A 72,089-nucleotide genomic window follows, 5' to 3' on the forward strand; every position below is an offset into this window, starting at 1 on the left:
AATGAAGTAGATAAAGACATTATGGGGCTATGGAATGCGGATGGCATATGACACAAGAGAGAGTAGCAATCTGGACAAAATGTGACACCTAGAAACTATGTCCAAGACTAGTTTGTCATTTATAATTAGTTCAGGAACTTAGAAGGCAATTATGAGAGAAAAGATTATTAAAAGGCTTAATGCTGAATTTTTATTCATGATTCATTATTCTGTATTATTCAGAGAGAGGAGAATAGTGGCTTAGGGTGGAGAGAGAGAGAAATATTTCTTCTCTCTTACTTTCACTATTCGCACATCAAGATCGTCTTTTAGTTTTTGGTATGATGAATATATTTATAATGATTTTCATTTTATTCATGAGTAGCTAAGTTTATTAGTTAGGGTTATGGAAGCCTTGTAGCATACAATCTATTACTTTGGGTTTTGAATTCATTATGCATTGACTTGTTTATATCATACCCTCATCGCTTATCTTGAATTCTCATGGTTGCAAATATAGAGGATGTGCCTCAAAACGCAACTTGTTATAAAGAAAGGTTGTTGTTTGGAAAAGAGAGTAGTGAGAAGAAAATAGGATTACCAACACCTATTTCATAAGTTAATGCCTTAGCAGGATTAACTACTTGGAGATTTCGTATTGTTTTTGGTAAACGCTTTTGATTCGAGAGAACTAAAGTGAATTAGTCCTTGATGGTTGAGAAACACTAGGATTATGTTGTTAAATACAATACGTTTCTCTGTAAACACAATGCATGTATGAATTCGTAAAGCCCATAGTTAGAATGTACTGAAAACTACAAGGTGGACATAACCCTAGCTTATTATTTCTCTGAATTTGAATACTACTACACATATTTCATCTTCTTAAACTGAAACCATTAATTTGTGAACTGAATCAAATTCCCCCTATTTATTTTACGGAAACAAACAATTAAAAGTCAACTAATATGCATACAACTTAATTAGCACCATATTCCCTGTGGGATTCGACCCCAACCTAGTTGGGTTATATATTTGACAAAGACCGCTTACTCTCTCGTAAGAGAGGTGTAATTTGAGCCTTATCACCATATGAGTTCCATAATAATTATATATAATTCCAAAATAAAAGGGGATGGAATAGTGAGAAATTTAGTCCAACGATATCAGCCCTAATACCAATGCCAATACCAAGGTTGACACAAATACCTATCCCACCCATACCATCCCGTAGCAATTCCACAAAATCCTCTAACCAAAAGAAAACCCATATCCGGTTGGGACATGCCCCCAACCATATCCAAAACTAATATCCATAAAATAACCAAAGTATATGAAAATGTCCATAACATGAAATGGAGCTTTCTGGAAAGATGGATGCTCACCACTTCAATCCAAAAGCTGATCTCGAAATTCAGTCACTATGCAGGAGGAGTAGAATGAATGGTTCATGCATCATCTGGGGATATAGCCGCCCGAAGATGGGTTAGCCAATGAATGCTAGCATGAACTCAGGATAAGGATAAAATAATGTCATCCAGTAAACCAACCATAAACATACAAACCATACATATATATAACCATGTCGGAAAAGGGAACCGGGTTTAGCTTGTAATTAAAACCATTAACCTGGGTATGTGTAGCTTAATCGTCTTTAACCACCCACAGGCTATATGGGTTTAGTGTAACCCTCTGAACGGGCCCTGATCCATGTAGCCACACAAATCGAAGATACCACAAGAGTATGGATTCCTAAGTACCTTAGCTCTCCATGATACATATGTACAGTGTACTTAGAGGATTCCTGCATACCTCATAATATATGGTCGCCAGGACTAACTCCTCATATAGGAAAACATGAGTTTCCGATTTCATTCGTTGAACTCCTACCTTCACGATTAGATATCACACCCCAGCCATTATTGCCCAATTAAAACCATTTCCAACCAACCAATCCATTATTCCATTTATTATTAACCAAGGCTATTAATAGTGGTATCCTCATACCGACTATAACTTGCAAGTATTGTCCTTAGCCAAACCTTTTAAGGTAAAGGGATTCCTATGTACCCATTTACCAAGTTACATGGGGAAGTCCCATGTACCCTACAAGTATTCCATTCTGTTAGCGTGGGGGATTCCATTCTACCCTACAAGGATGCTTACTAATATGTTTACTTAGGGGATTCCATTGTACTCCCACAGTGAGGTTCAACTAACTAGAACCATGACCACCAAACCCTTCCATTTAACCATTCCTTACCATTTAAACCATTTAGAGTTCTATTATCAAACCATCCGACGCAATTTTATTAAAATTCTAATAATATAGTAAAAGAATTATCATAGGTATTTTATCAAACATGTTGGGGGCATAGTATTTCTAAAACCAAAACCAATTACCATATGACCATTCCCATGCAACCAATTATCCAAAATAACCATTTAAAATATGTAAAAACATAATTAAAATATGGGAAAACCATAACCAAGCATTTATAACCAAAACCCCAACACATTTGAAAACCCCAAAAATATATAACAAACCATGCCATGAAAACATTGTATAAAACCATGCCTTTAGTTGGAACGAACAATGAGGGAAGAGTACATGCCTTAATTGAGAAGATAATGGAGAGAAATTACCAAAAAAAGCTCCAGATTAATCCTAAAGATTAAACCCTAGCTTTCTTTGCCCAAGAACTTTAGAAAGGATTAGAGAGTGTTTTCGAAGTGTTAATGAATAGAATAATCGGGAAAATAACCTCCCAAATTAGTTAAAAGTCATGGGTCCTTATTATATTAAGTAGGGAAATATCCAGATTGCCCTCACTTAAACTGCATAAAATCCCATCAAGGGGGTACGACTAACCATACCAGTCGTACCCTCTAATACAAGTGGTACCTACCACTCGTACCCTAGGCCTACCCCTTTGGACCCAACACTGTCCAAGGTATGACTCACCCAAACCAAATCGTACCCAAAGAATATGACCTGTACCCTTGGTAGAATAGAATCACAAGAGGATTGAACACTGACCACCATACGAGTCCATGGTACGACTCGTATCCTAGCTAACGGCTCATGGTGAGCCACTCTTAATCAGATCCAACTTAAGTTTCCAAGTCTAAGATTAAGTGAAGGAAAGAACCTAACCCAACAACCCATATCCACCAATACAACTCGTACCACTAAATTTGTATCCATTTCAAGAACCAAATTCATACATCACTAGTCAGCGAACTACAAACACATACCACTCGAACCCCTATGTACGACTCATTCCCCCTAGTCGTAACTTGTCTAGAAACCAAAAATCCATAAAATTTTCTAAGGGTCAAAAATCCAAGGTGTTAGAGTTTCCCCTACTAGGAACATTCATCCCTAAATGAAGGACAAGGCAGGGTAACCAGAAGCAAGATTCATTTGCATTGTAAAATATCAATCCGACCTTTAACCAAGTTAGAAAATAAAGATGCAAAGATATTAATATTTCTTTTAAAAATATTTGAAAACAAAAGTATGTTGAAGAACACATACCTTACACATGAATCCCAGGAGAAGAAAATAGATGTGGATACTTGGACTTTATATCCTCTTTCACTTCCCATAAGGCCTCTTCCACCTTGTGGTTCGGCCATAGAACCTTAACCAAGGCCACATCCTTGGTCCATAACCGATGAACCCACCAATACAATATCTCAATCAGGAGAATCCGAGATACCCAATCATTCTAGGGAACAACCGAGGAAGGATCGCTAATGCACTTCTTCAACATGGGAACATGAAATACCGAATAAATAGAGCTCAAAATAGAAGGAAACTCTAATTCATAATCCATATTACAAACCCTCTGCAAAACCGCATAAGTACCAATAAATTAGTGACTGAGCTTTCCTTTTTTACCAAACTGCATTACTCTCTTTATAGGAGATACCTTTAGGAACACTTTATCCTTAGCCTCAAACTCTAAGCCTCTACGCCTTACATTCGTATAGGACTTTTGGTCACTTTGGGCAACCTTAAGTCTATCCCAAATCACCTTTACCTTTTCCATATCCTGATAAACCAAATTTAGACCAAACATATCCACCTCACAAAGCTCAAACCAACCAATAGGAAATCTATACCTCATACTATACAATGCATTAAAAGGGGACATACCAATGCTAGAATGATAGCTATTATTGTAAGAAAACTCTACCAAAGGTAGATACTTAAACCAATTACCACCATAATTAATGACGCACACAAGAAGCTTATTCTCTAATGTCTGAGTAGTTCTCTCTACTTGCCCATCCATTTGAGGATGAAAAGAAGTACTCAGACTAACCTTAGTCCCCAATTCTTTCTGAAAAGACCACCAGAATGAGATGAAAATTTCATACCACGATCAGAGATAATTGAAACAGGTACCCCATGTAGCTTCATAATCTCCTAAAAATACAACAACGCATAATCCTAAGCTGAAAAAGTAGTCCTCACTGGCAAAAAGTGAGCAGACTTCTTCATGCTATCCATGATGACCCAAATCCATATTGATTATCTCCCATTTATGTTTGGGTAAATCAATTTCTTGATACAAACCACCGGGACTCATGTGCTCAACTTTGACTTATTGGCACACCATGCACTTGGCTACAAAATCAGCCACATCTTTTTTCATACCATTACACCAATACATCTCCTTGAGATCATGATATATTTTTTGTCGAATTGGGATGTAAAACATAGCGTAATTCAAGCACCTCAGTAAAAATCCTTTGTCTCAAACCGCTAATCAAGAATACAAAACCTCCCTTGGTACCCTAAAGTACCATCACCACCAATCTCAAATACCATTATTTTTTGCCCACCAATATCACTCTTGATTTTCATCAAGACGGGATCTATCATTTACTTCTCTTTGATCTCTACAACAAGAGATGACCTACCCACTTCCTGTACCATCACCCTCACCATCCTTGGAGTCCAAGAGATAAAATCCAAGATTGGCCAAGTGGTGAATATCCTTCATCAATTCTTATTTTCCTTTCTCTACATGAACCAAACTCCCCATGAATAACCTACTAAGAGCATCAGCAACCACGTTAGCTTTACTTGGGTGGTAGTGAAGACCCATAACATAGTCCTTGATAAGCTCCAACCATCTTCTTTTCCTGAGATTTAGCCATTTTTAAGTGCACACATACCGTACACTCTTATGATCAGAAAAGATGTCCACATGCATTCAATATAAATAATGCCACAAGATTTTCAAAAAAAAAAACCACTGCCAACAGCTCTAAATCATCAGTAGTATAGTTTCTCTCATGCCCTTTTAACTACCTAGAAGAATAGGCAATCACCTTCCCATGCTGCATCAAAGCACAACCAAGTCCAACTTGAGATGCATCACAATAAACCATAAACCCTTTATTGCCTTCAAGCAATGTCAAAATTAGAGCCGGAGTTAGCTTATCCTTAAGCTTCTTAAAACTCCCTTCACACGTATCCAACTAAGAAAACTTTACCTTTTTCTGAGTCAACTTAACCAATGGGGCAGCTATCATAAAATAACTCTCTACAAACTGCCTATAATACCCAGCTAAACCTAAGAAGCTTTGAATATCGATTGGAGTCATGGGTTTAGGCCACTTCTTAACTACAACCACCTTTTGCAGATTCACCATGATCCCCTCACTAGAAATAATATGACCTAAGAAAGTTACAGTGTTCAACCAAAACTCACACTTAGAGAATTTGTCATATAATTATTTTTCCTTCAAGGTTTGCAATACCACACGGATGTGATTAGCATGATCTACCTCACTTTTAGAATACACCAAGATGTGATCAATAAACACAATGATAAAAAAATCCAAGAACTACCTCAAAACCCTGTTCGTCAAACCCATAAACACTATTGGGGTATTAGTCAAGCCAAATGACATCACCAAGAATTCAAAGTGCACATATCGAGTTTGAAAATCCACCTTAAGGATATCCACCTCCTTATTCTTAAGATAAAGATACCCAGACCGAAGATCTATCTTTGAAAAGAACTTGGCACCTTGCAACTGATCAAACAATTCATCTATACTTGGAAGAGGATACTTATTCTTGACCATTGCCTTATTCAACTGTCGATAGTCAATGCACGTCAAAAGGAAACCATCCTTCTTGCGCATGAACAACACCAGTGCACCCCATAGGGATAAACTAGGATGAATAAACCCCTTATCCAGAAGATCCTTAAGTTTCTCCTTGAGTTCCCTCAACTCAGCCGAATACATTCTAGAAGGAGAAATAGATATTGGATGAGTGTCCAAAACCAAATCAATACCAAGCTCGATTTCCCTATCCGGAGGAACACCAGGAAGATCATCTAGAAAAAACTCAGGAAACTCACTTACCACCAGAACCAAATAAAAAGAAAGACCTTCCGAGCTAGAATCTTAATCCAGACTAAGTGATAAAGACACCCTTTGGAGATTAATCTTTGAGTCCTAAGATAAGAAATAAACCTTCTCTTAGGAGCTAGGGGAACCACCCAGCACTCTATAACTAGTTCACCAAGGAAACTAAAAAGAACCTTAGTCTGACAATATAAGGATGTGTAGTAAGAGTGTAGCCAATCCATACCCATAATAACATCAAAATCAACCATATCAAGTTCAAATAAATCTACCAAAGTCTCCTTATTACCAACAGATACCACACACCCCTATAGATACTCTAAGCAATAACTGAGTCACCTACTAGGGAAAAAATAAAAAATAGATCCAAAATAACCATAGGATCAAAACCAAAACACACAACCACAAACGGGGTCACATAAGAAAGCGTGGATCTCAGATTAAGAATATAATACACGTCATGAGAAAAAGGTTATAACTACCAATAATGACATTAGGTGATGCCTCAGATTCCTACTGAGTAGTAAGAGATTATAACATATTCCAACCAGTGCCTATACTAGAAATAAGAGCAAACATAGAAGCAGCATCACTAGGTGCAGAAGCAAAAAATAAAGCAACCAGAGCTTTGACCTCTCCTAATGCACCTTTGCCAATAGGACAATTCCTAAGCATATGGCTAGGATGACCACATTTAAAAAATTTATGCTTCCCTTCATCACAAAATCCCCGATGAAGATGACCACAAAACTAGCAAAGAGGACATGAAGAAGCTAACTGAGCTCCACTTGCATGAGATTAGGAATCCTGTGCCCAAAAATTATCACCACCCATCTGACTCCTATCACTTGACTGCTTCGGGTAAGAGCACTAGCAATAAAGAAGGATACAAAACTTCCCCACTCTTTCTTTGTCACTTACCACCATCTCGACTACCTTGTTATTGCCTACCACCTTATTTAGAAGACCTAAACTTCTTACCCTGCCTTTTTCCAAACTCTGTATGTTTTCTCTTTTCATTCTACACCTGCTGCATATGAAACACCAACTTCAATATATCCATATCCTTAATCAGCAAAGCATTCTTTCTTTCAAGGATCAAATTTCGAGATAGCCCCGAGTGAACTTTCTCATCCTCACCCTTATATCTGACACTAAGCCCAGAGTATGCCTTGACAGATGATAAAACTTCAAGGCATATTTCTTGACAGTCATTTTTATCTGCTTAAGATTCACAAACTCTTCTATTTTAGCTTTCCTCAGCTTCTGAGGAAAGAAGTGATCCAGAAAAGTATTTAAGAAAGTCTCCTAAAATGACAACTCCTAAATATCACTTCTATACCAATCTCACTCCTCATACCATTAGTACGCTATATCCTTGAGCTAATAAAATACAAAATTCACCCCTTCCATATTTATTGCCTGTATCACCCTAAAGATTTTCTCTATTTCATCCAAGAAACCCTGACTATCCTCTTCCACCTTTACTTCGAAAAAAGTAAAAGGATTTATCTTCATAAATTGGCCAACCCTTGTGTTCTTAGCAGATAAAACATCGCATGTATCCTGCTCAGCCTGAGCAGTAACCAACTGAGTAACAGTATGAATTAATTGATGAAATTTTGCATTTGTCACCTCACCCTAAAAAGGAGCAGTAGTAAAACTGGTAGAACTCCAAAAATATTAGGTACTGGACCCCTAAACCGAGTATAGATCCCTTGTGTTCCTTCCACATTATTCCCAGATGGGATAAAAGAGTTTTCTTGTGTTCCAAATCATTGAGGCATGATCTGAAAAGCGAACAGACAAGGATTAGAAAAAATTCCAGGACTTAGACTCTAAGCTTGAAAATAGAATCCCAAGAAAATAAAACACTCCTAACTGTTTTGTAGCCTATCTCTCTTATGAGTGTGGCTTACTACACATACCTAAAAAAGACTCTACTAGACATGGATTTGTGGACTCCAAATTGACCATGAACCTAAAGCTCTGATACTAACTTGACATAACCCAAACCAGGGCTTTGTCATAATAGTTATCTTAAATCAAACGATACCACCCCTATTACCCAATCTAATCGATCAATGCATATCTTAAGTCAGATAAATTCCAAATATACAATAGGATAGAGTTATTGCATAATCTAAGACTCTGGATAGGTCTCTATCTGTGACCACCCAAATGAGTTCAACCATCCGATACCCAACCGATAACTAATACCAACCAAAACTTTATCTAGAACCATAACCATATAAGTTCCATAATAATTATATATAATCTAAAAATAAAAGAGGATAGAACAGTGAGAAATTTAGTCTAATGATATCATCCCTAATAATAATGTCAATACCAAGGCTGACACCAATACTGATCTCGCCCATACCAACCTATACCAATTCCATAAAAGCCTCTAACCAAAAAAAACCCATATCAAATTAGGACATGCCCTAAATATAGCCAAAACCAATATTCATAAAATAACCAAAGTATATGAAAATGCCTATAACATGAAATAGAGTCTTTTGGAAAGATGGAAGCTCACCACTTCAATCCAAAAGCTGATCCCAAAATTCGGTCTCTATGTAGGAGAAGTAGAATGGTTAGTTCTTGCATCGCGTGGGGATATAGCCGCACGTAGATGAGTTAGTAGGTGAACATAAGCATGAATTCAAGATAAGGATAAAATAATTCCATCTAATAAAACAAATTAAACCAACGATATGCATACAAACCATACATACATATATAAATATAACCATATCGGGAAAGGGAACCGAGTTAAAACACCCTGGTTTCTAGACCTGAGAAAAATTTCTTGGATTTCTTGTTTTTGGGCAGGATACAACTGGGAAATGATTCATAAACTTGCGTATGATTAGTATGGTGCAGTTGTATGCTGACCAGTGTTGGTTGGTGGGTTGGATTTGGCTACTGAAATAGGTATGATTTGTTTGGTATGAGTTGTATCGATGGGAATGGGTTGGTTGGTCACTTTACTTAATCTTAGAATTAGTGGTTTAGGTTGGATCTGAGTTTGAGTGGCTTACCATGAGCCATAATCTAAGGTATAAGTCCTACCATATGCTCGTATGGTGGATAGTGTTCAATTCTCTTTTGTTTCTATTCTAACAAGGCTATGATTTATAGCTACTAGTTGTATAATTATGTACGACTTGGGTTTTGGGTGAGTCATACCTTGGATAGTGTTGGGTCTAAGGGGGGGCCTAGGGTATGAGTGGTGGGTACTACTCGGACAAGGAGGGTACGATCCGTATGGCTTGATCGTACCTTATGATGGAAATTAAATACAGTTTAAGTGAAGGTAATCTGGATATTTCTCCACTTAACCTAACAAGGCCCCATGACTTTTAACCCACTTGGATGGTTATTTTCCTTATTATTTTATTCTTTAAAATTTGAAAAACACTCTTAACTCCTCTCTAAAGCTCTTAGGCAAGGGAATCTAAGGTTTCATCTTAAGGATTAATTTGGGGCTTGTGTTGGTGATTTCTCTCCATCATCTTCTTGGTTTAAGGCATATTCTCTTCCATCATTGTTAGTTCCAACTAAAGGGATGGATTTTATACAATGTTTTAAATATTGTATGCTTTTGGGTTTCCAAATATAATTTGGGGTTTTTTGTTATAAATGTTTGGTTATGGTTTTTCCATGTTTTAATTATGCTTTTATATGCATTAATGGTTGTTTGGGATAATTGGTTTCATGGGAATGGTTGTTTGGCAATTGGCTTTGGTTTTGGAAATACTATGCCCCTAATATGATTGATAAAATGCCTATGATGATGATTTCACTATGTTATTGGATCTTTAATGGAACTATTGCATGGTTTAAACTTAGTAATAGAAGCCTAAATGTTTTAAATGGTTTGGAATAGTTAAATAGAATGGTTGGTTTAATAAACATCCTTATGGGATAAAATGGAATCCCCCGAGCTAATATAATAATAGGACAGTTACGAGGTACATGGGACTCTCCCAAGTAAACTTGGTAAATAGGCACACGAGAATCTCTTTACCCAAAAAGATTTGGCTAAGGTAAATACTTGTAAGTTATAGTCGGTATGACGATATCGCTATCTAATTTCCTTGGTTAATAAAAATAGAATAATGGATTAGTTGGTGGGAAATGGTTTTAATTGGGCAATAATAGCGGGGTATGATAGCTAACCGTGAAAGTGGGAGTTCAATGAACAAACAATGGAAACTCGTATTTTCCTACATGAGAGGTATATGGGAATCCTCTAAGTACACTATACATATGTATCATAGAGAGTGACGGTACTTGGGAATCCCATACTCTTATGGTATCCCTGATTCGTGAGGCTACATACATCGGGGCCCATTATGGGGTTACACTAGACCCATATAGCCCATAGGTGGTTAAGGAAGGTTAAGTTACACATACCCAGGTTAATGGTTTCAAATGCATGTTAAACCCGATTTTCTTTCCTGACATGGTTATCTATATATGTATGTATTGTTTATATGTATATGGATGGTTTACTTGGTCTTATTAAATGGCATTATTTTATCCTTATACTAAGTTCATAATAGCATTCACCTGCTAACCCATCTTCGAGCAGTTGTCCCTACACGATACAAGAACCAGCCATTTCAATCCTTCTACTTTGTGATTAGATTTTGGGATTAGCATTTGGATTGTAGTGCTCTATTTCATGGATTTTATTTCATACTTTGGATTATTTATGGATAGTAATTTTGGCTATGGTTGGGGGTATTTCCCAACCAGATATTTTTATTTTTTGGTTAGAGGCTTTTATGGAGCTACTACGGGTTGCCATGGGCAGGATCAATATGGGTGTCAGCCTTGGTATTGGCATTGGTATTGGGGTTGATGTTGTAGGACTAAATTTCTCATTGTTCCATCCTCTTTTATTTTGGGATTATATATATAATTATTATAGAACTCATATAGTTATGGTTTGGATAATGGTTTGGTTTAGCTTAGTTATGGCTATCGGTTGGTTTAGGGATGATTGGACTCATTTGGGTCATTCATGGTTATATACCTATCCCAGAGTTTGGATTTGTATAGTTATATGCTATCTTGTAATACATTCAAAATTCATCCGCATAAAGGTATATACTGTATTGTTGGGTGGGTATTTGGGGGTGGTCCACAGTCATGGATGGACTTAGGATGCCCATTATTACAAGGCCCCTGGTTGGATTGTGTCAAGTTAGTATTAGAGCCTTAGTTTCATGGTCAATTAGGATTCAACAAAGATGTATCTAGTAGTGTCTTTTTAGGGGAGTGTAGTCCACCACACTTGTAAGAGAAAGGCCACAAAGCATTTAGGAATGTTTTACTTTCTTGGTATTTTATTTTTAAGCTTAGAGTTTGAGTCCTAGAATTTTCTTTAATCCTTGTGTGTTCGCTTTTCATATCATGCCTCGATGATTTAGAACATAAAGAAATTCGTTTGTCTCATCTAGGGATGACGTTAATAAGGTATACCCTATACCTAGAGTTCATACTCGATCTCAGGATCCTATCCTTAATTATTCTGGAGTTCTTCCGATTGATACTAGTCCTCCTCAATGTGAGGTGACTAATGCAAAATTTCACCAATCTATTCATGTTGTTGCTTAATTAGTTACTTCTCAGGTAGAGTGGGATATGTCTGGTGCTTTATCTATTGAGGTCACAAGGGTTGTCCAATTTATGAAGATGAATCCTCCTACTTTTACTAGAATAAAGGTGGAGGAGGATCTATAGGGTTTCTTTAATGAATTGGAGAAGATAGTCAGGGTGATATAGGCCACAAATATAGAAAGTGTAAACTTTGCATCTTATTAGCTCAAGGATGTTGCATACCAATGGTATGAGGAGTGGGATAGGGATAGAGGTAATGTTGAGGAGTTGTCCTTATGGGAGGCCTTTTTAATACTTTTCTGGATCGCTTTTTTTTAGGAGCTGAGGGAAGTAAAGATGGAGGAATTTGTGAATCTTAGGCAGGGAAGAATGTTTATCAAGGAATATGCCTTGAAGTTTCATCAACTATCAAGGTATGCTCTAAATTTGGTGGCTGATATGAGAGAAAGAATGAGAAAGTTCACTTTTGGGCTATTTTTGGATTTGATCCTTGAAATCAAGATTTCTTTGCTAATTAAGGATATGGATATTTTGAGGTTGGTCATTCATAAGCAACCGGGTAGAGGATAAAAAGAGAAAACAAACAGAGTTTGGGAAAAGGCAAGGTAAGAGGAGCAAGTTCTCTGAGCAGGAAGGTGCTTAGCAGTAAAGTGATTAGGATGGCAGAAAATAGCTGAAGAAAAAGTGGGGAAGTATTGGATCCTTTTCTACTACTAGCTCTCCTTACTCAAAGCAATCCGGTGATAGGCGTCAGCAAGGTGGTGATAATTTTTAGGCACAAGGTTCCTAATCTTAGATGAGTGGGGCACAGTCAACTTTTTCGTGCCCTCTTTACCGGTTCTGTGGTCATATTCATCATGGCTGTTGTTATAAAAGAAGGGATTGGTGTTTTAAATGTGGATAACCAGGCCATATGCTCAGTAATTATCCAGTTCGTAAGGGTTCTTCGGGAGCGGTTAAAGTTCTGGTTGCTTCATCTTTTGCTCCTGCACCTAGTGGTGTGGATTCGGCGTCTGCTCCTGCTTTTGGTACTGGTGCTGGTTAGAATATGTTGTATGCTCTTGCATCTCGATAGGAATTTAAGGCATCACTTGAAGTTTTTACTGATATGTGATAACTCTTTTCTCATGATGTGTATTATCTGGTTGATCTGGGGTCCACTCTTTCTTATGTGACCCCATATGTGGCTGTATGTTTTGGTTTTGATCCTAAGATTATTTCATATCCTTTTTTTATTTCTACCCTAGTAGGTGACTTGGTTATTGCTAAAAGAGTCTTTAGAGGAGTGCGGTATTTGTTATTGTTAGGCAGACCCTGATAGATCTATTTAAACTGGATATAGTGGATTTTGATGTTATTTTGGGGATGGATTGGTTACACTTTTATTACGCGTCCTTAGATTGCAGAACCTGTAAGGTTATCTTTAGGTTCCCTGGTGAACTGGTTATGGAATGGGAAGGTGGTTCCCTAGATCATAGAGGGAGGTTTATTTCTTATCTTAGAGCTCATAGATTAATCTCTAAAGGGTGTCTTTATCACTTGATCTGGGTTAAAAATTCTAACTCTTAAGGTCCTTCTATTCATTCAGTTTTGGTGGTAAGTGAGTTTCCTGTGGTCTTTTCGAATAATGTTACTGGTGTTCCTCTAGATTGAGAAATAGAGTTTGGTATTGATTTGATTCCGGACACTCGTCTAATATTTATTCCTTCTTATAGAATGGCTCCGGTTGAGTTCAGGGAACTCAAGGAGCAACTTAAGGAATTTCTAAATAAGTGGTTTATTAATCCTAGTGTATCCCAGTGGGGTGCACTGGTGTTGTTTGTGTTCAAAAAGGATGGTTCCCTTCAGATATGCATTGACTATCGGTATTTAATTAAGGTAATGGTGAAAAACAAGTATCCTCTTCCAAGGATAGATGACTTGTTTAATCAGTTGCAAGGTGCAAAGTTCTTTTCTAAGATAGATCTTCAGTCTGGCTATTATCAGTCCAAAAAATCCAAAAATTCCCTAAGATATAATCCTTACACCCCTGAACATGAATTAACTCAAAAACCTATGTCTTGAGGTTGGGAAGACCCATTTAAAAATCCTTAAAGATAAGAGGCCAAAAATAAGACTAAGTCCCCAACACTTAGTGAAATTTTTAGGCTTTAAGCCTCTTATACATATAACTAGGAGATGAACTAAGCTAAGAAAAGTATGGGGTATTGGGCGTGTGTGATTAACTATGGTGGTCGTTGGGTTGAGCATCTGCCTTTCGTGGAGTTTGCTTACAACAATAGTTATCATTCTAGTATTGGTATGGCACTTTTTGAGGCATTGTATGATAGGAGTTGTAGATCTTCCATTGGTTGGTTTGAGTTTAGTGAGGTGGATATATTCGGTCCAGATTTTGTTTATCAGGCTATAGAAAAGGTAAACGTGATTCAGGATAGAGTTAAAGCTATCCAAAGTCGCCAGAAGTCCTATACAGATGTAAGGTGTAGATACTTAGGGTTTGAGGTTGGGTATAGGGTGTTCTTACAGATATCTCCCATGAAGGGAGTATGCGGTTTAGTAAGAAGGGGAAGCTCAATCCCCGATTTATTGGTTCGTATGTGATTTTTTGGAGGATTGGTAATGTAGCTTATGAACTAAAGTTGTCTTCTATTTTGAGCTCCATTCATCCGGTATTTCACATATCTATGATGAGGAGTGTCTTTGTGATCCTTCTTTAGTTGTTTCTTTGAAAGTATTAGGTATCTCAAATTCTCTATCTTATTAAGAGGTCTCGGTTAAGATAGTTCGTCGGTTATGAACCAAGAATGTAGCCTCTGTTAAGGTTTTATGGAGGAAATATAAGGTGGAAGAGGCTACATGGGAAGTGGAGGAGGATATGAAGTCCAAGTATTCGTATCTATTTTTTGCTCCTGGGATTCATGCAGGAAGGTAGATTTCTTTAATGAATTTTATTTTCAAACTTTATTAAAGGAAAGATTTATATATTTGCATCCTTGTTTTCTAACTTGGTCAAAGGTTGGATTGATATGTGAGAATGCAAATGAATTGTGTTTGTGATTACCCTACCTTGTCCGTCATTCGGGGATGAATGTTCCTAGTGGGGGAGACTGAAACACCCTAATTTTTGGACCTTAGGAAAATTTCCTGGATTTCTAGTTTCTGGATAGGATACGTCTGGGTGGAATAAGTCGTACACTTGGGTACAGTTGTATGGTCCAGTCGTATGCTGACCATTATTGGTTGGTGGGTTGGATTTAGTTACTGGAATGAGTATGATTTATTTGGTACGAGTCGTATCGGTAGGTACGGGTCGGTTAGTCACTCTACTTAATCTTAGACTTAGTAACTTAGGTTTTATCTAAGCACGAGTGTCTCACCATTAGCCATAATCCAAGGGACGAGTCTTACCATAGACTCGTATGGTGAACAGTGTTCAATTCTCTTCTAGTTCTATTCTGTCAGGGGTGCGGTTTATGGGTACTAGTCATATACTTGGGTAAGACTTGGGTTTGGGTGAGTCATACCTTGGACAGTGTTGGGTCTAAGGGGTATGTTTAGGGTATGAGTAGTGGGTACTACTCATAAAGGAAGGGTACAAGCCGTATGGCTCAGTCGTACCCTATGACAGAAATTAAATATAGTTTAAGTAAGGGCAATCTGGATATTTCCCCACTTTACCTAACATGGCTCCACGACTTTTAACCTACTTGGGAGGTTATTTTTCCTATTATTCTATTCTTTAACTCTTAGAAAACACTTTTAAATCCTCTCTAAAGCTCTTGGGAAAGGGAAGCTAAGGTTTCATCTTAAAAATTCATTTGGGGCTTATGTTGGTGATTACTCTCAATCATCTTCTTGGTTTAAGGTATGTTCTCTTTCCTCATTGTTAGTTCCAACCAAAGGCATGAATTTTATACAATGTTTTCATGATTTGAATGTTATATGCTTTTGGGTTTCCAAATATAATTTGGGGATTGTGGTTATAAATGTTTGCTCATGGTTTTCCCATGTTTTAATTATGCTTTTATATGCAGTAATAGTGGTTTTGGATAATTGGTTGCATCGGAATGGTTGTTTGGCAATTGGCTTTTGTTTTGGAAATACTATGTCTCCAATATGTTAGATAAAATGCTTATGAGGTAGGGTATGGCGACCTTTATATGACACTATGAGGTACACGGGAATACTCTAAGTACATTATACATATGTATCATGAAAGGTAAGGGTACTTGGGAATCCCTTACTTCTATAGTATCCCTGGTTCATGCGGCTACACGCATCAGGGCACGTTTAGGTGGTTACACTGTACCCATATAGTTTGTGGGTGGTTAAGGATGGTTAAGTTACACATACCCAGCTTAATGATTTTAAATGCATGTTAAACCCAGCTCCTTTTACCATCATGGTTATATATGTATGTATGGTTTTTATACGTATGGATGGTTTACTTGGTTTCATTAAATGGCATTATTTTATCCTTATCCTGAGTTCATGCTAGTGTTCACCCACTAACCTATCTTCGGGAATCTATATCCCTGCGCGATACAAGAACCGGTTGTTCTACTCCTTTTGCTTAGCCATCGGACTTTGGGATCAGCATTTGGATTGAAGTAGGGAGCTTTCATCTTTTCAGAAGGCTCCATTTCATGGATGTTATTTCATTCTTTGTATTATTTGTGGATATTGGTTTTGGCTATGGTTGGGGGCATGTCGCAACCGGATATTGTTATTATTTTGGTTAGAGGCTTTTATGGAGCTACTATAGATTGGCATAGGCAGGATCGATATCGGTGTCAGGCTTGGTATTGGCATTGGTATTGGGGTTGATATCGTAGGACTAAATTTCTCACTGTTCCATCCTCTTTTATTTTAGGATTATATATATAATTATTATGGAACTCACATAGTTATGGTTTCGATAATGGTTTGGTTTGGTTATGGATATAGGTTGGTTTGGGAATGGTTGGACTTATTTGGGTCTATCATAGTTATAGACCTATACCAGAGTCTGGATTTGGATAGTAATATGCTATCTTATTATATGTTCGAAATTCATCCTCATCAGGGTATGCATTATACGGTTGGTTTAGGTATTTGGGGGTGGTCCCCGGTCCTGGATGGACTTGGGATATCCATTACGACAAGGACCCCTATTGGGTCGTGTCACAGGTTTAGCATGCATTTAAAACCATTAACCTGGGTATATGTAGATTAACCATCCTTAACCACTCAGGGGCTATATGGGTCCAGTGTAACCCCCTGAACGGGCCCCGATGCATGTAGTCGCACAAATCGGATATACCACAAGAGTAGGGGATTCCCAAGTACCCTTAGCTCTCCATGATACATATGTACAATGCACTTAGAGGATTCCCGTGTACCTCATAGTGTTATATATGGTTTCTATGACCAACCCTTCATGTCGGTAAACATGAGTTTCCTGTGTTCGTTCATTGAACTCCTACCTTCACGATTAGCTATCACACCTCCGCCATTATTTCCTAATTAAAACCATTTCCAACCAACCAATCTATTATTCCATTTATTATTAACCAAGGCCATTAATAATGGTATCGTCATACCGACTATAATTTGCAAGTATTTTCCTTAGCCAAACCTTTTAAGGTAAAGGGATTCTCATGTACCCATTTACCAAGTTAACGTGGGGGAGTCCCATATACCCCACAAGTGTTCCGTTATGTTTACTTGGGGGATTCCATTGTACCCCATAAGGATGCTTACTAACATGTTTACTTGGGGAATTCTATTGCACCCCATAAGGATGTTCAATTAACCAGAACCATGACCACCAAACCATTCCAAACAATTTAAACCATTTAGAGTTCCATTACCAAACCATCATATGTAATAGTTTCGTTAAAAATCAAATAATATAGTAAAAACATTTTCATAGGCATTTTATCAAACATGTTGGAGGCATAGTATTTTCAAAACCAAAACCAATTACCATATGACCATTCCTATGCAACCAATTATCCAAAACCACCATTTAAATCATGTAAAAACATAATTAAAACATGGGAAAATCATAACCAAGAATTAACCAAAACCCCAACATATATTTGAAAATCCCAAAACCATATAATAAACCATGCCATGAAAACATTGTATAAAACCATGTCTTTAGTTGGAACTAACAATGAGGGAAGAGTACATGCCTTAATTGAGAAGATAATGGAGAGAAATCACCAACACAAGCCCCAAATTAATCGTTAAGATTAAACCCTAGCCTTCTTTGCCCAAGAACTTTAAAGAAGATTATAGAGTGTTTTCTAAGTGTTAATGAATATAATAATATGGAAAATAACCTCCCAAGTGAGTTAAAATTCATGGGGTCTTATTAGTTTAAGTGGGGAATGTCCAGATTGCCATCACTTAAACTGTATAAAATCTCACCAAGGGGGTACGACTAAACACACCAATCGTACCCTCCAGTACGAGTGGTACCCACCACTCATACCCTAGGCCTCCCTCCTTGGACCCAACTCTGTCTAAGGTATGACTCACCTAAACCAAATCTTACCTAAATCATACGACCGGTACCCCTAGCATAATAGAATCCAAAGAGGACTGAACATTATCTACCATACGAGTCCATGGTATGACTCGTATTATGGCTCATGGTGAGCCACTAATACTCAGATCAAACTTAAGTTTCCAAGTCTAAGATTAAGTTAAGGAAAGAACCAAAACCCAAAAACCCTTATCCACCAATACAGCCTAACACTCAAGTCGTATCCATTTTATGAAAAAAATTTAACCCACTATCTATCACTGTTCAGCGAACGACTAATCCATACCACTCATACCCTTGTGTACGACTCGTTTCCCCTAGCCGTAAATTGTCCAAAGACTAAATATCCTAATTTTCTAAAGGTCAAAAACCCAAGGCATTACAGGCTCTCCTACTAGGAACATTCATCCCCAAATGAAGGACAAGGTAAGGTAACCAGAAGAAATATTCATTTGTATTATCAAATATCAATCCAACCTTTAACCATGTTAGAAAATAAAGATACAAATATATTAATATTTCCTTTAACAATGTTTGAAAACCAAAGTATGTTGAAGAACACATACCTTCCGCACGAATCCCAAAAGTAGAAAATAGATGTGGATACTTGAACTTTATGTCCTCTTTCGCTTACCATGTAGCCTATTCTACCTTGTGGTTCTTCCATAGAACTTTAATCGAGGATACATCCTTGGTTTGTAACCGACAAACCTGCCAATCTAATATCTCAATCGGGATCTCTTCATAAGACAGAAAATTCGAGATACCCAGTCCTTCCAAGGGAATAACCGAAGAAGGATTGCTAATGCACTTCTTGAACATGGAAACATGAAATACCGGATGAACGGAGCTTGAAATATAAAGCAACTCTAATTCATAAGCCACATACCAACCATCTACAAAACCGCATAAGGACCAACTAACCAGGGATTGAGCTTCCCCTTTTTACCAAACTGCATTATTCCCTTCATAGGAGATACCTTTAGGAACACCTTATCCCTAACCTCAAACTCCAAGCCTCTATGCCTTACATCCACATAAGACTTTTGGCAACTTTGGGCAACCTTAAGTCTATCCTAAATCATATATACCTTTTCCATAGCCTGATAAACCAAATCCAAACCAAACATCTTTGTATCATTAATCTAAAACCAACCAATCGGAGATCTACACCTCCTTCTATACAATGCCTCAAAAGGGGTCATACTAATGCTAGAATGATAGCTATTATTGTAAGCAAACCCTACCAAAGGTATATACTCAACCAATTGCCACCATAATTAATAATGCATGCCCAAAGAATATCCTTCAATATTTGAATAGTCCTCTTTGGTTGTCCATCCATTTGAGGATGAAAAGCAGTACTTAGACTAACTTTAGTCCCTAATCCTTTCTGAAAAGGCTGGCAGAAATGAGATAAAAATTGCGTACCATGATCAAAGATAATCAAAATAGGTACCCCATGCAGCTTCACAATCTCCTCAAGATATGGACAACCCATACTACTTGTCCTGTGTATGACTCATTTCCTCTATTCGTAAATTGTCCAAAAACAAGAAATCCTATAAAATTTCTAAGGTTCAAAAGCCCAAGGCATTATAGGTTATCACAATAGTGGTAGACATGGGAGATAGTGTACTAAGGAAAGGAGCAAGAGAAATTCTGGTCCATACCCATCGGCTAGAGCCCCTTATCTAATGTTATCCAATAAATGTCATTTGTAAAAGGGTATAGGTCCTAGGGAATAGGGTATCTAATATAATTTTAGTTTATCTCAGTTAGTCCCTTCCTATTTTTCTTATCGATTTTGTGGTCAGTGGCATTATGGACTTTGTCGTAAGGAGGAGAATCAATGGTTCAAGTATGTTCAACCCGATCATATACAGCGATATTGTCCTTTAGTCATTGTTTCTAATATACCCAATAAAATTCCAATTGTTATCTATTCGGTGTTTGCACCAAGAGGTGTTACTTCTGATCCTAGTACTGGCCAGTATTATCTATATACTCTTGCTACCAGTTCGGAGTCTTAGTCATCACCAGATTTCGTTTCTAGTATGTTACAACTCTTTTCCCATGATGTGTATTGCTTTCTTGATTTGGGATGTACTCTCTCTTATGTGGTTGTTCATTTTGGTTTTGATCATGAGTGTATTTCAGATCCGTTTATTGTGTCATCCATAGTGGATGACTCCATTATGGCTAGAAGTGTCGATAGGGGTTGTGTGATATAGGTTAATGGTAGGTAGACCTTGGTAGATCTAATAGAGTTTAATATGGTAGACTTTGATGTGATCTTGGAGATAGATTGGTTGTATTCATACTATACATCTCTGGATTGTTGAACCCATAGGGTCAGTTTCTATTTCCCAAATGAGCAGGTGATTGAATGGGAAGGTAGTTCCCTATTTCCTAAGAAAAGGTTCATTTCATATTTTGGAATCAAAAAATTAATTTCTAAAAAAGGTTCCTCTATAATCTAGTGCATGCTAAGAATTTTAGATCTGAAGGTCCTTCTTTGCAGTTTGTCCCTGTGGTATGTGAATTTTTCAATGATCTTATTGGTGTTCCTCCTGATCAAAAAAACTAACTTTTGCGATTGATCTTCTTTCGACCACTCGTTCTATCTCTATACCTTCTTAGGAAATGGCTTCAGCTGAGGCAGGAGAATTTAAGGAGCAATTGACAGAACTTCTTGATAAGGGTTTGTCTACCCTAGCATTTCTCTATGAGGTGCTTCCGTTCTTTTATGCCAAGGCGAATGGTTTTCTCTGAATGTGTGTAGGGTATCAGCGGGTGAATAAGAAATTTAGGGTGACCTCCTTATGGGGTGGGCCATATATATTTTACATGGGGTACTTTGTTAGTAGTGCATGATGGTTGATAAAAACTAAGTTTGAACCTTAGATATTGATTTTTGTGAAAAAAGTGTGTTAACTTAAGAATAGCAATGCGAGACTTGTGGGAGTAAATTGGTAAGCTTAATGGGGTGTGTGGAAGAGATGAGGTAGAGATGAGATTGATGACTTAGGGAATACTGGAGTGGGGAAGTTATGATATATAGGTCGTAGGTTCGAGTTGAACTGATGGATTAGGGCCTAAGTCATTTGAAGGATTAGGGCATGGAGTTTGTAAGAATATGCTGAACCCTAGGGAGCATCAGGATTGATGAGGTTCTAAGCATAAGAGATCCAAGTGTCCCTAGTATATGTCCATGACAATACCTCTTAGAGTAGAGTATTGTGCTTATAGGTGTAGTAAGACGGAGATTGAGGGCTAATCTTAAATTTTCTCCTAGTGCTGGGCTTCAGGAGAGAGTCAGGGTGAATTCACTCTTTGATTTAGACCTAAAGTTACTTAATAATTATGATAAGATAGAGTAGTACTATTTGAGTGGTGTATGGTACAGAATCACATGGCTTGCACTAGCATCTTTGACTCCGAGTTAAGCTTAACATGGGAGAGAGATATAGCAAATACTTAGGTCTTATAGTTATGTATTTAGTGGGGGAGTTAAAAGGTTGAAATGGTGGAGTATAAAAGAAAAAAATTACGTAAATTATTATATTTAGTTGCAATTTATTAAGATAAAATTATTATATTATTAAATTACGTAAATTTAAGATGCTATATTTTGCATATACAAAATATGATATTATTAAACAAGATTGGATAGTGCATTATATTTATCTCTCACAATATTAAAATTTTATTATATTATTTTTTTATTTCTTTTTTACTTGATAGATATTGACCCAACACAAATCTTTAGAAAATATTCATTAAAAAATTATTTTAATAAATTAAATTTATTAATTTTGTTCTTTAAAAATTTAAAGTTAAGTTTAGATATTAGTAGGTCCATATAACAAAAAATTAATTTTAAAATTTAAATTTACTAAAATAAATAAGTAAAAAAATTAATTTTGAATACAAAAGTCAATTAAAATAATAAAATTGATTTATTTTAAATATTTAGTTGCAATTAATTAAGATAAAATTATTATATTATTGAATTACTTAAATTTAAATAATTTAAATTAAATCTTTGGAAAGTAGAGGGCAATCTTATAAATAAATAGAATAAGGTGGGCTTTTTTAAGGGCATGGTCTGCAATTAAATGAAAGATTGTAGGCATTTTTTAATGCTATTAATAAGGTACAACTAACATAGAACAAAGGACAAATTCTCTAAGCAAATTCTTCTTGTAAAAAGACTAAAATACCCTCAATGTTTATTTTAATGTCTGCAAGCAGACATGTTGAAGTTCACACTTCTAATATAGATAAATATTATTTGTCAAAATAATTTTTAAAACTTCACACATTTTTCATGACAATTTTATTTATCTCTAATAATATAATGAACTTTACACCTTAAACTCATTTACTAAAAGAAAATCTTGAACTCAAATTCATTTACTTAAAAACAACTACGAGTTTTATTAATATATGTATATATTTGTATTTCTTATCAACTTTTTCGGGCAAATTAATTTTGGGTGACAAAAAGTTTCAAAACTAAAAAAGAGTGACACAAGTCTTAAATATTGAGTAGAGGTGACAATTTTAAGATTAGTGTTAATGACACTAATTTTAAAACCCTCAAGTTTTATTGTTTACACATCTCTATCCCATTTTACACAAATATCCCTACACTATCACCATCACTCCTTCCCCACACCTTTTTTGTTACCGCCCGCCACCGCCACCTCCCCTTCTTCCACTATCACTATCACTACCATTGCCACCTCTTCCAGATTCACCATTATTTTCTCCCTCTACATAACTATCGTCTATTTTTCTTCTTTCTCCTCTACCACCATCACTATCAACACAACAACAAATGTCATCTTCTTATTCGGCATCACCACCAGCACCACCACCTCTATTTTTACCATAAATATCACTTTTTGTGGGCTCCTCCTCCAGTCAGATCTTTTTTCAGAAATTAAGTAGGTATCGAAGTTGTTGCAGCAACAGTCGAAGTTGTTGCAGCAACTACAACAGTCGAAGTTACTGCAGCAACTTCGATAGTTGTTGTAGCAACTTTGATAATTGTTGTAGCTTCGATAATTACTGCAGCAACTTCGATAGTTGTTGTAGCAACTTCGATAATTGTTGTAGCAACTTCGATAATTACTGCAGCAACTTCGATATTTGCTGCTGCAGCTTCGATAATTGCTATAGTAACTTCGATTATTGTTGTAACACAACAACTAATAGTAGTTGTTACAGTCATTACCGTAGTTGCTGAAGCAACTCTCGTAGTTGTTGAAGCAACTCTCATAGTTGCTGAATTTGCTAAATTATTTCTTCATTCATTTTTAAAAGACATCATTCATAAAAATTAAATATGGAAGAACGAAAGAAAAAAAAAAAAGATGGAAGAAAAGGAAAATTTAGAGAGAGAAAAAAATATGAAGAAGAAGATGGGGAGAAAGAAAAAGAAGAAGAAAGATTGAAAAATAAGAAAAGGAGGAAAACTCTAAAATTTGAAGTTTGAATTTAGAGGACTTTTTAAAAAATTAAAAAGTTTTTAAAAATTACACTTTATACCCTAATTAACTTAATCATAATTTAAATAAAGATTTGACCTTAGCTGATCAAAGTTATCATCATTTTTAATTTAAAGACTTTTTTATCACCTCCCATTTAATTTTCTCAACTTTTTCAATTGATTATGGCTTATATATCTTCAGATATTTTCTCCATAATTCAAGAAAATTATAATTACCACAATAAATGGTTAATGACATATCATAAGTTGAAAATGATAGAGAATTATTTTCTAATTGTAGTAGAAAAAGAGAGAAATATCATTATTTTTGCAATATATCTGAAAGAACCGAACCAAACCGATAATAACCAAACTGATGGATATGAATTACATTTGGTTTGGGTTGTTTTTGTTTAGTTATAATTTATCTATATCTATAATATATTAAAAGTGTGAAGACCCTTAAGAAAATGATTTGAACTTTTTTCCCTTCATTAAAATACTTCGCAATAGACAAAATCTTCTTTTTACTGTAATCTAATAATTTATAAAATTAAAAAATTCATTAAAATTTAATTATTAAAAAACTTTTCCTTATTTAAATTATGCACCTAAAATTTAGGCTTCTTTTTGAAATAGTATTTGTATGGAAAAGTCAATCGTTTAATAGTACAACGTAAGTATTTCCTAAAATAATGTGTACTTTTTTTGAAGAATGAATTTATTTATATTTTAACTACCTACATATGTGATTAAATCCTTAAAGTGAAGTTTTATTTTTATTTTTTCACCTTCATAGCTATCCACTTTCGGTAAAGTTTCATTCATAGTTAATTTTTTTTGTAATTTTCTTAGGTTTAGTTATTTAATCTAGATAAAAAAAAATTATCTTATATTTCACATTTTTACATCAATTAGAATTTCACTTATATATATAAAAAAAATTAATTCTATTTGAATAATATTTTGGATCAAAATTTATGAGAACATACCACTACTTATACTTTTTATTCTTAGCTTGGCATTAATTCAAGTTGTCCTTTTTTCATTCATTATTATTTATTTAAATTTTTTGCCCTTTATTAAAAATATCTGCTTTAAACAAAATTGTCTGTTCACTTTTTTCCTCCCATTATTATACAAAAACATAATTTTAAAACCTAAATGATTGTCCGCTTTGTACATGACTTTTTAATTTCACTTTTTTTCTTCAATTATCATACCAAAAAATAATTTTTATAACTAAAAGATTGTCGGCTTTGTACGTGAATTTTTAAGTTTATGGGAAACAATTAACTTTTCTTTCATTAGGTATAGGATTCTTTGTGTTTTTCTTTGTTTAAGAGTTTTCCTTCTACAACTTTTTGGCTTGATATTTAATTTGGCTGAGAGCTTTATTCGACCAATTATTCTTTGATGCACTGATTCTTCTTCTTGATCTTTTTCTTTTATGCAGATCCTATAGTATTACTAAAAAAAGGGAGGAGCATGGAGAATGATGGTTTGCTATAGTTTCTTCAGTATTAATGTTATATACACATTGATTAACTATGACATTATCTTGCCAATTTTCTCAAGACTATTTTGCATATGTGGGATCACAATTTTATATATTTCATGTTTGCGAAATTTATAATATTTGCCATTGTGTTATTCAAGAGCTCTTTCTTTCTACTTGCATTATTATTATGTTAATCTACTTTTTGTACCAGAAACTGACTTTGTTTACTTGATTATTTGTAGTTCCGCCTCTTTTGAAATGGGTACATATTACCAAATTTATCGCTGCAGTTTATGGTCCTAGGAAGGTAATTTCACTTCTCAATCAATCTGTCAATTCGGCTCTTTTTGGATTATGAATCAAATTTTTTGTTGTTTTTTGGCATTAGGGTCAGGGTGAAGTAATGGTTTTGAACTGAAAAATAAAAGAGGAAAGTTGATCATGTAGAAGTTTGTATGACATTGTCTTCCACGGTGAAGAGAGAGTGGCATCGTAATTCAAAATATATGAACTTTTCTATTAGTCGTGCCATGTGAAATTGCCTTCCTAAATAATTCATCACATAATTTTATTGTTTTTATCTATTAAAATTTTCCTTTGATGCAGTAAAGTAATTAATTGATCGGCAATTGATGCCTAACAGAACAAAAGTGAAAATTTTGATTGGTGTAGTGCATTTTATTGAAAAGGTAAATAGTTTGATTAATAATAGGAACATCTCTGGTATACAAGCAGTATACGAAAAATTAGAAATTACCTCCTTCACTATGCCTAGCATCACCGGTTGCAATTCAAACCATCTTAAAAACTCACATTATAAGAGAGTTTTCACTGGACAATGTACATTTTCACGTGCATGCGTGCAAATGAAGCATCAACCGCCATATGTAATATTGAGATAGCTGTGAAGAGACTATACAGAAGCTCAGGGCATGGTGAAAAAGAATTTACTAACGAGATCGTACTGATCGCGAAGCTTCAGCCCAGAAATTTTGTAAAACTACTAGGATATTGCTTTGCAAGAGAGGAAAAGCTAGTTTTCTATGAGCTTGTCCTCGACAAAAGTCTTGGCTATTTCTTACTTAGTGGGTTTCAATCTGCTATAATTATTTCATTGCTACAATTTGTCGATATGAAAACGACCTACCTCTTACAGAAATGCGAGTGGTAAGGCTGCATAAATTAGACTCAATGTGGTTTGCTCCAGTGGTGAAGCCATCTTACGTGAAGGGATATTAAATAAGATCTGTGGTGGAGCCATCTCACACGAAGGAATGTCTCTGGAAAATTACACCGTTTAGCTAAGTAAAATTTTAGTTTTATTTATTTAGTTATATGTTGACTCCCCTTATTTTTTTATATAGTTTTCTACCTTTTTATGTTTTGACATCCATTAGCATGAGTATAGTGTGAGCTTTGTACAGCAGATTGTATTTTTTTTTGGCCAATCATAGAGATATATTTTCTTAATCTATTGACAATCTAGCTTCTACAGCTTACATTTTGCATTTTACATGAAGTGATTTTTAAAGAAAATCAGGAGTTATTATTACCTATTGTCTTGATCGTTATTTTTTACTGTTGAATTTTATATGCATTTTACGTAAATAAAACTTTGTTGTTGGTAAGCATTTGAATCCAGAAATTTAGTTGCAATTTATTAAGATAAAATTATTAATAGGAACTTGGAATCTTGAATAAATTTGCAGAATTAATGGTGAACTTTGGAGGTTCTTGAAGTTGGATGTAGGAGCTTACGGTTTTCTTTTTAAGGGTGTTTGATGAAATATAACATATAATACTTCTAATAGGCTTTAATATAGGGTTTGGACGGATTTTGGGTAAGGGGGAATGACCAAAACGCCCCTAAAAATCAAAAAATTCTCGAATCTGACCTTTGGTGGACTATTTTGATAGTCTGAAGTAGATCAACCATAACATTTTACTCCGATATTCAAATTGAATGAAACCAATTTCATTAGAAAGAGGACTCTCATATCTTTCCGTTGATATATATTATCTTGCCCAGATCATTGTGTACTGGGAGTTATGATCGATTGAAGTTGACCCAAAAATTCACTTTTGATAGGCTGAAGTAGATCGACCATAACTTTTTGCTTCGATAGACAAATTAGATGAAACCAATTTCATTGGAAAGAGAACTCGTAGAGATTTCCATTGATATATAGTAGATCACCCAGATCATTATGTACAAGGAGTTATGATCATTTAAAGTTGGAGGAAAAATACGCCAGGCCTCAGTACATTTCCCTGCACGTTTTACTGTTTCCTACTATTCACAGTTCGATCGGAATGTTCATAACTCGTCACTCGGGTGTCTGTTTTGGATGATCCATATATCGTTGGAAAGCTTATTCGATAATCTACGCAATGGTGGGTCATAATCTAAGACATTTTGCATGGAAAATTTATTATTCATTATAGAAGATAGAACCCAACACGTTTACGCACAAAATTTCAATGAAAAATTTTCTGGGGTATTACATCATCCCCCCTTGGAAACATTCCTCCTTGAATGACGCTAGACATGCTAAGATTAGATAGGGAATAAAGCATACATCTAAAACCATTCGTTAGACTCATCACCACATTGTTTCTCACTCCGAATGCAACATAGAATGTATAAATTCAAGAAACTACAGCTGAACACATAATAAATGACAGCTGAACTACTGCAACTTTTATCAAAAGTGCATGATTTATGAAAGAACAGTACCTTCGGCTTGATCATAGTTCATGAAAAATAGGTGTGGGTACTTGGATCACATATCTGCCTCAACTTCCCAAGTTGCACCCTCAACAGATTGGTTTCGCCAACACCTTGACCAAGGAAACTTCTTTGTTCCTTAGTCTTCGGACACTAAAATCAAGAATCTCAACAGAAACTCATCAAAAGAAAGATTTTCTTGAATGTCAGCACTCACAGAGGAATCCACTACCACAACATCGCTAATATGCTTTCTAAGCATGGAGACATGGAATATTGGATGAACAGAGGACAACTCGAAAGGCAACTCGACTTCATAAGCTACCTTACCAAAACGGCTAAGAATTTTGTAAGGACCAACATAACGAGGACTAAGCTTCCCCTTCTTTCCGAATCTCTTCACCCCTCTCATGGGTAAAATTTTCAGATACACTAGGTCACCAACTTCAAACTCAAGGTCTTTCCTTTTAACATCCGCATATGACTTCTGACGACTCTGCGCAGTTTTCAACCTTTCCTTAATCAACTTAACTTTTTCCATATCCTCAAATACCGAATCAGGACCACTCACAGCCGCTTCACCCACCTCGAACCAACCTATGGGTAATCTACACTTTCTCTCATATAAGGCTTCAAACGGAGCCATGCCAATACTAGAGTGAAAACTGTTATTGTAAGCAAACTCTATCAACGGTAAGTGATCATCCCAACTTCCCTTAAAGTCAAGTGCACAAGCTCTCAACATATCCTCTAAGGTCTGGATGGTCCGCTCAACCTGACCATTGGTCTGCAGATGAAAAGTAGAACTCAAAAACACTTGGGTACCAAGACCCTTCTGAAAAGCTTTCTAAAATTGTGAAGTGAATTGAGTACCCCTATCCGAAATGATAGACAAGGGAACTCCATGCAGTCTGAATAGCTCTCGGATATACAATCTAGCGTAATCCTCAATAGTATATGAAGTATGAACAGGCAAGAAATGAGCAGACTTAGTCAACCTATCAACCACAACCCAAATGGAATTATGATGGCTTCGGGAAAGAGGTAAACCAATCACGAAGTCCATATTTATCTCTTCCCACTTCCAGATGGGAATACTAAAATCTTGCATCATACCGCCAGGTCTTTGGTGTTCAACCTTAACCTATTGGCATGTTGCACACTTAGCTACAAACGCTGCTATATCTTTGTTCATGCCACTCCATCAATAGATTTATCGCAAGTCTCGGTACATCTTGGTGGCACCAAGATAAATAGAATATCGCGCCCCGTGCGCTTCAGCCATAATCCTCAATCTCAGATCATCAACAGTCGGGACACACAATCTACCCTGCAATCTCAACACACCATCTCCCCTTTGGGAGAAAACCTCTACTCTTTGGTCCTTGACTGACTCCTTCAGTCTGACCAAACTAGCATCTAAGTATTGTTTTTCCTTCACTTCCAAAACCAAGGAGGATTCGAAACTACTCTGAACCCCTATACTACCTTCAGCAGAGTCAAACAGCCTAACCCCCAATCTATCCAAGTGATGTACATCACGAGCCAACTCTTTCTTACCTTTTACCACATGCAAAATACTACCCATGGACACTCTACTTAGGGCATCCGCCACAATATTGGCCTTGCCCGGATGGTACAGCACACTCATATCATAGTCGTTTAACAATTCTAACCGTCATCTCAGCCTAAGATTTAATTCTCTCTGGGTAAACACATACTACAGAATCTTATGATCAGTGAAAACATCAACATGGACACCATACAAATAGTGTCTCCAAATTTTCAAAGCAAACACAACAGCAGCCAACTCAAGGTCATGGGTGGGGTAATTTTTCTTATGGGGTTTCAACTATCTAGAAGCATAAGCTATCACCTTACCCTTCTGCATCAATAAGTAACCCAACCCAACTCTCAAAGCATCAAAGTGCACCACAAAACCATCAACACCATCAAGCAAAGTCAAAACAGGGGCTGAAGTGAGTCGAGTCTTCAACTCCTAAAAACTCTTCTCACAAGATTCAGACCACAAGAACTTCACATTATTTTGGGTCAACCGAGTCATAAGAGACGCTATAGAGGAGAAAACCTCAATAAAACGGTAGTAATATCCAGCTAAACCCAAGAAACTTCGGATATTAGTTGGAGAAATAGGTCTAGGCCAATTTCTAACAGCTTCAGTCTTTTGGGGATCAACTCTAATACCTTCAGAAGAAATAATATTACCTAGAAAAGCAACTGACCTTAGCAAAAACTCACACTTACTGAACTTGGCAAACAACTTGTGATCTCTAAGGGTTTGCAAGACAGTGCAGAGATGATCAGAATATTCATCCTCACTACGGGAGTACACCAGTATATCATGGATGAACACTATGACAAACATATCCAGATATGATCTGAACACTCGATTCATGAGGTCCATGAAAGCTGCTGGGGCATTAGTTAACCCGAAAGACATAACAAAAAACTCAAAATGGCCATAACGAGTTTGAAAAGCGGTTTTCGAGATGTCACACTCCCTAACTTTGAGTTAATAATAGCCAGAGCGAAGGTGTATCTTTGAGAAATAACTTGCACCTTACAATTGGTTAAACAAATCATCTATTCTCGAAAGGAGGTACTTATTTTTTATGGTGACTTTATTTAGTTGGCGGTAATCAATGCACATACGCAAAGAGCCATCTTTCTTTCTCACAAACAACACAGGAGCACCCCAAGGAGAAACACTAGGCCTTATGAAACCCTTATCTAGTAGATCTTTGAGTTGCTCTTCAACTCCTTAAGTTCTGCAGGGGCCATACGGTAAGGAGAAATAGAAATAGGTTGAGTATCGAGAAGAAGATCAATCCCAAACTCTCTCTCTATCAGGAGGTATCCCTGGGAGATTATCTAGAAAGACATCAGAAAACTCATTAATGATGTTAACAGACTGGAGAGTTAGAGTCTTAGACTTAGTGTCTTTGACTCTAACCAAATGGTAAATACACCCCTTAGAAATAAGCTTTCTAGCTTTGAGGTAAGAGATAAAATGACTCTTGGGTGACACAAAATTTCCAGACCACTCAAACACGAATGCACCCAGAAACTGAAACTTGAACACTCGGGTTCGACAATTAATAGAGTCATAAGAAGAATACAGCCAGTCCATACCCAGAATCAGATCAAAATCTACCATGTCTAACTCAATCAGATCAACCAACAAAACTCTATGAAGAACGGTAACAGGACACTTTTTATACACTTTTTAGGCAACAATCGAATCACCCACTGGGGTAGAAACTAGAATAGGCTCAGGAATAATCTTAGGACTCATTTTAAAATTCACAGCAATCAAAGGTGTAACATATGAGAAACTGGATCCAGGATCAAACAAAGCATACACATCAAACTAAAATATACGAAACATACCAGTAACAACATTGGGAGAGTCCTCCTGTTCTTGGCAGGATGGTAAAGCATAGAATCTATTCTGGTACTGCCCGCCAACATTGCTAGAAGAGGCGCCCTGAGCTGGGCCTGGGTGAGTCGCTGGAACTGGAGCACTAACAGTCTGAGTCTAGGTCTGAGGGCGATAGTTACGACGCCCTTGTCCATCCTATGGAGAATCTCTAACTCTGTGACCCATGTCACTACACCAGAAATAACCCCTCTTCTCACCCCAACACTCACCCAAATGAGGCCTACCACACTTAGGACACAGGGGACGATTTGACTTACAGCCAGTATTGTACTGGGACCTGGATGCATATGACCTGGTACCTTGCTCCTGCCTACCTCTAGGCATGGGAGCACTAGCAGATAACAATGCTGGCATAGACGAACGATCCAGATACTGAGGGCAACTCCCTCTCTGCGATCTAGTCTGACCATTTCCGTGCTGCTCGGACCTAGCTCGCTTATTTCCTCTCATTCTATCTCTCTCCTTAATCTTGTCTACCTCAATCTGTTAGGTATGAGTCATCGGCCTAGAAATATTCAACTAACTATTCAGCATAGTAGACCTACACTCCTTAACCACAAAACTAGACACTCCAGTCATAAACCTACTCATACTAGCCCGATTATCAGCCACTAAGTTAGGAGCATACTTGGCCAACTGATTGAACTTTAGACAGTACTCCCTAACAGTCATAGAGCCCTATCGCAGGTTCATAAACTCTTTCACCTTTGACTCCCTCATCTCCAAAGGGAAAAATATATCCAGGAATACATCCTGGAACTCTTGTCAAGTTATAGGGATAGATCTCTTACCTCTACCACTCCTCCAAGAAACAACCCAATCATAAGCAAGGTCTTTCAACCTATATGCAGCCAACTCCACACTATGTTCCTCAGATACATGCATCACCTGATTCATCTTCCGCACTTTCTCTAAAAATAACCGTGGATCCTTATCAGACTTGGACCCATAGAATTCTCGCGAATTCATCCGCATGAAGTCATGGATCCTAGCAGTAGCTAAATCACCTCCCTGTTGCTGTGGAGCTGGGGCCAGGTTGGCCTGAATATTTGCAGTAATAGCTTGGGCCAGCGCCTAAAAGGTTGCCCGAAATTTAGTATGAGACACGTTTTCATTTAATGGGTCAGCGGGTTGAGGTTGCTGACCATTATTATTTCTTCTTGCTCGACATTGAGGCATATTTCTGAAAGAGAAGAGCATGAATCAATAGTAGAGAGAGAAAATTTAAGCACGATAGACTTCTGAAAGAAAGAATCACACTTTTTCCTAAAACATCTTGTAGCCTCTTGCTCATAGTTGTGGTGCACTACACACCGATGATCAAGACTCTACTTAACGTAGCTTGTCAGACTCCCTAGGACACCTTAAAACCTTAGGCTCTGATACCAAGTTTGTAACGTCTCAAAAAATGGGTCCCAGAGCGTCACACGGTGCTTGAGGCTACTAGTAGCCCTAATCTAACCCTATGAGCCATTTTTATTTAGTTCAACACATATCAACGGGGTTTTCATAAATAACCCTCAAATATCAACAGAGTAATCATCATCCAGAATAAAAGAATTTTAAAAAGATAACAAAATACAACTTATTAGTCAACTCCCAACATCTATACTAGTCTGACAAGCCTCAAAGAAAATCAATAAAACCAGTGAGCCATTGAGACAAGCCCCAACTAACTCATACTCAATTATCAAAAGTAAACAATTCCGTGAAACCATCATCAGACATCATGTCCTCGGAACATGAGGACTCACCATAATAGAGGATGTAGAATAGCGTGCCGGAAGAATCACTATCAAACTTGGAACAGAGCACCTGATCCTATATTTTGAGAAAATACAGCCCGCATCCGAAGATGTGGGTCAGTACCATGAAAAGGAACCAAGTATATAGGGGTGTATGCAGTTGTATAAACATCATCATCATAAATATTTATAAGAAATATGCAGGATGTATGAAAGACTCACATAGCCCAAAGAAAATCATCATAATCATGAGAGGATGAAATAAGTACAATAACACATATGAGTCATCATATGATTTGTCAATCACTTTCAGTTCATCAAGAATATCAATTCTCATAATGTAAATATCATTTAAATCTTTTGAAAGAATAACTTTCACAATTCCACTTTCAAATCACTTCACCATTCACCATAGACACAAGGAAACACACACACTCTGGGAGATCCTATAACAGACATAAATCATGTGAGCTACATAGAGTCCAACATACAACCCATATTGGGGAGAGCCATTCTATCCTTGCCATCAGAGTAGGACTATCGATATCAAATCCACACAAACTAGTGATCATTATATAAATCAGCCTCAGGCTCACTCCTACGGGGGCACGTAGTTCTAGGGAAGTAAGGTCGCTTTATACCTCCCACTCGGTGCTAAATATTTCTTCCTGACTTAGCTAAGATCATTTCAAAGACAATCCACAACAAAACAATTTCAGTAATATATAAATATACATCCAGAGCCATCATGCTTCCCATCTATCAAAATTAACCACGTTGTGAATTTCTTTCACACTCGAGCTCAAAACAACTTCATTAAGATCAAAAGGTCAAATCATTCAAAATATCTCAAATATTCAACATCAACGTGCTTATAACACACACTTTCTAAAAAAACACAATTTCCAATGGGGATTCACTACCCAAATATCAAAATCATGATAAATATCATTCAAGATTCATGCTTTATATCACCACACATGTAAATTCATCTTTCAAAATCATAAACATCAAGATTTCATAATAATCATCAAAAGATATGGGTTCATGCTTCAAATTCATAAAAATCAAATAAAAATCATGCCTTTGTAAAGAAAATTACTTTTGGGCATAAGAACGAAAGAGAGTTCTTGTTGAAAAATCCCACATGCCTTGAATGATGAACTTTACATCGATACTCATTTTTGTGATGTTAATCGTGCCTTTGAATGATGGTTCTTGGAGTTCTTGAACTAGGAACTTGGAATCTTGAATAAATTTGCAGAATTAATGGTGAACTTTGGAGGTTCTTGAATTTGGATGTAGGAGCTTAGGGTTTTCTTTTTGAGAGAGTTTGATGAAATATAATATATAATGCATCTAATAGGCTTTAATATAGGGTTTAGACGGATTTTCGATGAGGAGGAATGACCAAAACGCCCCTTAAAATCAAAAAAATTCTCAAATCTGTCCTTTGATGGACTGTTTTCATAGTCTGAAATAGATCAACCATAACATTTTACTATAATATTTAAATTGAATGAAACCAATTTCATTAGAAATAGGACTCTCATATCTTTTCATTGATATATAGTATCTCACCCAGATCATTGTGTACGAGGAGTTATGATCGTTTGAAGTTGACCCAAAAATTCACTTTTGATAGGCTGAAGTAGATCGACCATAACTTTTTGCTCCGATAGACAAATTGGATGAAACCAATTTCATTGGAAAGAGGACTCTCAGATATTTCTATTGATATATAGTAGATTATCCATATCATTATGTACAAGGAGTTATGATCATTTAAAATTGGAGCAAAAATACGCCCGGCCTTAGTACTTTTTCCTGCACATTTTACTATTCACTACTATTCACGGTTCGATCGAAATGTTCATAACTCTTCGCTCGGGTGTCTATTTTGGATGATCCACATATCGTTGAAAATATTATTGGATACTCTATGCAATGGTGGGTCATAATCTAAGACATTTCGCACGAAAAATTTATAATTCATTCTAGAAGATAGAACCCAACACGTTTACGTACAAAATTTTAACAAAAAATTTCCTGGGGTATTACAAACATCTACTGAGAGGAATGTGTCTGGTGTAGGTGATTTCAGTAGTAACCATGCCTGGACTCTTATTTTTCTGACTTCTTCAGGGTTAGTACTTACTACTTATTGTTTTATGTATTAATAAGGAATAATTGGTACTTATTAGTTCCATTAGTCCATATCTTAGTACAGTAATTACTTTCAATGGTAATGTCATGTTACTTGTGTCGTTCTTTGTTATGTTTTACTGTTGTTGTGTCTTCTTACTCTTTTAACCATGTAAATATCAAGATATTAAAAACTCATGGATTTTCCTTGGCTTAATAAGTGCAACAAAGCATGTATAAACTCCAAGAAGGGTGAGGTTCTTAAACTTGTAAGTCATGGTATTTCCTTTCAAAATAGAGTGAAGGTTATGTTCTGGAATATACTAGATGTTCTAGTATATAGTACCTACTTAAATTGTGAATGCTAATAGTTCATGTATGTTGATCTAGTTTACCATGGAGTTGGTCTGTTTAATTGGTTATGATGTATTTCCTTTCAAAATAGAGTGAAGGTTATGTTCTGGAATATAAGTACCTAGATGTTCTAGAATATAGTACCTACTGAAATTATGAATGCTAATAGTTTATGTATGTTGATCTAGTTTACTGTGGAGTTGGTTTGTTTACGATTTGATGTGTACATTATTTTACTGTTGTGATTAGTAGCTTTTTGCAAAAAACTACAGTTATGTCCTCACATTGGATCTACTCGAATATACGATGGTTGGGACCGGTATAATATCACATTTTTCCTTTTCTCGCTTTCTTCTTATTTTTTGCTTTTTGAGAAACTTTTAATATCATTCAGTTTATTAGCTAAATAACTGCTTTGGTGCAAACAAGGCTGCAGTAAATTCTTATTCCCGATTATTTAACTGGATAATATCATCCATGCACCAATTTCTTTAAATGTGTACAGGTTGGAACCTTCTGCAAAATGCTCCAGTTTCATTACATTGTCTTTCAAAAGTGAAGTTGATCCTAGTGGGATCAATTGAAAAGGTGTCTCCAAAGATGTCAAAGATGGTTATTTTGGAGAATTCAAGGTTTGTTTTTTTAGCACCAAATCTTTACAACAGTTTCAGAATTATAAATTCAGTTTATAAATTTGACTAAACACCTAAAAGTACTCCAGGTAATCTGTTATAACAAGTTATACTACTATGATAGTATGAAAACTATTTACATTAATATTGTATTATAACTCAAATCTACTTGTGAATTGTACTAATGTATGTGCTGGTAGGGAAAAATTTTGGCTGAGATCTAAATCAATAAGTAGATTAAATTAAGAAATACTATGCATGTAAAGTAGTTTGAACTGTAGAAATAGTTTCAGAACTGTAGCAGCAGTTTGAACTATAGCACAGTTTAAACTGTAGCAACAGTTTCAGAACTGTAGTAGCAATTTGAACTGGTACCTAAATAGTCGTTATCTTTGAATACATATTAGTGTGTTCTAGATGTACTAGACTTCATTTAGTGGTGTAGAATAACTGCAGGTTTTGTGAGTTTTCTTTTGCTATAAATAGGGGCTAATGCCCCCAAATTACTGTGTATTTATAAATCTTAAAAGTGAAATATACAAGTTATCAGTTTCAGCGGTTTGTGAATCTTAAAAAAATATATATTAGTTTGAACTGTAGCAACAGTTTTAGAATTGGAATATTGCTTCTAGAAGGATTTGCACAATGTGGTTGTTGGTACATTATCATCTATATGGCTAACTCTTCTATTGAAAGCGAGTATACGATGTTAAATATAGAGTTGGAAGTGTGCCATATACTATATGATTTCACTCAATGGTAAAATATAGAGCTTGGGAAAGGTTAGAGGTATACCTTTTACTCTATGTGAAGTAATTCCCACATTCTGGAGACTATTGGAATACAAATATGCATTTATATCATGTTCTTTCTCAATTTGATTTATTCCTATGTGACATAGGCTTAACTGCATCTGATGCATAAGTGTATATGATATGTAGTTTCTATTTTGTGTATCTGATGCATAAGTGTATGTGATATTGCAGTTTCTATTTTGTAAATTGTGACATCAATTCATCCTTGAAATTTATTGCTAGGTCTTTGAGTGTTGGGATCATTACAATCTAGGTGTCTCGATATAACATTGATGCCAAAAATTTCCAGTAATTACTGTATCTATTGTAGATTTATAGCCAGTTCAAATATCATATCATTAAATATGTTTGTCTATTGAAACTGTATATCTATTGGAAGTGTGCCATGTACTATAAAAACTTTCCTAGTTGGCAACTGTATGTCTATTGGAAATGTGTCATGTACTATATGATTTCATTCAATGTGTTTGGTGTCTCGTTTACAAATTAAAGTAAATAATTATATTTCTTTAAAATGTATTTTAGAAGAATTTCTATTAGGATGCTTCCATTAGTGAAACTGCGGTAAAGAAACAATGGTTGAAGAAGACTGGATTATGCTACAAGAATTTCATTTCTAATATAAAGAAATACAAAGCTACAGTTCAACCAAAATTTGTAAATGACCATGTGTGGGAAAGGTGGATGGGACTTTGGAAAGTGATGATTGTATTAAAAAGTCAGAGATAAATTCAAAGAACCATTGTGGTGGCCATGAAATAGCTATCGGGACACACACAGATGGTTCTATCCCAGTTGGAGAGCACCGGAAGAAACTTGTAAGTATAAATTCAGTCTACTTGCTTTAAATTTAATGGTAGGCATACATACATCTTAACTAGCATTTTAATATTTTGACTATTATTTATTTGTATAGGCTATTACAATAGGTCAAGATCCAACTCTAAGTGAGTTACATTTGCATGTCCACACACATAATCATGATGGTAAATCTTTTATTGCTGAGAGTTCCAGACTTCTCCATGTAAGTCCATAATTTACATCATTAGATATACCCTTCTCTTATTTTTCTTTTGTATTGACATCTGTCGAAAGTTCTTATTGTACATAAAAATGAAAGAAGTAACAGGAAGTTGAGTCTGTTTTAATATCTCCACTTGTCAATTACAGTAAAAGTATGAAGAAATTATATGAAAAAAAAAGACAGAATAAATCTGAAATTGATCAATTGGAATCATATTATGAAGCTGTGGGAGGAGTAAAGAAGAAAAGATTATTTGGTCTTGGATCTAAAGTTGAAAGTTACTTTGGAAAAAAACTTTGTGCCTGTAATGCCTCCACATCATCAGTACCACCTTCGATTTCTTTACCGACAATAAATTTGGAGGATTTTGTGAAGAAATTGATTCCGACAGTTACTATTCACTTTTTCCGATAGTTATTGAGCGTGTTGGTGGTATTAGGGTACAAGAAGGGATCGTGCTTGTTCCTTCTCCTACTAATGATGATGATGTTGATTCATAGCCTCATAGTATTCATAGCCCTTCATAGTATTCGTAGCCCTTCATCGTTTCATTATTTTTTTGATAGACTATTTTGTGTGGAAATACAAAACAGTTATGTAGTAACAAATACTAATTTTGATGGATGTAGGTTTGACATTAGTTTATTTTTGACAAAATATTTGAACTTGTGGATGTTTGGATACAATTATTGTGCATTTTGCTATCTATATGAATGTTGGTTATTTTAATCATTCAGTAATTTACGTGTTTCAATAATTTTCTTATAAAATTATTAGTGACAAAAATTAGTTACTAACTCTTGTCGTTGCTACTGAAAAACTTTAGCAATGGATAAATTTGATCACTAAAGACGGCTTCTATTAACGATAAAATATTAGTGACTAACTTTTGTTGTTGCTAACAAAAAACTTTAGCGATGGATAAATTTGTTCGCTAAAGATGGTTGCTCAGTCGATCAAACTATGTTGCAACAGGTTAGCGACAAAATATTCTATCGTAAATTTAGGCACGAAGAAAATGAATTTCAAAAATAGCAATGGTATACCAACAGAATATGCCGTTGATAACATCATCAACCGATAAACTTTGTCACTAAGAGATCACAAATTTTGCGACGGAAATAATATTTTTGTCACTAAGACGCTAGCAATGTAATACCCAAAAAAATCCAAACCAATATTAGTGCCATGCTTCAAGATCATGCATAGTACATCATGGTTATTTTATAGTTTTATGAGCAAGTTATATGTATATTAAGTCTTAAAATAACTTTCATCTATCAGACGAATCAAAATATTCCTTATCGATTGAATTCTTGGAAAGGATATTGCTATAGTCAACTTCAAATGAGCATATCTCTTTTTATACAATTAATTATTGATCTCATTACCAACCAAAAGATATATAATTGAATTATCTTTCCAATGATACCAATTTTACCCAAATCCAATGTTAGAGCAAGAAGTTATACCCATTTTACTCCGGCATGGCCTCCTGGCAAATGAGTGACAACATGAGCTGACGACCTATCACAAGTCTGATGGCTTATCAGCCCATTTCGTTAGGCTTAGATAGAAACCCAAAAATTCCATCTCCCAGGTGATAAACTAGGCTGGTGAGCTATCACAGATCTGACTCCTTATCAGCCTTGGTCGTCAGCTAATAATTTCAACAACTGGGAGGTGATATCATGTGGTACTTTGTTCTTTTTTCCTAACTCTAAACATGGTATTAAAGCCCTGAGAAGGATATTATCCCATTATTTTATCATTCTCCTCAAGAACAAGAACATTCTCTCCCAAAGGGGTTAAACCCCAGTAAAAAAAATCAAGAACAAGCCTAAGGATTTCTTCAAGAACCTTCAAGAAAAATTAGATCTCTTTCAAGATCAAGCTTTATGGTATGCGTAGTGTTCATTCATGGATCATTTTCATCCATAGAGCTCAAGAATCAAGTTTTAAATAATAAATTGTTATTATCTTGTTGTGGTATGATTATGTCCATGTTGATGGTTGTTATTTGGGTTTCAAGGTAGTATCTTAATGTATTTTCATGAAGTATGTGAGCATGTTAGATGAAATCCATAACTTTGGGTGACTTAGATTGTTAAATTGATAAGTATACCTATGCCCAAAGTTGTGCATGTAAGGTGTTCGATAAAATGTCTAGAATGATAAAAACCATGTTTTCATGACTCAATAGTGCTTACATGACAAGTCTATGCTATATCCCTTATGATTCAACATGAATTCCATATTATTATTGTCTATTGATTGTTGTGATGCGGAATGCCCATGACCTTGAAGTTATGCAAGTATTTACATGTTATATGCATTCCCTTCCATGCCTAAGATGTTGAGGACCATGTGTAGTATGAAATTCCCTATTTATGGTATTATGAATTGTGGATTTTATTCTTATGATCAAGAAGTGTCATGTGTGTCAGTTTCCTTCTATCGAATCCTGGGGGTACTTGTACCCGACAATTTAGCTGTGTGCCTAGAGTCATATCATGTTTCACGATACTCTCAGTCAAGCCATAATCCATACAACTCAGTTAACCATATGACTCAGGAAATCTCAGAAATCCCAGTAGTTCAGTAATCTCAGATTCCAAGTAAAATCTAAGTAACTACAGTATTCTCAGTCAGTCCTCAGACATAAGTACCTTCCATCAGTCAATATAACTCAGTAAACTCAGTTTAGCTCTGCTAACCAATACCACTAGTATCAGTTCAGTTAATCAGTTCAGTTCAGCTAATCAGTTCAGTTTAGTTAATCAGTTTAGCTCAATTAATCAGATTAGTGTCTTTCAGATGGGAGTAGGATTCAACACCGAGTGAGCCTAGGGATGGGGACTCACCCGCTAGATAGGACTGAGATTCCTAGAAGTAATTCCTAAGTTCCAGAACTACGTAGCCAGCGTAGATATGAGATATCACCCGTTAGATAGGACTGACATACTTCGGGATCACCCGTTAGTACATTTAAATGTATAGGACTGATCCCAGAAGTCACCCGCTAGATTAGGATTGACTCTACAACAGTTGTCTTTACCAGTAGCGCGGTACTGACACCCTTCCAGCTGGGGTTACAGGTTGGACCCCAGACTAGCTAGAAAAGGGTATGTCGGTTAGATGAATACATCCCACAGTTTCAGTTACAAAATTAGGATTGTCAGATACAGTCAATTCTGCTCAGTAGTACAGATTCAGAACTGTCAGATACAGTCAATCCTTATTATTATAAATAGACTTTGGGATCACATATTGGATAGAACTATCTCAACTATGGTAAATCAGTATCAACATAATCAGATTCAGAGATCACCCGTTAGGTAGGACTAATCTCAGACTAAGTCAAATCATCTTTATTATCAGTATCATCAAATTTAGAGATCACCTGCTAGATAGGACTGGTCTCAGATTTAGTTACTTAGATATAGTACGAAACTCAACTAGTTCCATCAGATTCAGGACTGTCAGATGCAGTCACTCATGTTATCAGTTATGTCAGTTATCAGAACTAATAGTATCAGTATTAAGCTTCAGGATTGTCAAATACAGTCAACCAGACCAGTTCTTCATAATCAGAACTGTTAGACACAGTTATTCGTATATCAGTAGCATAGTATTGGTCCCTCAGTATAAAGTAATATAGTATCAGTCTTTCTCACTCATCAGTGACTCAGATGTCAATATCAGTAAACTCAGTAGTCAGAGCTAGGTATTCAGTCCTATCACCGTGTCAGTTACAGTTACGTATGAATGCATGTATTGTCACGTTCATGTTAGTCAGTCAGTTAGTATTGTTCATGCATATGAACCCTATTGCATTCAGCCTACCTGACTTGCATACCAGTACATTCAAAGTACTGATGCATTTGCGCTATGGTGTTTTATACCATAGGTTTAGAAGCACGAGATCCAGAGCGTCAGTAGCATTCCAGATTTCAGCAGACAGAGTTAGCAGTGAGTCCTCATCATTCGAGGATGATATTATTTGATTATGTTACTATTTCAGTTTTTAGTTTATTTCAGTAGATAGAGTTAGTTGGGGACATGTCCCATCAACTCCTTATTCAAACAGTTTAGAGGCTTTCAGACTATAATATGTCAGACAATTATTTTAGATTTATTTTGGTATTGTATACCATATTTTCAGTCATGTATTTGTGAACCTTGTGGCCTTTCAGTTCATGTTTCTGTATTTTACAGTCTTTTATGCAGTATATAGGTACACATATCAGTCATGGGTTAGCTTGTGGTCTTTCGGGGTCATGAGCATCGTGTAGCGTTTCGATTTAGAAAATCGAGGCGTTACAAGCAACGAGCAATATAGCGACAGAAATAAATCCATCACTATTTCTATTTAACGATGGATTTACATAGATTAGCGACCAAATATGACTGTCGCTAAATGTTGTTTTTTTGTACTGTTTGTTGAGTCCAAATTGTGGTGAATTACCTCTACTAAGAGATGTCCTAATTTGTAATAGATTCTAATAAGTGGTGTAATCTATTATACGTTCCTTATTAAGACTTGAGTTGGAATGACTTTTGATACAATAGAATGAAAATTGAAGAGGAATATATTAGTATATTAATTTGTGGTTGGCTTTAATTTGTGGAATTAATCAAAGAGCATAGCACACATGTTTTAAATCATTAATTTATGGAATTAATGATTTATTATATTACTAAATCGTTGTTTTAAATAACCAATACGCACATGTAATAATTAAAAAACTAACTAAATTAATTTGATTTAGATTTTATCTCATCGACAAAATCGATGCAAAACCGAATCTTGAACGCCCAAAATTTATGTAAGAAGGCCTAAATTTAAATTGATAAAGGGTGTAATAGTGTTAAGGGAGCGGCTACTTATGTAAAGGACGGTGATATTAGTGCAAATTAGCGTAATTTTGTAGTGTCATCAAAGCCCAACTCGAACACAAGAACAAAGCATGAAGCGACGTCGTAACTTACTAATGACGACTCATAGCGATCTCCATTCTCCAGCAGCTGTTCTTTGAGATCTCCGCGTGCACATGTTTGAACTTCTGTTGTGTGCATTACTTTCATTCCCAGTGCTTTACACAGTTCTTGAAACGTTCAGTTTGATCAGAAAGAGGTATGATCATCTTTTTGTTAACTCACATATAGACCCACCTGCTCTGATACTTCGTCGGCTGCCCTTCTTTTACATCTATATATAGAATCAACCTTTTTTTTTTTTTTTTTGATAAGGGCAATCAAGATTTTATGTTCGTTGAACTGTGTGGCATGTGCCCTTTGAACAAATTCTTGATTTGGATGATTTTCGTTGATGTTATTAGTTACATGAATGTGAACATGTATGATCAGCTTGATAGGATTTATTTTAATGCAGTTCAGCTTGTAAATGTTGTTCTTCTTTTTTTTTTTTTTTTTCTTTTTGGAAAACTGCGACATTAGCATTAACAAACAAAAACACGATGCAACTAAAGAACACACAACTTTAGTCTTTACAAAACAGAAACTAGGACTCCAACAAAAAAGAAAACTAGTTACACGAGAGCTGCTGTACTAATCCTCTCTACATCTAATAGGAGTAGCTTTTTTTGGATACTTTAAGTAAAGCTAGTCTCTGTACAATTTCCTTCCTAATCTGACTGCCTCTATACTTTGTACATTTACTCCTTTGATAAGCTTCCAATTCTGGGCCCTCAAGTGTGGTATAGAATAGCTATACCATATAGCAGCCATCAACCATAGTAACCATCAACTCTTTATAAATTGCCTTCAGTGCTTCCTTTTAACACAGCCCAACACTTGTTTACAGTTTAAAAAAGAAAAAGTCCAACACTTGTTTAGTTCTCCAATCAGTTCCAGTCCGTTGAGCAATTTCATGTTTTAAGCACCACAAGAACAATTCTCATCCCTCCTTGGTAAGCAACCTTCCTTCGACTGCCAGCTACATGATGAAGCAATGCTTGGGTAGAGCCTGTTTTCTCCAAACAAGATCAGCCTTTTCATCCTGGACTGATTCCCTATGATAGCTGGATAGCTTCTAGTAATTGAGTAATCACCACTAAAGTTAAGTGTCTGTCTATGTTGAGCATACCATCTTTCCATTTGATCTTTTAGAGGATTGATCTTCTTCCAGTACCAGCTGCGATATATAGGAGGTTTATATGCCCAGATGTTGATTTTAGCTTTCATGTATGTACCATGCGCCCATCTAACCCATAAAGATTCTTTCTTAATATCAGTGGCCATAGCAGTTACCGTATAGAAGCCACATTTCACATCCACACCTCCCAACCTCTTAGGAAAGTAAACTTTCCCCCATGATACTAGTGACACCTTCTTTTCCTTTGAGCTACCAAAGTATTATCTACAGATTCTGTTCATATCTTTTAGTAAGCTTTGGGCAGAATGAACAGTACTTCCCAGAAGCTATGAATAGAAAATGAAACTGCATTTATCACCTGAAGTCTTCCGGTATAGGACAAATGTTTTGAGTATGAGACTCTGATTCTCTGTGTAATCTTCTCCATTAGCACATGACAGTCCAATTTGCGCCATTTCTTAGGAGATAAGGGCAATCCTAGATGCCTGATAGGGAAAATGCCAACACAAAGCCTGTTTTTCTTGAACATCTTCTTAGTTCTATCGTAAACACCTGCTAAAAACTTGCTGGACTTGTCCATGTCAGCAATCATGCTAGTTACCTCGCTAAAATGAGCTAAAGCCTCCATGACTCTATGAACTGATTTCACATTTCCTCTACAATAAATCATCAGCAAATATAAGATGAGTTACCTTCCGAGGCTTACACGTGGAGTGGTATTTGAGATCAGGCAATAAACTCATGATTTTCAAGATCCTTGATGAGTACTCCATGACAAGAACAAACAACAGTGGAGTGGCAGGGTCTCCTTGCCAGAGCCCACTCTGCACTGCAAATTACCCGTGGCCCTCCCATTTGCTTTTACTGAAAACTTTATGGAGGTAACATAGATCATAATCAGTAGAATGAATTTTGCTGGAAATTCAGATCCCTTCAGAGCTTCCTCTGGGAACTCCCAACTTGCCATATCATAAGCTTTCCTAAGGTCTATCTTCAAAAGACACCTTGGAGGTCTCTCCTATCATAATCCCTTAGCAAATCAATGCATATCAATACATTGCACAGTATGGAGCTGCCCTGCACAAAAGCAGACTGATTTTCTGCCACAATGACTCACTGCTGCCTTTAGTCTACTACAGAGCTGCATGGTCTATTGTTAGACAGGATGTGACAGAAGCAGTGATGGAATTTTTTTCAGAATGGTGAACTTCTGAAGCAAATCAACTCAACCAATATTGTCCTTATTCCCAAAGTAGATGTGCCTAAATTTGCTAGCCAATACAGACCAATTGCCTGTTGTAATTGTCTATACAAGTGTATCTCTAAACTATTCTGGTGTAAATTTATTCTTTGAAAGTTTATTGTTAACTATCCATGAAATTGTTTGTATTAGTTGATTGCAAACCTATCAGAATTTATTTCCCCTTCTTAAAATGGTCCATTAACTCATCGGAGAATATGTATGGAATGCAGTTCTTTCTTTCTTTGTGAAATTTATCTGAATACTGTGGAGGTGTCTATTTGAGTCCTTTTGTTTTCTTTTATGGTGCTTAGTTGGGATAATTGCACACTCAATATGGCTGCTTCTGCTTATCCCAAAGCAATGCACTTCACGAGTTGCAGCTGTGTTGCTACCAACGTGGGCTCTAGGAACTTCTTGGTCTCATCTTCATCTGGGAGTCTTAAAATGAAACCGGTTTTTAGAAAAGAAAGATGCAGTTTGAGGCAGTCCTTAAACTGCGTGGGGTATTCATCAAATTCATCTTTCTGTGCTATTAAGCCAATTTTCTCCTCATTGTCAAATACCAATGATTCACAGAGAACAGTATGTGAGTACATTCCTCTCCAGTAATTCTTGTGTACTCGTTGTTCATTGTGTGGCATCTGCATTCTAGTCGTGATCTTTTCCAATTTAAGACTTTATTCCCTGCAGCTGAATCTTACTTGATCTTAATACGGCATGGAGAATCAATGTGGAACGAAAAGAATCTGTTCACTGGTTGTGTAGATGTGCCACTTACCAGTAAAGGAATAGAAGAAGCAATCGAAGCCGGTAAGAGAATTAGACAACTACCCATTGATGTCGTCTACATCTCTGCATTGATTCGTTCTCAGATGACGGCCATGCTTGCTCTTACAGAGCACCACTGCAAGAAGGTACTCCTTCATTTGCAGCCGCTTGTCTTTTTGAAGCATGGTCCTGCTAACTAGTGCAATTCTTTCAGATGATCTATGGTAGCACTAAAATATTCTTGAATTTACTCTTTAGTTTGACTAACTTCATGTACGGTTGGAACTATTACAGCTGTCCTAGTCTTGTCTGTTCTTATGCTATGTCAAATCCTCTTAAGATCCGTCATACTATGCCAAAACCAGTCCTTTTCTTGGTGACCAGTTTTGGATAAAGTTCTCTTATCAATTGTTAAATTTGTTTATTAATATTTCGAACCATTTGGCTTGGTTTATGTTAATATATCTGATTTAAAAATCAGAATTTACGCGGACAGCTTGAACTTTTTCCTGAAGGAAGATCAATTAAAAGTATAGGACACAGCTTGAATTAGCAATGTGAAATAAGAGTATCCTAAGCTTCATAAAGAAATAAGCCTTTCCGTTTGTTGTGTTCAAGAAATGTTCTTCCTACTTCCTGGATATTGTTATCCTTTATAGAAAAGACTCTTTCTTGGTTATCTATGGATTATTGCAACCTTTCTATGTTTTTCCTCATGTTGTAAGACATGGATGGTGATCAAACATGATTTAGCATCCAAAATAAACAATCTCAGGAAATAAAAAAATGCATCTTTATAGCAAAATTTCATTAAATCATTCCATGATTCAAGAAATGAGGCTCCCTCCTGATTGTAGTGTACATTGTCTCCATATTACGGAAGGTTGGTATACCGAAGATTACATGCTCTTTTGTTCGTATGCCACCAATATAATGTGCAGAAGATATCAAAGTTATCCCTGAAAAGGCCACTGTATATAGCACTTATCCTTCTTGAATTTCCAGGTTCCCATTATTGTACACAATGAGACTGAACAAGCCAAAGTATGGAGTCAAATTTATAGTGAAGGCACTGAGATGCAATCTGTTCCTGTTATTAAAGCATGGCAACTGAATGAGAGGATGTATTTTCACAGCGCTCATTTTGTTTCTATTCCAATATGATGTCATCCCAGATTCAGAAGGATGTTATTTTACAGGTACGGGGAACTTCAAGGGTTTAATAAGCCGGAAACAGCTGAAAGATGCGGGAAAGAGCAAGTTTATAAATGGCGCCGAAGCTATGATGCTCGGCCACCCAACGGTGAGAGCTTGGAAATGTGCTTGCGAAGAGCTGTTACCTATTTCAAAGAGCAAGTAAGCTGCTGTGGGTTATAAAAAGTTAATGCAAATAGAGGAAAGCAGTTTCTATTGCCGCAGAGCTTGATATCTTTACCTCTCATTGCTGCTGATTTACTTGCAGATTGAACCCCAACTTTCCAGTGGAAAGCATGTAATGGTAGTAGCTCATGCAAATTCATTGAGGTCCATCCTAATGTATCTCGATAAATTGACTGCTGAGGAGGTAATGAGTATTGTCATATTTCTCATTAGTATCACACATTTTTGGTGCATGTATGTTAGTTGGGTTTGAGAAGGTCCTTGGTAACAGGTTATCCACTTAGAACTTTCAACCGGAGTGCCAATGCTGTACATATATAAGGAAAATCATTTCATCAGGAGAGGAAGCCCTTTGGGATCTATGGAGGCTGGAGTTTATGCTTATACAGAGGTAAAATCTTTTTTTTTTTTCTTAATTAATGTATGTTATTGTATAGGAAATTGTTTGGTAGATAGCTCTTGTTTACTTCTGTATCCTGAAGTACTTCGGACGTCAAGCTAAAAACAACAAGTTCATAGAAAGTTATCTTTAAGTTGATGTTATGTTATTAGCCTGCTGAGATGCCACTTTTATGATGCCAAGGGTGGTACAATAGCTTTTTGAAAAGTTCAAGTAGAAGATTAAGACGGTCTTAGTTGACCATAACGCTAAATTAAATATAACTAATGGAATATGAAAATTGAATTATAACAGGAGGTTGTCAAGAAAAGAAAGTAGTTTAACAATCGATGTTATTGATAGTTATCGAAGATCAAAAGAGTAGAAAGTGCCAATGTTTGCTAAGGCTCTAAGCTCAAAGTGCAACTAAGTGTGGGTTTTAGTGAATAAAGACTCAATGAAGAAAAAGGGATAAACAAGAAAAGGTAACTAAAAACACAAACAACAATAAACAATTGTAAGAAGAACAGATCTAAAATATTACTTTAACTGAAATATATGAAGTAAAAATCTTCTTAATCAAGTTCAAAATCTGTTTTCAATTATAAATTTCGGATCCAAATATAAAAATGTAACTTTAATTTTTATTTTGGTTTGGTGACTAATTTTCTTACCAAATTTAGGAATTAGTCCTCGTGTTGTTTAGAGATTACAGGTCAAAGTGAAAATAGTAACTAATGAAAAAGTGGACACAATTGAACTGTTGTCAAACAAGATGTATAGGTATATTCCAACTGGTCGTATATGACTAAAATATGATATCAAGGATATAGTGTCCGTTCTTCCTAGGCACTGAAGGAAAAGGGTCTACAACAAAGCGTTGGATTTTCTATCACATGTGAAACAAGTGTGAATAACTTTTGGAGGAATGTTGGGAGTATGGATTATTTTCTGGAAGAGGATCAGATGGAAAATAAAGATGCTCGGTTTAATTGTCCTGTACAAAATGTTTAATAGATTTTTGGCCCGACGAAATAAGAGAAGTAAGACATTCAGAATCCAAGATGACCAGCAAGATCTGCATGGATCATCTCTGAAGTTGGGGAATGCTACAAATTAACCTCTCCCATTTGGAATACCAAGTTATGGACTTGCTTACAGACCCCATAATTTGCACACCAAACTCCCAAGTTATTCCATTGGCTTTGTATTCACAAGTCATGTTGCATAATCTATCTGGACCACTTAGTGGCTATGCATGCCTGACGATAATCTATTTGTTGTAGGCAAGTTCCTCTTATGTCAGATTTCCATGTAGTATATGATAGTAATATAAGTGCTGGAAAAATCTGAGATGATTTTTCTGACCCAGTTTCTGATTGACATCGATGGACCTTCAACACCCAGACCTTCACAACAGGACCTAGTCATCAATGCTTTTCACTTTTCTCCTAGATGTCCATCTGATAAATCATATTTCTACTAGATGAGTTAACTGACAAATGTTTCCTTCACAACAATGTCTAATCGGTGATGCTTTTCACTTTTCTGCTAGATGCACATCTGATACATGCTTGAAACCCTGTAGAGCTGCTGAAACTTATGTAGTCTATTGCTGGTTTCTGCAGAATTTGGCCTTGTACAAGCAAAACCTATTAGATGAAGTGCTAGATGAAGTGTCGTTATAACTTTTGCTCCCAAAAAGAAAAGGCTATAATGCTAGCTTAAATATCTTCATGTCGCTGGAAGTTCTTTGAGTTGTTGAGTCATCAATAATCTGGAGAAACACCAGAGCCAAGATAGAAGACATTTTTTGTAAGTACATGCCGCGACAGTCAATTTATAGCATTTTCAACACAAAGTGGGCCCCTTGTAATGGTTCAAATGAATACGCCCGTGGGGATCTGGCAACAACATGAGATCTTCTTACGGTATCAGATCGAAAGATGATTCTACTTGCCTGTTTCCAGCTATCCTCATCAGTGGAGCTAGGTGAATTCACTTTATGATCCGTTAGCCAGAGCTGCTCCCATTTACAATTGATGTTTGTTTTCTTTGGAGGGTTTGAGTTGCATATTAGGTTGAGAGTACAAGAAAAATATTTGTTGGCAACAACAGGTTTCAGAATTTCTTTTTCTTGGTCTTAGAAGATCACTTCTATATGTTTATTAATGATATATTCTTTTGTTTTGCCATGTATGCTGGTTTGGTCGTCTTTTGATCAGCTTCTATATCTTTTGTCTTTAGGACAAACTTAGCTTGTCTAGTCTCAAATTCCATGGATCATGGTAGATGGCCCAAGTTTCAGCCATATTCTTGGTTGTACAATCCAAATTCTCTATCGTAGCAGCAGCACTCCAAGGCAGATGCAACTTGATTTTATTGGGTTCAGCTGATCGAACACATAAAATAAATATATATGTAAAAAGTTAGTACTGCAATTTCAACAAATATTAAAATTTTAACCTATAGTTTCGAGTGTACATTGGATTTAATGGTAAGAACGTAAAGTTAGAATCCATCAAATTAACAAAGAATGAGAATGACATTACAAATTAGTTTCTTAATTAAGCATAAAGGTCTAGGTGTTCCTCAATAGTTTAAATTTTGATGGATTGACTAGTGCTAGCGGGAGATAATAAGTATGTTAAATTTATCTAGGTGCCCATAGAGTGATCAGACACAAAAACAATTTCAAAAACTAAACTGATGGAATCAACATTTCAGATATGGTCCAGGATATGGTCTTTATTTAAATAAAAAAGACTCCATACAAGAAAAAGCAGCAAGTAGAATCTAAAATCTATGGACATTTTAACTCATCACTGGTTGAAGCATTACGTTTTTTATTACTCTTTGGTGGCTTAAATGTTGACTGTAATAGCAACTTCATAAGTCTTCTATGAAGGACATTTGGTTGTTATATTTGACTTTGCAATCCAATTAATTCATCGCATAAAAAAAAAAGCTGGAAAACAAAGAAAGACAAAAAAAATAGGATCTCTGTGGTAACAGACAATCTCTCCAAAAATTTTAACTGGAGTGAGGCACAACAAGATGAAGGCTATTGGATTGAAGATCAAGATGAAATAGCAGCTGAGGCAGTAGAATTTTATAAGAAACAATTCACTAAGCAAGAAGAAGTGAGCAATTTCGAGATGCTTGATGTGCTATCGGAGTTGATAGATGAAGATCAAAATAGTGAACTACTACAGATGCCTGATAAAGAAGAAGAGAAATCTGCTGTTATGGGATTGAATGGCTGTAGTACAGGGGTTCAGATGGGATGACATGTCTATTCTTTCAAGAAACATTGGATATAGTTGGTAAAGATATTCTGAAAATGGTGAAGGCATTTTATAATGGAGCAGAACATCCAAGGTTTATTACACATACAAACCTTGCACTCATTCCAAAAAGGTGTCTATGAATACTCTCAGATCTTAGACTAATCTCCTTGAGTAACTTTGTTAATAAGATATTCTCAAGAATTATACATGAGAGAATCAAGAAAGTACTTTCAAGAATAATTTCAGTAGAACAAGTCCAGTAGTGGTATGGACTGCATACATTTTACCCTCCCCATACCCCACTATGTGGGAATATACTGGGTATGTTGTTGTTGTAAACAGGTTTTGTTCATGGTAGAAGTATTGCTGAAAATATTTTGTTAGTACAAGAAATAATTAAAGAAATAAGAAAGGGAGGCAAACCACTAATTTGATTATGAAGTTGGATATAATGAAAGCATATGATAAGGTGGAATGAGTCTTTTTGATGATGGTGTTAAGGAAGATTGGATTTGCAGAACAACTGATTGATATGGTTTTTAAATTGGTTAGCAATAACTGGTACTCAGTATTGGTAAATGGACAACCTAGAGGCTTTTTTAAGTCTACTAGGGGTGTTAAACAAGGTGATCCTTTGTCACCCACTTTGTTTATTATAGCAACTGACGTATTGTCAAGAGCACTGAATAAGTTAATGAGTCGAAGGAATTTTAAGAGGTTAGGGATGCCAAGGGAAAGTCTAATGATTAATCACCTAGCTTTTGTTGATGACATGATTATTATGTGTAAAGATGAGGTGAGAAATTTACAACTGGTGTCTGCTACATTAAAGCAGTATGAGAAGGTGTCTGGGCAGAAAATAAACAAGGAAAAAGTGCTATATATCTGGATCATAGTGTGTCTAATAGGGATGTGATTTTGGCTGAGGTAGCAATAGGGATATTGAGAAAAGAATTCCCATTCACTTATTTGGGATCTCCAATTTTTTATAGGAGAAAACAGAAAGGGTACTACTAACAATTAATTCAGAAAATTAGGGCTAAGTTACAAGCATGTAAAAGAAAGCTATTATCCTTTGGGGGCAGGACAGTACTGATTAAACATGTATTGTAAAGCATTCCCATTCACTGTTTATCATACAAGCATGGAAAGGAAAGCTATTATCCTTTGGGGACAGGACAGTACTGATTAAACATGTATTGCAAAGCATTTCCATTCATTGTTTATCAGTTATGAACCCCCCAATGAATGTGTTGAATGACATTCATAAAATGTTTGCTCAGTTCTTTTGGAGTAGCTATATAGAGAGTAGAGAAAAACATTGGTGCAAATAGAAAGTCTTATGTTTACTAGAAATAGAGAGAGGCTTGGGGTTTAGAAGGTTGCAGGATATTTCAATGGCTCTTTTTTGCAAATTATGGTGAAATTTCAGAACAAAGGAGTCTATATGAAAACAATATATGGACAACAAATATTGTAAAAAGCAAAATCAGAATTTAGTGGTATGAAAAATAGGATATAATAGTTCACAGGCATGGAAGAAGATGATTAAAGCTAAAGATTTGGTAAAATTTCAAATTGAATGGAAAGTTAATGAAGGCAATTCATTGCTGTGGTATGACAATTGGACTGGGCTACGAGATTTGTACATAATCACAAGTGAAGAGTTTGGTTGGGATCAGGACTATAAGCATGTTTATGAATTAGTGAAAGATAAAGATTAACATAAAGACACTTGAAGGAGATGTTACTAGGGGAGTATGTCAATCATATCATGACATACATTAAAGTTTCAGAAGTGAGAAAAGGAAAGGATGAACTAAAGTGGATGTTGGAGGCTAAAGAAAAATTCACTATTAAATCAGCATGGAAATACACCAGGCATAAAGAACCATCAAACATTATATATAAAAAGATCTGGGATAAAGGACTTCCATTTAAGATATTTTTTTTATGTGGAAATCTTGGAAGTTTATGATTTCAGTGGATGACAGAGTGAGAAGATGGGAAATTGAGGGCCCATCAAGATGTTGGTGTTGTGAAAACCCCAACAATGAGACTTTGTCTTATGTGTTTCTAAGATCCTATATTGCTAATAGGACTTGGTCCTATTTTTCTTCTTGTACAGGTATAAATGTGAGTGGTCTGAATTTAAGGAAAGCCATAATGCAGTGGTGGAATGCACAAGCGAAGAAAGATATATGTTCATACTATAATGCTTTACCAAGCATAATCAGATGGGAACTATGAAAAAAAAAAGAAACCTTAGCAAGCATAAAGGGAAGAATACATCTTTACATAAAGTAATACATAATATTACCAAAATATGTGGAGGTTACTTAAGATGAGGAAACCAAGAAGGAAGTTTACTGTCAATTAGAAGGAAATTTTGAGTAAATTAGTCAATTTTGCACATAGATTGAAGGTGGTTCAAGTAATTTGGGAATTTCCAACAAATGAATGGGTCAAATATAATACAGATGGGGTATCAAGAGGCAAACCTGGTCCTAGTTCCTATGCCTTCCGTGTAAGAGATTAAAAAGGTGATTTAGTATATGTAGAGTGTTGAATAATTGAAGACACAGGTAGTATACAGGCATAAACAACACCTTTATTTCAGGCAAGCAAGCATTATAGTAAATCAGATCATCAACAAGCTATCTTCCAAACAGATTCCTTAATATTATTCAAAGTTATGCAGAAGAAATGGGGATATCCATGGAATATAGAGATAGGGTGGAAGAAATACATATATTGCTTGCAAACAAGATTTGTAAATTTCATCATATTTTAAGAGAAGGAAATGCATTAGCTAATTTTTTAGCAAGCATAACAATAAACAAAGGTGGGAGCAATTTTACAAGTTTTAACAGTCTGGAACCGATGGGCAAAAAGTTGTTAAAGAGTGATAAACTATAATGTCCATACTTGAGAGTATCACCATTAAATGGATAAGGGGTTGGGAAGGCTTAACGTATAGTTTATCATATACAGTATTTACAAATAGCCACAAAGACAATAAAAGAGTAATATACTACTTAGCCTATATACATCAACCTACAAAAAATAACCCGACAAAATAGAGGATCTGAGGTCAAATTGTGCTTGTAGAACCCGGTACCGAACATTTTATAACTTGGCATGATAGATTGAAGCTACCCCTGCACTCCATTCCAGCTTCACCTGCACAATCAGCAAGATCAGTACATGTAGCTTAAAAGGAGAAGTTGGATTAAGAATTTACCAGTCGATAAGATGAGGTAATAGAATACTATATCCTCAGAGTTGAAGCAAGACTCTACACCATTCACTAGAGAACACAACTGAAGAAGAAGAAGAAGAAGCATAAGATGGGCATTATAGCTGGATATAACAAAGATGAGTTAAGTAAAACAGTAAAACTTACTCTTGCTAAATGATAAGACATCATCAACAACAATAACCATAAAATACAAGAAGATTAATAACCCACAAGTGGAGACGGATGAACTCAACAGGGAAGTACAACGAGAACATGCTCCAGATGTTAGGGTAAATAAAGAGGATAGAATGAATTTTAGGAAACCCATACAAGGGTTATATGTTGTCCTAATTCGGGTCATCCAAATTATGCCAGATTAATTCTAGTTTTTTATTGTGTATGGAATATTTAAGGTGTTGGTCCTATTATAATGTGTTTTGCAGATTTAATTTAATAAAAGACCAAAAGTAGTTTAAAAAAATAAAAATAAATCGTGTGAGGGCACCTTTTAATTTGGACAGTGTTCTTGTGAGTCCCATTTTATCAGCAAATGTCCCCCTCCCCCCTATTTCCACACATTTCCTTCTACTTTTTATTTGTAGTTCACTATTTTGTTTCTTTTCTTTCAATATTTTTTTCTAACTTTGCTTATTTTATATCTCAATCTCTCTCTCACTCTCATTTATATTTTCTTGCTCTCTTTTAGGGGGCGGTTAACCATGAACAACAAAAATATTTAAAAATAGTATTTTTTCTTCAAAATAAAAAAATAGTATTTGAAAGTTAGAATTATTTTTTATTTTTTATAAGTAAATTAGAGTACAAATATTTTTTTTGATATTTTTTAAACTTCAAAAAAAATTTAATACCTTCAAAAAACAAAAATCTAGGATTTTTATTAAGAATGTGAGCTATCAAAATTTCATAGGATTGTATAGGACATATTTATTTTCTGTTGGAATTCTTGGAGACTAATTTGTCGTAAACCTATCTTGGAGGCTACTCTATCCTAAATCCTAAATCATACTTATTTAAATGATAACATATTCCTCTTATGAGCATCACAACGCCCCACAAAATGATGGTCCAATCACAAAGAATCATCCTATATTTTAAAAATACGCGACTAACGACACTCAAATTATAGATAAAATTCAGAGAGAAGAATCAAAGGAGGAATAGAATTGTACTTCTATTCTTTATCAATAAAATTCTCGTTTCTTCATTTTTTAATTGTGATTGCAATTTATTTTGTATCACTATAAAATTTATTGTAAGCAGAAAGTTTAATGTATATATATATTTAAACTTGGGAACCTCAAAGTGAATTTGAACCTGTTAAATCATTGAGCCGACTTTTAGTATTGTGTTTAGGAGATTCAAAAAATAATTATATATCTACATAAAGAATGAAATATCATAAGAGAAGAAAGAGAGCTTTAGAAGGAGCCAATTTTTTTTTTTTCAATACTCATGGAAAGGGGTTCGTAAAAATATTAACTTATATATACAATGTAATATTTTATCGAGAGGCTTCACATGAACACCCTCTCGCTCCTTTAGATAAGCCCCAGTACACAATGATTCAGTACTTTTTTCAATGACCCCTTGAAAAATGTTTTCTCATGTTCATATCCTTAACTAGTTCTTTAATTTTACTCTAATGATAGGTGTACCCTAGTCCTAAGTGGCCTGCCACGTGTAAATGATTTTTTTTTTTAAATTTTCATCTTTGTCAAAAATTTATTTAAACTTTTCAATTACTATCAACCTTGTTTAACTCTCCAAACTTTTACTAATTTTTAAACATTGCATCACAAAAATTAAATAGAGAGATAATAAAAATCGTAAATGTTGTGGTTTATAAGTTTAGGACATCATAAATGAAATTAAATTGATGCTCTTACTATTTTTATAAAAGTTCTACTAATTTTTGCTTGTAGCTAAGTTAAATAAAAGAGGCAGAAACAAAAAAAGAAGGCAAAGTTAACAAACTAAAGCTAGACATTAGTTTGTTAGTATATACAGCGAGACTGGCATGGCCATGGTACAAAGTTTACATAAATTAGTTATGGTTAAACTAGGAGTTATTGATACAAATTGAAGAACTAAAAAACTAAGAGTTAAAAAGAAAGTCAAATATAAAAAAAATGGTATGTGAGGAATGAACACTTTTCATACATAGTGCGACCCTCACACAACTAACAATACTCGAGCCTCACATAATAAGATTTTTTGATCTTTCCACTTTGTATCAAATGGAAAATGTGATAATGAAATAAGTAATTCAAAGAGCATGAAACTTAAAATATAAGGAATTTGTTAAAATATGAGAACATTCTTAAATCTTCGCATCTCGATCTTGTGCACTATCTCCTTGAAAATTTGTAGTTTGTGGAGACTTGGTGAATAAATTAGTCGCATTATCACTTGAACAAATCTGTTGCACGTTGATATCATCATTCTTTTGGAGTTCATCTGTGTTGAAATATTTTGATGAATTGTGTTTCGTTCTATCTCTTTTTATGAATCCTCTCTTAAGTTGGTCATAATAGACTGCGACCCCCAAGATATAGCATCACCCCTATATATGAACACATAGCCTATTCAAGATCTACTTTTATGTGTGTCAAACAAATAACTTACATCAACATAACCAAAAAGAAAGGGACTACAATTATTTAAGTAAAATAAGGCCATACCCGAAATCCCCTTTAGATACCACAATATGTGTGATTCCATTTCAATATCTCCTAGTAGAGGCAAAACTATACCTTTCTAATAGACTAATAGAAAAGGTTATATAAGGCCTAGTAGTATTAATAAGATACATTAGAGCACCAATTACACTCAGATCATGGTACTTCAGGACCAAGGATTCCCTCATTCTTTTCTTAAGGTCAGAATGAATCCTTATTCACATAAAGTGAACGAACAATAATTGGAGTACTTAATGGATATGATCCATCCACATTCTTTATAAAAATATATGGGCAAATTGCATCATTCATATAATCTTCCTTAGATAAATACTAACTAAGACAGTTACACCATATGCATTCAAATTGGATCGAACAATACAATGATCTTGGCAATCTAATTGAATGGATTTTCCAAGATGCTTGAGGCATCTTAAATAATTCATAAATTTTTATGTATATCTCATTATCAAGTGATCTATATAGATAGATTATAACCACATTCATCAAATGCATTTCATGTTTCTCATGAATACTGAAACTAAAAGGGTAATGCAATGTTATTGCATCCATAGTTAATGAGTATGTCTTATCATAATTGACACCTGACCTTTGGGAAAAATCCTTGTGCAACAAGGCATTCTCTATACCTTTGTATTTTATTTTTTTCACATAAAGACCCATTTTTAGCCAACAAATTTAATAGCATTAGATGTTCGAACTATAGGTTCAAAAACTTCAAATTTGATAAGTGAATTCAACTCTGATTGAATTGATTATTTCCATTTTGTCCATTCATTTCTTTGGTAATATTTTGAGATAGATTGAGGTTCAAGATCCTCACTGTCTTATATGATTTTTGTTGAATTATTATATTCAATGACATAATTCATCACTATTTCAAATCTATTCAAATTGATTATATTCAAAGATATAATCCAACACTATTTTTGATCAATTCAAATTCCTTTTTGCATTATTTGAATGTATAAATAGTTTCTCATTTTCTTTAGTCTCGGGCTCATTGATTCCTTCAAGGATATCAAAATTGCTAAAATCTTGAATTTTCATACGAGATTATTTCGTATTTGACCATTTATTTTTCTTTTTTAGAATTTTGATCCTTAGAACCTAATGATCAACCAACTTCATGCATACTTTGGACTCATTATCCCCGACATCAGTAGATAGTCCTACAGGAACCTTAATTTGAATTGGAACATTTTCTATAGAAAGTCTGATTTAATTAATTTTTTTCAAGTCTATAAATGCATCACATATTTGAATCCTTCAAGGATTTCCTGTAATACCCCATACATTTCTAAGTCCAGCTCAGCCCTAGTACTTGCTTAGGACACTTAGAACCTGAAAATAAGACTAAGTGTTGAGGGACGTAGTCACTTTTGACTTCCTATAACTTTGAGGATTTTAAGCCAACCTTTTGGGCTCCGAAACGATGGGTTTTGAGTTGATTCATGTTTAGAGGTGTAGGTAGCATTTCTTGGGTAAGTTTTAAAATTTTTGGATGAGTTTTGGACAGTTTTTCGATTTTTATTCTAGCAAGTCACTACGATTCCACTGTATCGTGGTGGAAATAGCGGTGGAAGCCTCACCGCATCGCGGTGGAGGCCAAATATGCAATTGTCAATTCTAGCAACCCACTATGATTACACCGCGTCAAGGTTGGTATAATGGTAAGACCATCACCACGTCATGGTGAAAATCTTATCCGCATTCCAGTTATGGGATTAAATTCATAAGGGGAAGTGTGGTCTTTTTCCATCACTCAAATTCATTGAAAACGTGGAATTAAAGCCCCAAAGAAGCACGATATGTCTCATTAGCCATAATTTTTCTCCAAGACACAAATTCTCTCTCAAGAACAAATCCTAGCCCCTTTATTATTCAAGTTCAATTCTTAAGAAATCCTCTAAGAACCTTCACAAATTCTTCAACCTAGGTATGTTAGATGTTTATTCATGGATTCCTCTCACCTATGGAGTCCAAGTACCCACTTTCAAGTTTATAAATAAATTTAAATCTATGATATTATAAGATATATCCATGACCTTTCATAAAAATTCATTGTATATATATGTGAATCATGTTGACAAGGTTGTTATTGTTAAAGTTAAACCTTACATGTTGAATGATGCGTATTTGTTGGTCATCATTACCTTAATTTATGATTTTAGTATTGCAATCATGATATTAACCCATGTATAAAAACTACTCCCATGCTTAACCCATGACTTGCAAGTGTTTGATAAAATGCCCAAGAGATGAATTTTGAACAATGACTATCTATTATGCATTTGAAACTTTGGTATACTTTCACTCTTGATGTTATTGGGTCCTGGGGGTTGTTCATACCTGAAATTTAGTTGTTTACTTAGTCTTAGTAATTCCTAAATAGTTTTCAGAGCATGAATAAGTATTATCAGTTCAGACAGTTGTCTTATCAGTCAGGTTAGATCAGTTCGAGTTTAGTAGTTTGAGTCAGTTCAGTCGAACCCACGGATGGGGGCTCACCTTCCAGTTGAGGGTGTAACCTTTAGTAGCATTCCCCATATTCCATAACTATGTAGCCAATGTAGGTTAGAGATGTTAACCTACCAGTTGAGGGTTGATACATATCTCACCAGAGCACCTGCTAGTAGAGGGTAACTCTTTAGTCCTTTAGGACACCATTACAGTGGATCTACATAGCTAGTGTTAGTACCCGTTGCACAATACTGACACCCTTCCAACTGGGGTTATAGGTTGGACCCTACTTTACCTTATTAGAGCATGACGGTTAGATGATAGCTCCCACAGTCTCAGTCCAGTGTTTAGTTCAGATTTTAATTTTTAGACTTACTTGACCATGGAATATAGTTATTAGTTGTTCAGCATCAGTATTTCAGTATTTCAATTTACAGACTACTTTAGTATCATGTCATATGCTTGGTCGTCCCTTCTCAAATTTTACAACATTTCTCGCATACTATACATCAGTTATCTTATGCTATGTGTTCAATTAGTATAATTCATGCATATAAACCATGCACTTCAGCCTAACCTTATTTAACATACTAGTACATTCAAGGTACTGACAACATACTCATTTATTGCGCTATGATGTCTCATATCATAGGTTTAGACGCTCAGGTTCCTGACCATATCTAGATCTCTCCGGCGCATCTGTAACAGTAGCAGTGGTGAGTCCTCATGTTTCGAGGACTATTTATGCTTATTTTAGTTGAGTTTAGCAGTTAGTCGGAGTTAGTTGGAGACTTGTTCCATCAACTTCACAATAATTCAGTTAAAGGCTTTTGAACATTTTCAATCAATTACTCAGTTATCAGTAGTTATTAACTGTCTTACAGTATTTTTTTCAGACAAATATTTTCAGTATTTTGATTTAGTTTTATTTTCTTATATAAAACCTTATGGTATTTTCAGTTGAATTTTATACATATTCTTTGTTATTTTATTCAGTGCTCACAGTAGGTACCAGCATGGGTTAGCTTATGGTTCTTCAAGGCTGTAGGCACATGTGGCATCCAGGGTGTACTCTCGAGGAGTTGTAAAATTAATATCAGAGCCTAAGGTTTTAATGTGTCCTAGGGAGTCTAAAAGTTGTGTTGAGTAGAGTATTGTGCATGGGTGTGAAGCACGCCACACTTATGGGCATGAAGCTACAAGATATTTTTGGAAAAGTTTTCCTTCTTTTAGTGTTCATGTCTTGCTATTAAGTATGAGCTCAATTTAAACTCCCTTTCTGATCTAATTTCCTTTTTGTTTATAGAACATACCTCCCAAAAAGACTAACAGAAGGAGAAATGGAAAGCAGTTCGCATCTCCACCTGTTCAGAAAGATCCCTTGAATGAGCCGATCACTCATGCCAAATTTAGAGTGGAATTCACTACCTTATATCACTCTGTAGTAGCCCAGAATAATCATCCAGCTGCCGTCCCAGCTGTTTTAGTGGCTAATACTATTGCAGCTAGGATTCAGGATTTCACCCGAACGAACGCTCCTTTATTTTTGGGATCTAATTCTGATGAAGATCTGTAGGAGTTCATTGACTTGGTTCAGTAGGTAACTAATATTATGGGTGTGGCTTCTAGTGAGAGTGCAGAGTTGGGTGCTTACCAATTGCAGGATATTGCTCATACTTGGTATAAGAAGTGAAAGGGAGATAGAAGGGCAAGTGTAGGACCAATTGAGTAGGAGGAGTTTGCTACCACTTTTCTAGATATGTTATTTTCGTTGGAGTTAATGAAAGCTAAGGTGAAAGAGTTTTTTTAATCTGAGGAAGAGAAACATAAGTTTGAAGAAGTATTCTCTGAAGTTCACTCTGTTATCTAGGTATGCTCCTAATACTGTGTCTGATGACAGGTCTAGGGTGAGTAAGTTTGTCTCTAGTGTAGCTGATAGCATGGTCAAGGAGTATAAGACCATGATATTTTTTAAGGAGATGTACTTGTCCAGGTTGATGGTCCATGCTCAAAAAATTAAGGAGCAGAAGTATAAGGAAAGAGAGAGGGAGAATAAAAGAGCCAGAATGGATAGCTTCAGTTTTGCTCAACAGAGGTTGGGGGTGGTAACCTTCCTTAATTATGCCAAAAAACTTCATCCCTATCTCCATCTTCATCTAGTGCACCAGTGTCAAATCCTAGAAATGATAATCGGGATAGGGAGCCAGGCCCTAAACCCTAGAAAAGTGTGAACAGTGGTCGGACAAATCCCCTTTGTCAGAAATATGGTAGAAACCATTAGGGTGTGTGTAGAGCTAGCAGTGATGTATGCTTTGGATGTGGCAATCCAGGCCACAGGGTCAGCGACTGCCCACTGAGTGGTCATCAAGGTTAGTCTATTCATTCCCCAGTTCCATCCGATCACCCAACTCAACAAGGTGCCACTTCCAGTGTACTAGTGGGTAATGCCCAAACAGGCTTTATGGACTTCAATTGTGTTAGGATCAGGAAAGTTCTCCTGAGGTGGTTATTGGTATATTACTGGCTTTCATTTACATGTTTATGCTTTATTAGACTCCGGAGCTTCTCTTTCTTTTGTAATTCCCCACATAGTTGTTAATTTTGGTGTTAGTCCTGAGACTTTAGTAGAACCCTTCTAAGTGTCCACTTCAGTAAATGTTACTATTGTAGCCAGACAGGTATACAGGAATTGTCCTATCATAATATCCCAGAGAGTCACTTCAGTTGATCTTGTAGAGTTAGAGATGACTGATTTTGATATCATTCTCGACATGGATTGGCTCCACTCATGATATTCCTCAGTTGATTGTAGAAACAAAGTTGTTCCTTTTCATTTTTTGAATGAACCAATCCTTGAATGAAAAGGTAGTACTTCAGTATTTACGGGTCAGCTTGTTTCGTACCTTAGAGCTAGGAAGATGATATCTGAGGGTGTGTCTACCATCTTGTTCAAGTTAAAGACTCTAATTCTGAGACTCTTAGTATTGAGTCAGTTTCAGTAGTGAGGGAATTCCCAAATATGTTTTCCAAAGATCTTTCTGGGGTTCCTCCCGAAAGGGAAATTGACTTTGAAATAGACCTTCTTCCAAATACCCAGCCTATCTCTATTCCGCCATAAAGAATGGCTCTAGCAAAACTCAAAGAGTTGAAAGAGCAATTAAGAGACCTTCAAGATAAGGGGTTCATTAGGCCCAGTATTTCCCCATAGGGTGCTCCAGTCCTTTTCGTGCATAAGAAAGATAGTTCTCTCATAAGATACATCGATTACCGTCAGCTGAACAAAGTCACTATCAAGAATAAGTATCCACTCCCTAGAATCGATGACTTGTTTGATCAACTTTAGGGTGCCGGCTATTTCTCTAAGATAGAGCTTAGATCCGACTATCATCAGCTCAGAGTCAAAGAATGTGACATTTCGAAAACAACTTTCAGAACTCGGTATGGTTACTTCAAGTTTCTAGTTATGTCATTTGGTCTTACCAATGCCCTAGAAGCTTTCATGGACTTGATAAATCGAGTTTTTAAACAGTAGTTGGACATGTTTGTCATAGTCTTCATAGATGATATCCTTGTCTATTCTCGTAATGAAAATGATCATGCAACTATCTCAGAATCATATTGCAGACTCTTAGAGCCCATCAATTGTTTACTAAATTCAGTAAGTGTGAGTTTTGGATAAGATCAGTAGCTTTACTTAGCCATATTATTTTTGGCGATGGCATTAGAGTTGACTCCTAAAAGACCAAAGCAATGAGAAAATGGACCAGAACCATTTCTTTGTTAGATATCAAAAGTTTCTTAGGTTTGACTAGCTATTACAGATGGTTTGTTGAAGGGTTTTCATCTATTGCATCCTCCATGTCCAGATTGACTTAGAAAATAGTCAAGTTTTAGTGGTCAGATTTATGTGAGAAGAGTTTTCAGAAGTTAAAGATTAGACTTACCTCAACTATCATTTTACTATTACCCAATGGTTTAGATGGGTTTGTTGTTTGTTGTGATACTTCCAGAGTTGGTTTGGGTTGTGATTTGATGCAGAGAGATAAGGTCATAGCTTATGCCTCCAGACAGCTTAAGCCCCTTAAAAATAATTATCTTACTCATGATCTTGAGTTAGCAGTTATTTTGTTTTCCTTTGAAAATTTAGAGGCATTATCTGTATAGGGTGCATGTTGATGTGTTCACAGACCATAAGAGTTTTTAGTATGTGTTTTCACTGAGAGAGTTAAATCTTCGTCAGAGAAGGTGGTTAGAATTGTTAAAAGATTATGATATGAGTGTTTAGTATCATCCGGGAAAGGCCAATGTAGTAGAAGATGTTCTTAGTAGATTGTCTATGGGTAGTGTGGCTCATGTAGAGAATGATAAGAAGCAGTTGGTTCAGGAGTTTCATCAGTTGGCTAGATTAGGCATTCATCTGTTTGCTCAGCTGAGGGTAGTGTTTGGGTGCAAAGTAGTTCAGAATCTTCATTGGTTGTTGAAGTGAAGGGAAAGCAAGATAGGGACCCAGTCTAGTAAAGTTGAAGGAGTAAGTCAGAGATTAAAAAGTTTAGGTTTTGTCCCAAGGGGAAGATGGTGTGTTATGTTGCCAGAGGAGACTATGTGTGCCGTGTGTAGATGGGTTGAGATAATGAATTCTTTCAGAAGCACATAGTGCGATACTTTATTCATCCAGGGGCCACTAATGCATACCGTGATTTGTGGGAGATCTATTGGTGGAGCTGTCTGAAGAGGGATATTGTAGAGTTTGTAGCTAAGTGCCCTATTTGTCAACAGGTTAAGATTAAGCATCAAAAGCCTAGTGGCACTATAAAGGAGTTCAGAATTCCCACTTAGAAGTGGGAAGAGGTGAACATGGACTTGTGATGGGTTTGCGTCGTACTCATCGTCAGCATGATTTGATTTGGGTCGTTGTGGACAGGATGACCAAATCAGCTCATTTCTTAGCAGTCCATACTTCCTTTTCAGTTGAGGACTATGCCAAGCTCTATATTAGAGAGTTGGTTAGATTGCATAAAGTCTTATTGTCCATCATTTTAGATAGGGGTACTCAGTTTGCCTCTTAGTTCTAAAAGGCTTTTCATAAGGGTCTTGGTACCCAAGTTCATCTCAGTACAACCTTTCACCCTCAGACAAATGGTCAGGCAGAGAGGACCATTCAGACCTTTGAGGATATGTTGAGATCTTGTGTTATCGACTTTAAGGGTCATTCGGATGATCACTTTTCATTGATTGAGTTCGCCTACAACAATAACTATAATTCTAGTATCTAGATGGCTTCATTTGAGGCTCTATATAGGAGGAGGTGTAGATCTTCTATTGGTTGGTTTGAGGTAGTGAGATTACGTTAATAGGACCAGATTTAATATTTGGTGCTTTGGAGAAAGTTTAGTTGACCAGGGAGAGGCTTAAGATAGCCCAGAGCCGATATAAATCTTATGCAGATGTGAGGAGAAAGGATCTCAAATTTGAGATTGATGATTTTGTATATTTTAAAATCTCTCCCATGAAGGGAGTAAAGAGATTTGAAAAAAAGGGGAAGCTCAGTTGCCGATATGTAGGCCCTTTCAGGATCTTGAGTCATTTTGAGAAAGTAGCGTATGAGCTTGAGTTGCCTCCAGATTTGGCATCAGTGCATCCAATGTTCTATATTTCTTTATTAAAGATATGTATTGGTGATCCATCGGTCGTTGTTCCTTTATAGAGCTTAGATATCCAAAACGGCCTTTCTTATGAAGAACTCCCAGTTGAAATCTTAGATCGTCAGATTCTCAGACTAAGGAACAAAGAAGTTCCCATGGTCGAAGTTGTTTGGAGGAATCAGTCATTGATGGAGCTACTTGGGAAGCAGAAACAGACATATGTACCAAGTACCCTCACCTTTTCTCCACAAACTCAGACTCAGCTTAAGGTAACACTTTTCCTTTGAGTTCCTCTTATTCATTCTCAGTTCTAGCCATAAAATCATGTTTAAGTTATTGCATGCATTCACGAATCAGATTAGCCAGTAACCACGTTTAGACTCAGTCATGTAATCACATTTTTAGTTATGCGTAATCAGCATGCAATCTCAATCCCTTAGTATCCTCAGCTTAATCAGTCTCATTCGAGAACGAATGTTCCTAAGGTTGAGATATTGTAATACCCAATACGTTTCTAAGTCTAGTTCATCCCTAGTACTTGCTTAAGACACATAGAACCTGAAAATAAGACTAAGTGTTAAGGGACTTAGTCACTTTTGACTCTCTATAACTTAAGGGATTTTAAGTTGACCTTCCGAGATCTGATACGATGGGTTTAAATTGGTTCATGTTTAAGGGTGTAGGCAGCATATCTCGGGTAAGTTTTGAATTTTTTGGATGACCTTTGGACAATGTTTGGATTTTAATTCCAACAAGTCACCGCGATTCCACCACGTCCCAGTAGAAATAATGGTGGAAGCCTCACCGCATCGCGGTGGAGGCCAAATATGCAATTGTAAATTCTAGCAACCCACCACAATTGTGCCTCATCGTGGTGGGTATAGCAGTGAGACCATCACCGCATCACGGTGAAGCTCTAATTCCCATTCTAGTTACGGGATTAAATCCCTAAGGGGCAGTTGGTCTTTTTCCATCAACCAAATTCATCCAAAACTTGGAATTAAATACCCAAAGAAGTATGATATGCCTTATTCCATAATTTTTCTCTAAGAAACAAATTCTCTCTCAAGAAAAAATCCTAGCCCCTTCAAAATTCAAGTTCAATCTCAAGAAATCCTTTAAGAACCTTCATGAATTCTTCAACCCAGGTATGTTAGATATTCATTCATGGGTTTTTCTCACCCATGGAGTCTAAGTACCCACTTCAAATTTTAAAAATAAATTTAAATCTACGATCTTTACATGATATTATGAGATATATCCATAACCCTTAATGAAAATTCATTGTATGTGTGTACGAATCATGTTGACAAGGTTGTTGTTGTTGAAGTTAAACCCTACATGTTGAATGATGCGTATTTATTGGTCATTACCTTAATTTGTGATTTTAGTATTGCAATCATGATATCACCCCATGTTTAAAAACTACTCCTATGCTTAACCCATGAGTTACAAGTGTTTTATGAAATGTCTAAGAGATGAATTTTAAAAAATGACTATTTATTATGCATTTGAAACTTTGGTATGCTTTCACTCTTGATGTTATCGAGTCCTGGGGTTGTTCATACCAGATATTTAGATGTTTACTTAATCTTAGTACTTTCAGAATAGTTTTCAGAGAATGAATAAGTATTATCAGTTCAGCCAGTTGTCCTATAGATCAGTTCCAGTTCAGTAGTTCGAGTCAATTCAGTTTGGACTAGGATTCAGCACCGAGATAACCCAGGGATGGGGGCTAACCTGCCAATTGAGGGTGCGACCTTTAGTAGCATTCCTCCCGTTCTAGAACTACATAGCCAGTGTAGGTTAAAGATGTTAACCTGCCAGTCGAGGGTTGACACATATCTCACCATAGGACCTTCCTGTAGAGGGTAACTCTTTAGTCCGTCGGGACACCATTACAGTGGATCTACGCAGCCAATTTTAGTATCCATGGCACGGTACTGACACCCTTCCAACTGGGGTTACAGGTTGGACCCTAATTTACCTTGTTGGGGTATGTCAATTAGATTATAGCTCCCACAATCTCAGTCTAGTGTTCAATTCAGAGTTTAATTTTCTGAGTTGCTTGACTATGGAATACAGTTGTTAGTTGTTCAACATCAGTATTTCAGTATTTTATTTTATAGACTACTTTAGTATCATTTCATATTCTTGATCATGCATTCTCAGATTTTACAGCATTTCTCGCATACTATACATCAGTTATCTCATGCTATGTGTTCAGTCAGTATCATTCATGCATATGAACCATGCACGTCAGCCTAACCTCATTTATCATACAAGTACATTCAAAGTACTGACAGCATAATTGTTTCTTGCTATACTATCTCATATCATAGGTTTGTACACTCAGGTTCCTAACCACATCTAGACCTCCCCAGCGCTTCCGCAATAGTAGTAGTGGTGAGTCCTCATGTTTTGAGGACTATTTATGTTTATTTTAGTTCAGTTCAATAGTTAGTCGGAGTTAGTTGGAGACTTGTTCCATCAACTCCACATCCATTCAGTTAGAGGATTTTGGACACTTCCAGTCAGTTATTCAGTTATCAGTTTTTATTTACTGTCTTACAGTATTATTTTCAGATAGACGTTTTTAGTATTTTGATTCAGTTTTGTTTTCGTATAGAAAACCTTATGGCATTTTCTATTGAATTCTGTCTATGTTTTCTATTATTTTATTCAGTGCTCACAGCAGGTACTAGCACAAGTTAGCTTGTGGTTCTTCGGGGCTGTAGGCATCGTGTGGCATCTAGGGTGTACTCTCAAGGCGTTATATTTCCATACAAATTTTATCAAGTGATAACATCCAGTATTAAATGTATGACATCTTTTAGTGTCTGGACTATAGATTCAATAGCTTCATGCGTACCAAGGTATATCATTTCACTTGATAATAACTTCTACGTTAGCATGCATAAATAGATGTAGAATTTAAATCCTCATAATCCTTTATAATATTGCACCATATTATTTCAAATATATCTTCAGATATATATTATTTTGTATCGGTTCGTAATGTGGTATAATACTTTAAGATGTCATCACTCTATTATTTTTAGGTACCTTAACCTCTCATTAATTCCATGAAGTATTATATCGTAAGCTCTTCAAGAGCACATTGCCGTCTTTTATGACAATGTACTCCTTTTTTCAAGAATTATTACATTTAGAACCGATTGATCTACTATGCTTCATGCAGTAGACTTTGTCTTTTTGAGACATCAATTGGAGCATTTACAGCTAAATATAAGATCAATTTTGGGTCAGCAAATGTTCCTAGATTTTGAAATTGATTTATCATTTGAGTGAGGATCATATTGATGATAATTCACTACATATTTTTAGCTTCTTGTTATCATCCTTTATATGAGGAAAAATAACATATATCTCAATTTACTTTAGTGAATCTATCTATGTACATTATGGTATATACATTAATCATAAACCTCACATCAAAAACTATTTGATAAAATATTTGATTCCTGGCCTTTACCTAATTGAGATGGAGGAATTAATCATAATTTATTGGGCCAATGCATATAAGTGCTACTGCATGCAATACATCATCTTTCAGACCAACACATGAAACTTTGTTTTTATAAGCAATGGTTCATCTATTTATCAGAGGCATTCAACGTCAAACCAGCATTATCAAGATATATTGTCTTGATTACTCAATCTATAAATTATGCTCTTAATTCAATTTATATTGAGCGAACAACATTACAAATATCAAATTGAAGATTGACAATAATGTACATGTGATCATCTTATTGATGCATCTATTCAATATATCACATGAAAGATAAATGACTTAATATTCACCTTTTATACTTTCCAAAATTAAGGAGATCTAATTCCAATATTTGTTGGTCCAACCAACTTATCATGAGAACAAACAACACAAACAATTCTTGAAGAGTCTTCTAGTTCTTCAATATAGGACTACTACTCAATAGGTACATCTTTGGGATGTTAAAATTGTTCATACTAACTTATGAAATTAGTTATAATAGTAAACTCTATGTTTACCATGATATGTATTCTTTGTTTTCATAAATTTCAGAGTTCTACTACTTTGGGAGTAGATTGCAAGATTTACTGTTTCACAGCGATAGTATATATTACCCATTATAATGTATCTAAATATATACCAGCTGGATTATCACAACCTAATCCACCATGTCGTGTCGTCCACCTACCTACACCTACTTCAGATAGAAAAATCCTGAATATTCCACTATTAAACCAATGCAAAAGTTACTACAATGTTCACTTGATCAATATTATCTTTCATCTTAATTACAGTTCAATAGTGCAAAAATGATCAATAAATCAATTCATTCCATAACTTGTTTTAATACATCAGATGTAAAAATAGGTGCAGAAAACAACTACATGTGACTTTTTAGAACCTAGCCTAAATCGGTACACGAGAACTAGACAAAGAGTAGGTATATGCTTGACACAATATTCATGTAGAATAAAAATAGTAGGAGTTGCTACTGAGTAATCGACAACACTGCTATAGAAACTCCAACTCAACTATATCATGGCTATACCCCAGTAGAGGTATAGTAAGTGTAGCATCAGTACAAACACACATACCGATAAGCCTCATTAGCTAACCAGAATTAGAAACAAATAACATCAATAATAAATACAGAAAAATCATAACATCAAGTAAATTTTTGGTTCTAACCACCCAACTATAGAACCTCAACATATCATTTTAGCATTTCTGTAACTTACCCTTCATTTAAGAATTTAATATATCTTTGTACTTTTACTTAATAATTTTTGTTATCTTTGTCCTTTGACTACCTATTTCAACCTATATCTTTTTCCTCCCATAGAAACTCATTCTTATGGTACCTACAATTCTTTAATATAGATCTACCCAAGTCCTCTCGATACTCTCAATCATAAGACAACACCGTACCATATCCCATGAAAAATCAGAAAATACTCATCATACTCAACCATAACTGGACTTGTTAAGAAGCCGTAGAACCTTATCTCTGACCCGGTCCGTACAAGGGACCTAATGTACATTCGTAAACCCTCCGTTACTATTTACCATAGCAGGAACACATATGAGAACATATATAAAATAAAATTACATTAAAAACATAGGAATAAATGCATGTATGCAAGATGTGTACATCGCCTCTTACCCCTCTCAACTTCATCATCAACCTCACATCATACCCGCATGATTCACGATCTATTATCACAATGTATCACATTTATATCAGTGTAATACCTTACCCATCATATCAATATATTATATCTGTATCGGTGTGGTACCTGATCTATCATCACAATATATCACATTTCTACTATGTGGTGCCTAGCCTATTATCTCAATATGTCATATCTATACCGACATAGTACCCGATCCATCATCACAACATATCACATTTATACCAACGTGGTACCCGATCCATTATCTCAATATATCATCGCCATGAAAATGACATATCATAAAATCATTAAGTCACAAATCATGCTAGGTGGCAATCACCAATGTCAAGTCCGCAAACCAAGCACAAGTCAAGAAAGTCTAAGTGCTACAACAATTGTACAAATCACTTTTATCAGTAACCTTATTTTGCACATAAATATATATATTTTTTAACATCACGTGTCATACCTTCCACAGACTGTCATAGCCAAGTTCATACTATCACACACTTCTTGTCTATCAACATTTTCAACCTCATATGTTTCATAATAATTTATAATCCTCCCTAACTATTCTAATAAGGATATATTCATTACTTCACAGAATAACTCTTTTTATGTTCATTCATCAATCACCATATTCATTTGTACTAATACTAACTGCCAACTAGTCATACCTCACCTTTTAACCACTTTCCTTAGTGTAATCGAAACAATCAAGAATTTATTGAGTTTTCTTATTTTTTACCTTTTTCTATTACGTGTTATCTAATTCAATTTTCCACTATATTCAAGCCATTAAATATATTATCTATGCGTATTCACTCCACTAATTTATCCATATCTAGTCACACTTAAGATATCATCATAGAATATATTTATATAATCATATTTGACCTAATCAAATTTCAAAGCATCCACCACCCAACTCCATACCCAAGGGACTAATACATAGAATTTTCAATATTTACTACTAATGTTAAATTCATCAAGCCTGACTCTAGTTGCTAAAAAGTAAAACATAGCTTACTCCTAAGAAAAACATATAAATACAGAGAGGAGTGAGTTTTTTCGTCTATTTTAGGCGTGTTCCCATGTCTATCAAATTTTCTTTGGGTATGTCTTGAAACTGCTGTGATGAACCTTGACCTTTGAAATCTCATGGCTGGGGAGATATATTTTTTGAGAGTGTTTTTGG

At 35.6% G+C, this 72,089-nt stretch overlaps 1 protein-coding gene and 1 long non-coding RNA gene across 3 annotated transcripts; one reads left to right on the forward strand and one right to left on the reverse strand.

Moving 5' to 3' along the window:
* Positions 1 to 43,211: 43,211 nt before the first annotated feature.
* Positions 43,212 to 50,544, forward strand: LOC107851030 (2,3-bisphosphoglycerate-dependent phosphoglycerate mutase 1). Of its 2 annotated transcripts, none has more exons than XM_047401028.1 (8): positions 43,212 to 43,594; positions 46,130 to 46,404; positions 46,509 to 46,732; positions 47,592 to 47,710; positions 47,786 to 47,942; positions 48,049 to 48,150; positions 48,238 to 48,357; positions 49,974 to 50,544. In XM_047401028.1, exons 1-8 carry the CDS (start codon positions 43,512 to 43,514, stop codon positions 50,031 to 50,033), a joined length of 1,140 nt encoding a protein of 379 aa, XP_047256984.1. In that variant the 5' UTR covers positions 43,212 to 43,511; the 3' UTR covers positions 50,034 to 50,544. The 2 variants fall into 2 exon arrangements, with proteins under 2 accessions (XP_047256984.1, XP_047256985.1); XM_047401029.1 differs by having other exon boundaries at positions 43,336 to 43,594; positions 49,901 to 50,544.
* A 3,977-nt stretch (positions 50,545 to 54,521) lies between these two features.
* On the reverse strand, positions 54,522 to 55,233 carry LOC107851031. The gene is made up of 3 exons (XR_001668839.2): positions 55,042 to 55,233; positions 54,880 to 54,958; positions 54,522 to 54,818 (listed from the first exon to the last, which is right to left on the reverse strand). It is a non-coding gene; the product is annotated as an uncharacterized LOC107851031 (long non-coding RNA).
* Positions 55,234 to 72,089: the final 16,856 nt, after the last annotated feature.

Source organism: Capsicum annuum, chromosome 12 (assembly GCF_002878395.1).
Source record: "Capsicum annuum cultivar UCD-10X-F1 chromosome 12, UCD10Xv1.1, whole genome shotgun sequence".
NCBI lineage: Eukaryota > Viridiplantae > Streptophyta > Magnoliopsida > Solanales > Solanaceae > Capsicum > Capsicum annuum.

Coding starts and splice junctions, on each gene's coding strand:
- LOC107851030 (XM_047401028.1), top strand. CDS start 43,512: ATGTTTGAACTTCTGTTGTGTGCATTACTTTCATTCCCAGTGCTTTAC. Junction 47,943..48,048: donor TTACCTATTTCAAAGAGCAA/GTAAGCTGCTGT, acceptor ATTTACTTGCAG/ATTGAACCCCAACTTTCCAG. Junction 48,358..49,973: donor GAGTTTATGCTTATACAGAG/GTAAAATCTTTT, acceptor TGGTTTCTGCAG/AATTTGGCCTTGTACAAGCA.